This window comes from Nicotiana sylvestris, chromosome 1 (genome assembly GCF_000393655.2).
Source record: "Nicotiana sylvestris chromosome 1, ASM39365v2, whole genome shotgun sequence".
NCBI lineage: Eukaryota > Viridiplantae > Streptophyta > Magnoliopsida > Solanales > Solanaceae > Nicotiana > Nicotiana sylvestris.
In genome coordinates, this window is record NC_091057.1 from 55751637 (window position 1) to 55823725 (window position 72089).

At 38.0% G+C, this 72089-nt stretch overlaps 1 protein-coding gene and 1 long non-coding RNA gene across 3 annotated transcripts; both read right to left on the reverse strand.

Moving 5' to 3' along the window:
• Nucleotides 1-26250: 26250 nt before the first annotated feature.
• On the reverse strand, nt 26251-31401 carry LOC138876333 (uncharacterized). 2 transcript variants are annotated; one of them, XR_011401695.1, is made up of 2 exons: nt 30950-31401; nt 26251-26510 (listed from the first exon to the last, which is right to left on the reverse strand). It is a non-coding gene; the product is annotated as an uncharacterized lncRNA (long non-coding RNA). The 2 variants fall into 2 exon arrangements; XR_011401694.1 differs by having other exon boundaries at nt 26251-26513.
• A 421-nt stretch (nt 31402-31822) lies between these two features.
• On the reverse strand, nt 31823-33200 carry LOC104230673 (S-adenosylmethionine decarboxylase proenzyme 4-like). Its single transcript, XM_009783536.2, has one exon. The coding sequence runs from the start codon at nt 33141-33143 to the stop codon at nt 32127-32129; it is 1017 nt and encodes a 338-aa protein (XP_009781838.1). The 5' UTR covers nt 33144-33200; the 3' UTR covers nt 31823-32126.
• Between the last annotated feature and the right edge of the window lie 38889 nt (nt 33201-72089).

Consider the following 72089-nt stretch of genomic DNA (forward strand, 5'->3'; position numbering starts at 1 on the left):
TCGTCAGATGAGATCGAAGAGTTTTCCATCTGTTTGGGTTCAGTGGAGAGGTCAGCCTGCTGAGGCATCGACCTAGGAGTCCGAGTTCGATATGCGAAGCCATTATCCCCATCTTTTCACTGACTCATGTACTTCCTTCTTATGTCCGTTCGAGGATGAACGGTTGTTTTAGAGGTGGAGAATGTGATGACCTTTTAAAATGAATTCTACATTCCAAGGCTTTAAAACCTCTTCCAGCATCACCTCGATTTGTGTGCATAGTTCGGGCGCGTAGCCGGATAGCTATTATATGAAAATCTGTGAAAAATGTTGAAATTTTACTTAAAATGTATTTAAGTTGACTTCGGTTAACATTTTGGGTAAACAGACCCGAACCCATGATTTGACAGTCCCGGAGGGTCCATGGAAAAATATGGGACTTGGGTGTATGCCCGGGATCGAATTCCGAGGTCCCAAGCCCGAGAAATGAATTTTTAAAGAAAATTGTTTCCTGGAAAATTTTTTGAGTTTTGGAAATGAAATGCATTTAGAAGTTGATGGTATCGGGCCCGTATTCTGGTTCCGGAACCCGGTACAGGTCTTATATGTGAAACAAGATGAGTCTCTAAAATTTGGTAAGAAACGGAAGTCGTTTGAGGTAATTCAGACCCGTAGTTGTGAAAATTCATATTTTGAAAGTGTTGAGCTTTTTCTTAGATTTCTATGCTAAATTCGTTGTTTAAGAGGTTATTTTGCGATTTCATCGCACGGGTAAGTTCATACAATGTTTTTGAGTTAGTACGTATGTTTGGTTTGGAGCCTCGGGGGCTCGGGTAAGTTTCGGATAGGTTTCAAAAAGTTTTTGAACTTATGAAAGTTGCAGGTTTTGTTGTTCAGTGCACAGGGATTTTGTTCTTTGCGTTTGCGTGGTCCCACTCGCGAACGCGTAAGGCAAATCTCCCAGGTGCCAGTTTTCTTCTTCGCGAACGCGAAGCCTGAGACGCGAACGCAAGGCTGAGGGAGGATACCCTTCACGAACGCGTCCAAGCACTCGCGAATGCGTAAGGCAATGGGCCTAGGGGAGGGGGTTCTCACTTGTTCTACGCGAACGCGGCCACTGGCCCGCGAACGCGAAGGATCGAGGAGTCAAAGATCCGCAAATGCGAGCCTAAGGTCGCGAACGCGAAGGTCACCAAGGCCTAACTCATCGCGAACGCGACAGGCCTATTGCGAACAAGATAAAGGCATGTCCAGTGATTTTAAAATAGAAGCAAAACGGGACTTAACCAAAATTTCATAACATCTTCTTCTAAACTCCAAATTGGGCGATTATTGAAAGGGAATTTCACCACCAATTCATAGGTATGTAATCTTAGACTCATTTTCTTCAATTTCCATTAACACCCATTAGATTTCTAGGTTTAAATCATGCTCTTAAGGGTAGAAAATTAGGGATTTGGGTAGAGTTAGGGCTTTTTGCATAATTGGGATTTAAACCTCATTTTGGGGTCTGATTTTGGAACTAAATACATATTCGGACTCGTGGGTGAACGGATGATCGGGTTTTGGTCCGAACCTCGTATTTTGACCAAGCAGGCCCGAGATCGATTTTTGGCTTTTTGGGAAGAATGATGGGAATTTTATAATTGAGCAGTAGAATTGGATTGTTTTGCGTTTATTGATGTTGTTAAATCAATTTGGACTAGATACGAGTTGTTTGGAGGTGAATTCTAAAGGAAAAGCGGTGTTTGAGGCTTGAGTTGGTCGCGGAAGTTCGAGGTAAGTGTTTGGTCTAACCTTAGCTTGAGGGATTAGGAGTTGTGTCCTATTTGCTACATGTTATTTGTCGAATACGACGTATAGGAATGGTGATGAGTATCTATACGTTGGTGTCAAGTATGACCGTGAGTCTTAAATTAAAATTGTTGTGTTCTTGATAAATTCTATGAATGCCTAAGTTGTTGATTCTCTGTGTTGACCAAGGATTATGGTTATTCTCGTGGGAATTACTTAGGATTGAGTATTGGTGCTAATTGAGGTAGTTAGATGTTGGAACAAGTTTGGTTATAGTTGATTTCCCTTGTCGGGACGTAGTTACTTATATTGTCGATTCCCTTGTCGGGATAGTGTTGTTTCTTTATTGATCCCTTGCTGGGACTCTTGTTGTGATTGGTGTTGAACTGTATATATGAATCGGGTTGCGCGGCGCAACAATATTATATTTGGATCGGGTTGCACGCCGCAACAATATTATATTTGGATGGGGTTGCACGACGCAACAATATTATATTTGGATCGGGTTGCACGGCGCAACAATAGTATATAACTGGATCGGGTTGCACGCCGCAACAGTTATAAATGATATGAATCGGGTTGCACGCCGCAACATAGTTATTATGTTTTGGGATCGGGTTACGCGCCACAACAATTGATAATACGAAGTGTTTATAGATTAGTTACGAGTTCCTTTTTGTTTTGCTGTAAATTCTAAATTGTTCTTATGCTTTTCTCTTAATTTACTGTTGGTACTGATATTTCCTCCATAGCATGTATCCCCTCCCATCTTTACTTGTCATTCCTGTTTTATTAGTCCGTTGCATATTATATAACTGCACAGGTTTATTTGGTAGTCTAGTCCTAGTCCCGTCACTACTTCGTCGGGGATAGGCCAGGCACTTACTAGCACATGGGTTCAGTTGTGCTGATGCTACACTCTGCACTATGTGCAGATCCCGGAGCAACTTTTGGATAGTAGCATTTGGGGTGGCTGCCTTCAGTCCAGCTAGAGATCCCGAGGTGGTCCTGTAGGCGTCCGCAGGCCCGGCGTTCTCTTCTATCCTATTATGTATTCTGTTTTCATTTGTTTCCGAGACAGATTGTACTTTCTTTTTAGATATTTGTTGTAGTATTCATAGACAGTCCGTGATATTGTGACACTGGATTCCGGGTAGAGATGTGTGTTGACGTAGTCGTATTGATTATGGTTACTTATATCAGATTAAGTCTTCTGCTTGTTTTTACTTAACGTTATGTTTTACTGTTGATCACATGTTAGTTTAAGATGTTAAAAAGGACTATTAAATGAGTTAGAAATTCTACAATACGCGGTTTGTCCTAGCTTCCACGAGTAGGCGTCATCACGACTCCCGAAGATGAAAAATCCGGATCGTAACACATGTACAAGTTCCCGGCTAGATAATCCGGAAAAGTAATGAAAAAGAAGAAAGTAAAATGTTGTGAATCATTAAAACATGGCTAAGGAACTGTGTTTGAAATCAAATGAGTAGAACTACCCGTACTACTTAAAAAAAATGAAATCCAATCATCATATTTTAATCTAAATAAACCAAAGTAAATGCAAAACTTAACCCCCACCAAGTTTTTAGTTGCAAAAAGGTGACATTTAGAGCTTTCTTTTGTGCTTAAACGCATGCCAAGCTCTTTCAATGAAAGACTAATACGTGTTAACCAAAAACTAATCACTAATTAACAATTAATTTCTGGTTTAATCATTAATGTTACTGAAAGGCAATTTCATTCCCACTCACATGTTAGATTCAAATTGGTATTAATTTAAACAAGCTATACCCTAGCTAACCCCCCCCCCCTCCCATTCACAGTGAAAATTTATTTTTTCTTGATTAATCAGTCAATTGTTATGTTTATTTAAGTTTAAGTTAAAGCTAATGAAGTGACTCCATAAACTTAAGTGTTCCCTTTGTTTTGATAGCTTCAGCAGGAATTCTAAGGATTTGAGTGCAGAATAGACAGCAGGTTCTTCATTGTTGTTCCATCTGTAAGTTTCTTGTTTCCCTTTATAGTTACGTACTATATGTCATACTTCTTTTAGGTGTTATAAGTTAACAAAATTGTCTTTTTAAATTCATTTTCTCCTCCTTTCCCTTATATCTCATGCTATCTTTATAGTATTAGGGTTATATCATATGATAATAAAACTGCTAGCTACTAGCTAGGCTAGAAGCTTTCTTATTATGTTTATTTTTTTCCTTCCGAATTGGAGGTATGGTTTGGATTTTTTATTCTTTTTACATAAATAACAGTGAATTAGAAAATTTTCAATTTGAATATATAAAACAACAAAAAAAAGGTTAGTGTATTAAAATTCAAACTCGTGATGCTGTGATTAGTGATTATCTGCATAAGGAGTTTTATACTGCTGCGAAATTTTATACTATATGAGTATAAAATTACTATATGTAAGAGGAGTCATTTATTGAATCGTACTTATTTCTTTGACTTTATTATGTTTCCTTGAGTTCGAAACTAAGCATAGGGGGGATTTTGTGAAATAAACTAAGGTTAGAAAGGTCGATGTAAAACTTAATTTTAATAGAGACTACGATTATTCTTCAAACATTAAATATTACTATTTCTTTTACTAAACATATGATCATTAATGTCTTCAACAGGGTTATTACTTGAAAAGACGAAGTGTTTCATGATAAAACGTCTTATCTTAACGATTGTAACGATGTGATCCACTAACATATACGAGCAAAAAATAATTATTAAAAATATGAATAGCGATTCTATTTTTTTTTATAAAAGGGAAAACTTTGAGGGATCTTTTGGTACGAGGTATAAGAAGGTATAAGGGTGGTATAAAAATTTAATACCACCTTAATACTTTGTTCGGTTAGCAAACCAGGTATAAGTTATCCCTGTGTTAATTTTAACACTCGGATAACTTATACCTTATAGAAAGTGGGGTAATTAGCACCGGTATAACTTATACCTTCTTCTTATAAATTATGCAATTGTCATTCTTAATACAACATACCAAGCAATGAATAAACAACAATCCCAGCATAACTAATCATAGCATAACTTATCCCAATATAACTTAATTCAGCATAACTTATGCCGGTATAAATTGTATTCTAACCAAACGACCCCTAAAGTAGTTGAGTTGCAACCCGCTTAGTGACACAATTCATTTAACCCGTTCATAAGCAATTTCAATTAAAAATAACCCAAAAATAAAATATTTACCAAAAAAGGCTTAAGTGTCATTTTAATCCATATAATTTTTAATTAATGTCAGTTTTTAAAGCATACAGTGAGCTAAAGTGAGTTTCAGAGAATCGAGCACCTTAATTCGATTTAGAAATCACTTGTTTACCGTGAAAATGGTGATAACAATTGAATTTTTAAATGGGACTCTAAAAATATGTGATCTCTTTTTATGCTAGTTGTTAGAGGAGTTGATGCTAGGCGTATGAGGTTTAATGACGAAATGTAAGCTAAAACGGTGCAGTAAACTAATCGAGAGGCTTGCTGCCCGGGCTTCGGGTTGATCGATGAAAGGCCTCGAGGTCGATACTCAGCTCGAGCTCGAGCTGTCGGGGGTAACCGGGAAGGAGATAAGAGTTAAAATATAATTAAAGAAGGCTCTTTATGGCCAATATCAAGCAATAAACGAAGAACAAATATGAAAGCAATAAATGGAAAGAGTAGCCTCGAGCGGGTAAGTTAGAGAGAAAAGAGAGAGAGAAAGAGAGAGAGAGAGAGAGAGGGAGAGAGAGAGATTATTGATCTTGTATGGAATGGTTGGAGCAACAGCAGCCCCTTACAAAGTGGTGAAGATCCCCTTTATATAGGAGGGGAAATACAACATAGTACAGAATGCATTAATTGTAAAGACATGGAGATGGGACGGCTAGACATGATATTAGACTCTATTGATGCCATTTGCTCGCCTAGGGGGATTCCCTACCCTCGGGATCATTGTTGGGTAGATCGTGAATGAACCTCGAGGGGGAGAACTTGGTTGCAGTCGTGCAGCCTCGAGATATTGATATGACTCCCCGAACACACCTTAATGGCGAGAAATCGGACCTTCCGATTTCACCGTATACAGATAGTCTCCGCGTTTCCTAGAAAGAAATAATAGGAAACGATTTTGAACCATCGTCTCGAGGTCATCATTGTTGTGACGCCAATCAATAAGAGCATTAAATGCCATATTCCAAAAAACTGTGCAAAGATCGCCGTAAAATGCGATAATCGAGGAACCCACAAACTGCCATTGGCTCGTCTTTCCCGCTGCCCAGACGGTTCCTATAAATGCATCAACTGTTTGATACTTCTCACTTTCACCCCATCTCTAAATTCACGAGTCAGAACCCTTTGCCTCTTCAATTTTTCCATCTTGTTTTTAAAGAAATTTTTGCCATTGATATGGCTAGGACTTCTAGAATAATGGCGGAAAGACGTTGCATCATCATCTCGATCATCTAAGGAGGAGACCAGAGCGATTCCTTCTTTGGAACAGTGTACCCCACATAATCTCAATATGTCAAAGGATTTTAACGTCGATGCCACTTCATCTACACCGGGCCGGTGTGAGCATGTGTCCCGATATGTTAGTGTCGTGACCGATATTAGCACGGTGAGGACGGACTGCCGATAGAGCAAGGCAGTGGGGGTGGAGATTCCTGGTCCCAATGATAATTTAATGGACCACATGGCAGGCTTTCTTTGTGTGTACACCTACCCATTCATCTTGGGTCCTGATAATTCTTCCGAATCCTCTCCCCCGGAGATAGACCCGATTATCCTTAACTTCTGCGACCGATACCAAGTGATGCTTAGTCAGATCTACCCTTCTTTTTAGAGGATAGTGTTGATGTTTCGCCATTTCACCAAAGGGGTTGAGGGTGAGATCTTTACCCTCAATCATCTGATCAGGATGTACAACCCTCGATTTTATAGAGGTTTAATCAGGCTCCGTCATCGATCCAAAAAATCATTTTTCTCGAGCGTCGACGAGGGAAAGGATCAAGGATGGATGAGCAGGTTTATCCAGGTAAAGACCTCAAATATCATCCCGGCCCGAAGGATGCCCTTTTCGAAGAGGTGGAATACCCAACGTAAGCAATTTTTCCCTTAACCGTTTTTCAACTGTTCTTCTTTTTGAAATAACGATCTCGTTGTGCTTCCTGCAGCCGCTGCTTGGTGCCCCGAGGCAGTTCTAGATTTGTCGGGATGGATCAGGTGGTTGGACGAGAAGTTCCCATATTTTGTTCGGTCTTGGACCGACCTGGCCAAGGGGCTATGGGTGTCCAAGAATCACGATAGAGTTTCCTTACCGCCTATGTCTTATGTTTGTGTTTACCCTGCGCCCTTGGTGGTGACGTCCTGCGATTACCGCACTTGTGCAGGTCTTGGTGAGAATATGCTGATGAGGCCGCCTCCTAGTGGTGATGTAGGGGCTTTGGAGCCTGACATGAGCAAGAAGAGGAAAACCAAGGCAGCTGTTGTCCTTCCTGTGGCAAAGAGATCCAGATCACTCAAGCATCGAGCCACTGATGGAACTTCTGCTTTAACTTCAGAGGCGAATCCTAACAATGAGGAAGAGGATGAAGACGAATGTCAGCTAGAGCGGAGGGTGAGGTTGGATGTGAAAGCCTTGTAGGTGCCTCGATCGGAGGCTACTGAGCCCGGAACAACTGATTTCGATCGATCTTGCGAACTGGAGACCTTCAAAGAGGGTGTTAATACGGCTTCAAATCGCGCAACTAGATACGATGCAGTTTCTACCAGGGGGACTGCTGCCATCGATCCTGAAGGGTCGGGTGCCGGAGCCTTTTAGGAGCATGGGTTGCCTTCTGGAGAAGTCGGCGACCTGAACGACTTCTTCTCATGCTTCTAGGTCTCGTCAGGGGAACTGCGGGACGCAGTGGTCAGCACCAAAGTGGGGATTCCTTTCCAAGGGGGAGGCTCTAGTGCCAACATCTTTGATGGTGTTAGTGATAGTGCTGATCTTGATGCTCCCAGCGCCGTCAAAGTGGCGAAGAAATTCATACAGCAGGAGACAACCATTTCTCGTGCGTTTCTTTTTATCCTCGGACGTCATCCCTTGTCTTTCTAACTTATCTGTTATGTCGCAGTACAAGGAGGCGTATGATCATGCCATCCTTCGACTCCACGAGGAGCTTTCTTTTCATGAAAAGGAGTGCAAGAAAGCTACCTCGATGATGTGGGATTCGGAGGCTCGCTCTGCCTAGGGAGGGAAAGAACTAGGAGAGCTCCGAGCTACTTTGGAAACGGCGCTTCGGGAAAAGGCCGGCCTTGCCGCGCAGGTATTTTTCCTTGCTTGTACCCGACTTCCGTTCATGTGCTTCGACGTAAATTGGTTCACCTTTCTTTTGTAGGTCGAGCAGAATGGTTCACAGATTGACCAACTGAACTCAGAGATCTTCGGGCTGAGGGAGCGAAACGAAGTAGCGGTTGGTGAGTTGGAGACATCTCGGGATCTTCTCAAGGATGCTCGCAAGGAGGTTGTTGCTTTGGCCGCGGCTAAGTCTGAGGCTGAACAAAATGCTGCCACTTATTTGGAGGATGCACCCACGGTGCATAGAATAGCTCGTGACATATCAATAGCAGCTGAGCAGAAATTAAGCCGAGCTATTAAGCACGCTAAGGCGAAGGCGAGGAGAGAGACCTTGGAAGAAATCGGAGCCAGAGGTATCAACCTATCAGCTGATCTCAAGGAAGCCCGTGAATTGGAGGAAGAACTGGCGCTTTTAGTTGCCCCCGATGAGGGCGAAGATAATAGCGATGAGGAGTAGTCTCCAAGTCATTTTGTATCCCTTCCTTTTCCCTTTGTATGCGGCCCCCGGGGGATGGGTTGTGCAAAGATGTTTTTTGCGGATACGTTTTTTGTTAATGCAACCTTTTTCAATCTCTTCTTCCTTTGCCCTTTTGCTTTCGCGATTTAGCTTTTGACTCTCGATGTTAGCCTTTCGGAACCTATTCTCGGAGCAACCGGAATCCTGAAACTGGCCATGCCCCGGGGTTAAATCGACAGCTTCTCTCGGGCCAATACTCATGACGTCGGGGAGCTCCCCGAGGCCTTGTAGTTTTTTTAGTTACGCAGGGTAACAATATTTGTGTGATCCGATAGAAAAGGGGCCCGGGGTGATTCTGCCAGTTCGTTTCCCTGGGAGAGGGTGACGTTAACTCGTCCAGAAATAATTGTCCCTTTTGTGTAGGCGGGTAGTTGTTGCTTTTCCCCTATATATTTTTTCATCCGTCTTTCCAATGGTGAATTTGCTATTTTGAAAAGGCTATCTCTTCCGCAGAGCCTAACGCTTTGTGTTAGCCCTCTTACTCCCCTAAGAAAGAATTTTTTGCTCAGACCCTCATCTTTCCCTTCCTATTTTATCATAGAGATGGCTGCTACGTCAACGTCCGATCGTCGGGCGGAGGGGAGCTCCTCATGTGTTCCGCATTCGGCTGGTACCAGCAGGTCTCCTCCGATGTCAAGTGAGCGAGGCTCGGGATGCCCTGCCTCGGGGAGAGCTGTCACGCCGGGGAAACCTCCCAATGTTCCGGGCCATCAGGAGCATGTGTCCAGGATCATTTCATCAGTGGGAAAGGAAAGCCTCGAGATGATCAGAAAAGATTGCGGATGGGGAGAAGGCGTGATGTTACAAGTACCATCTCCTGATGAGAGCGTTACGACATATATTGAGGGATTTTTGAGCGTATACACGCATGTTTTCATGCCAAGTTCCCCCGATCGGGTCGTTCTCGATTTCTGTCGGAGATATCAAGTTACACTGGTACAGGCTCATCCTTCCCTTTGGAAAATAGCGCAGGCGATGAGATATTTTTCCGATAAGGTTGGGATAGAGTTTACCCTCAGCCATCTTGTGAGGTTATATCAGCCACTGTGTTATATGGGCCGGATTGCTCTTCAGCGTCGATCCACCCGAGCTCCTGTAGTCGGCAGCGAGGAGGACGAGGACCAAGAATGGATGAATCGGTTCATCGGATTTGAACGACCGATGTCATTCTTAGAGAATTTTTTCCATTTCCTTAGAAATGGAAGTTCACACGTAAGTGCCTTATATGAACTATCATCGTTTTGACCGGAGGCAGGCTCTGTAACGATATCCTTCTATTCCTTATTTGTAGCAACTCATTGGTCACCGAGCGAGGTCCCTGATTTAGCCGAGTGGTCTCGTAAGCTAGCAGCTTGCTCAATTTATGATAGGCTCCGGTGGCGTGACTGCCCAAAGGGAGATGGGAGGCAAAGCATCATGGTAGGTGCCCAACGTTCTGTCTCTTAAAGAATGGTGTTTTTCTTGCCGGCTCATTTGATTCAACTGTTGCAGGTGCTGGGGGCTCTTTTGAAATGAGGTCGTGTCTTCCGGGGGAGGAGGAGAGATTGCTGGCCTCGGGATCAAGGACTGTTGACAAAAGAAAAGATGCTCCTAGGTGCGAGAAGGCTTGCAGTGAGGCGACTCCCTCTCAGCGGTTAAGGAGAAGCGATTCGGTCGATCAACCATCTTCTGGAAGTGGTACGCCATCGGACGTTGCTTTGGCCTTCGGCGCGGCTCAGCAGTTTGGCCTCATGGTGAGTTTTGACTGTTGTAAGATTGTTCCGTCCCCGTGCTTTTCTTTTTTCCCTTTTCTTTTTCTTTATTTAGTTTTCTTTCACAGGCCTTTGACAAGCTTAAATCCGAGCTACTTCGTAGCAAGGCCCCATTGCGGGAGGCTTTGGATAAGGAGAAATCCCTCAAGCTTCTTTGTGCGGCAAAGGAAAGCAAGCTGGTTTCCTTATGGCACGAGGTGGACCGGAGCCAGAGCAGTGAGATCTGCCTGGAGAAACAAGTATCCTGTATTTCATACTAGCTTGCACTCCCTTTCTATCTTAGCATCCTGATGTTTTGATGTTTTAGTTGGAGGACAAGGCGGATGAGCTGGGACAGCTCTAGGGCGAGGTTGGCCGAGCCAAATGCCAATTCAATGAGCTGCATGCGCATGTAAGTGACCATTTTGTGGCCAAAGAGAGGGCTTGAGCCAAGGTTTCTGCTCCTGAGGCGCAAATCTAGACCATTTGTGCGAACGATTCTACTCGGGCAAACATGATCGCAAGGCTTTCGTCCGAGCTTTCGAAGGCGAAGACCGAGGTGGTGAATGTCCGGGTTGAGGTTGTGATGAGTAATACCAGGGAGGGACAGAAAGTGGCAGCCTATTCGAAGTGTGTGGCCGCTGCTAAAGCCGAGCTGGAGAGAGCCCTTGATCGTGCAAGCAATAGCAAGGAGTATGCGAGGTGAAGATCCCGGAGGGAAGTCCTTGAGGAGATTCATTCCAGGGGCTTTGATCTCTCGGGAGAGATCGAACAAGCCAGAGGGGAGGAGTATGTGCCAAGTTCCTTCTGTCCGATGCTGAAGACGGTAAGGATGGAGCCGCCGGGCCATAGTTTCCGAAGGGGGGAATGTTTATTCCCTGCCTCCTTCTTGTGTACATAGCTTTCATAATATGTTGTAGACTGAGCTTGTGTTTCACTGCCTGTATGTAAAAATAAGAGGGGGAACCCCGCAATTTGTATCTTCTATATTTTTGTTCGTCAAGATCTCAATCGGGTCGATTCGACCTTTGGATTGGTAGAAATCTTCGAACTTGTAATATGGCCCTAGTGTTCGATAGGCCGATGACGATGGCTTTTATTTTTTTACCCTTGGGCATACGTATTTTAACCATTTCTGGGTTCAGTCTCCAAGTCGGACTTTAACTCGAGCTTAATCGACACTCAAGTTTTACGTCTGCATGGGCTGGCGACAATGGCTCTTACGCCTTGGGTCGAAGTGACCTTTTATGTATGTAGCCGTGAAGCTTGTGGAGCTGGCGATGATGGCTCTTACGATATGCCCTTAGGTACGTGTAGTTAACTATTTTGGATCCGGTCTCCGAATCGGGTTATGACTCGAGCTCATTTTAATCCTCAAGTTTTCAAATTTCAAGTCGGCGACGGTGGCTCTTACGCTTTTGGTCATTGCGACATCTTAGTGTGTGTCCCTGAGGCTCATTTGGCTGGCGACTATGGCTCTTATGCTTTTTTCCTTAAGCATATGTAAGCTTTTTTCCCTCGTTAAGGTCTTTTTTGAAATAGTTTTTCCAGACCCGTTGTTGGTTCGGGAAGAACCTCGATTTCATGTCGTTAGCGGCAATGTTCAAGCACCTCCGAAGATTTAGCTCGTAGGCTGAGTAGCTCGAAGCCTTGTGATTTGCAGCTGACATGGTCGAAGCGCGTTTGCCTATTGAGGGTAGCCTGTTTTAACCGGTTCTTTTCAAAGTAGAGTGAAGTAATGGCCTATGATTTTGTTAGCAACGGTTGGGCATCCCCGAGTCGCGTTAATTTGGCTGGTGTAGCCGTTTTGACCGTAGTCATATATGTTTTGTCGGAGCCATTTTTGATCCCGAGTGTGATAGTTTAGGCATCTGCATCAAGAGTATGCCCTTTCGGGAGTCTTACAAATGTGACACATAGCCTAAACTTCGGGATTGAGTTTTATGCCTATAGTAAGGTCTTACAAAATTTTCATGCCTGTTGAGGTCTTACAGTTTTTTCATGCCTGTTGAGGTCTTACTTTTTGTTGTTATGTAAAATAGACTTGGCTAGATCGAGTTTGCCCGCTCGGGGTCTTACGGCCTCGAATGTTAGATCTAGTGAATGGCGATTGATGACAGTCATCGAGTTTGCTTAGGCTCGAAGGTTGTTACTCGTGAGCTCGAAATTGCCTCGTTGGGGCCTCATAAGCACGGAGTTCCGACCCTGAGGTCGTGTGGATGCCAAATTGTTGACGCTCAATCTCCGAGTGTTTCGGAACATACTCGGTGGAAGGATCTTTGTCGCGAGTATGCTGAATTTTCTTATGGAGTACGATATGCCTTTGGCGAAAGATATTCTTTGATTGCTTAATATAAGTACATGTTGTTTTGTTGTGAGATCAGCCTGCGCGGGCATGGCTATTTTGACCGTTTGGCCCGGTACATTGTTTTCTATTAGAACTTAGTCTGTCATTCCCCGGCCCTTCCGAGCGGACGACGTCTTCAAGGGGGGCACCTTCCCGCGTTCGGGGTTGATTGCAAGAGAAGTTTTGAGAATTTGCTGAGTTTGTCAGATCATCCTTAAGAGGCATGTCGCTCCGCTTAGAACCTTGCTGGCGAGACCCTCTTCAGGGCGGAAGTTCGGCTGAGGGGAAAGAGTGCGACGGGTGTCGTTAAGGCCTTGGGATCTTCGGATAGGGTTAACACTTTCGGATGCCCTGGCCGGGTGTCTGCATACAGGTTAGTGTAAAATAACGAAGGAGGGAGGTGGTCTTACTTTACCGCGGGGCGTATAGGCGATGTTCTGAGGCCCGATATGTCCCTGCCATTTTGGAGCGAGGACTCTGTACAACTCTCTACTGTGTTTAATCGGGCTTGGCCGAAGACATGGTTTGATTACCCTTTGACTCTTTCGAGAGTGGAGACATTGGTGCCAGCGATATGTTATGTGACACAAACATTCCCCTTGCCACGTGTTGCTCCCTGCCAACGGTTTTAATTCTGTCCCTTGCGGAGGGTTTAATACTTTGGCGAAGGGGGGACGGCATTGCCTTTATGCAATGCGCCTGCGGTCATCTGAATAAGGCGTTCATGCTTTGCGCCTCCTTTGTTGATACAGAACTTGGCGTTCCGGTCTGGGCCAGCTGTGCTGACTGAGAGAATGGTCTTTCTTCATGTTGTCTCAATCACCGTGTGAAATCCGCCAAAGATTCGAGAGGCGAGAGGGACTTGGTCCAGCTGTCTGAGCCGCCCTATCATCCTCAGCCCGACGATGTTGATCGATCCACCTGAATTCATGAGCACATGTTTTATTTGAAATGGATTGAATGAGGAAGAAGGTTACCAGTGCGTTGGTGTGAGGCTAAGACACTGTCTCGGTGTCCTTTCTGCTGAACGTGAGGGCGTCCTTAGGAATATATCCCCGGATTCTCTTTTCTCCGGTGAAGGGCATCTTTACCCTCCTCTTTATAAGTTCTTGGAGAGTGTCGTCGCTCCTCCACTATCATGGTAATATATTTCAGCCCACTCGCTTTGTTCCTCTTGGCCGCCTTCATTACTCGGAACTAAACTTGAGCCTGATCGCTCGACAGTTCTCGGCGGTGATTTTTATTGAGTAGCTTGGCTTTTTCCTTCTGAGCTGGTGGCCATCTTCGGCCCCGTGATCATGCGTATCATATAGTTCACACACCAGGCTATGATTCCTTTGACAGGGATTCCACTGAATAGGCCTGGGCCATTTGGCATCCCTGATTTTGCCGACGGTGAACACAATGTCTGATATAGCGATGTTGAAATTGTATCCTGATGGGCGAGGCGGCCTCATTGCCCTTGTGTCCCCGTCGAACCTAGCTCTGTTTTTGATTCCTCGAGGATATTGTCCTCGATCCATTCTCCGATCGTAGCGAGGTAGGTTGCATCTCGGGGCATTTCTCTTATCTGCGGTGTATAGCTGGTATCCCCCCTTATTTGGTATCGGTTTCTTTGCCAGGAGCCTGTTTGGGTATACTGAGCCCGAGGGGGCTCTCAGCTGGTCATCCATGACCTTAATTTGTGATTGGTGCCGGATGAGGACGTCCGACCAGGTCTTGGCTAGATACCTGATCAAGTTCAGTTTCAACCGTCTTGAAATCACCGGGCTTTGCTCGTTTAGGCTTTGAGTGAAGACCTTCACTGCCTGGTCGTCTGAGATCGGGGCTAGTTTCATTCGTTCCATTTGGGAATGAGATGCGAATTCTAGCAGCATTTCATTTTCCCTTTGCTCAATCTCGGATGCGTCGGGCTTTCTCATCATTGCTTTGATGGCACCAAGGTGTGCCTTCATGAAGGAATCTGCCAGTATGGTAAGTGAGTTTATGGGGTTGGGAGCTAGGCTATGATGCCGCATCGTGGCCCCCTTCTAGAGCGTTTCTCTGAACCTCTTCAATAAGACGGACTCGATCGCATCGTTCTTTATATCGTTGCCTTTTACCATACAGGTGTAGGTTGTAACGTGCTCATTAGGGTCAGTGGTCCCATTGTACTTAGGGAGTTTTGGCATTCTAGCCTTCTTTGAAATAAGTTTCGGGGCTGCCTCCTAGGGGAACGACCTTTGTATGAACTTCTTCGAAGCCACGCCCTTGAGGACAGGGGGAGCACCAGGGATCTGGTCGACCCTAGAGTTGTAGGTCTCGACCTTCCTGTCGTTAGCCGCTATCATTTTCTCGCCCGATTCGATCCTTTTGGTGAGATCCTCAAGCATTTTTACTATGGCTGGGTCGACTATCGACCCGTTATTGCTCGATCTCACAAGTACTTATTCTGGGGGAGCTATTTTCGGCGTTGCGGTGCTGGGAGTCTTTGGATGGCTTTGTAACTGAGCGATAGCCAACTGTTGTGCCTGCAATATTTCAAAAATATCATGAAGACTAACTTCTTGTACTTCCCGAGTCGAGGTCTTCAGGGCTTCCTATTGGTCACCATGTTGTATGCTTCTATCAGAGTGTGAGGTTTCGTCGACCTGCTGCGCGTCTGCTGGAATCAGTCCAGGTGTGTTATAGGGGTTCTGCGGGGGCGCGCCAACGACTAGAACAGCCACACCATTTTCTCCGTGATTTTCAAGGTAGTCGTTCTCAACTCTATTTACTGAACCAGACATTTTGACCTGAAATCAAGAGATCTTGGACAAGAAAAAGCGTGAAAGATAACTTGCGTTTGTGTAATAAAACCAGCAAGAAAATAATCACTATTATTTTTAGCCCCACGGTGGGCACCAAACTGTTTACCGTGAAAATGGTAATAACAATTGAATTTGTAAATGGGACTCTAAAAATATGTGATCTATTTTTATGCTAGTTGTTATAGCAGTTGATTCTAGGCGTATGAGGTTTAATGATGAAATACAAGCTAAAATGGGACTGTAAACAAACCGAAAGGCTTGCTGCCCGGGCTTCGGGTTGATTGATGAAAGGCCTCGAGGTCCATACTCGACTCGAGCTCGAGCTGTCGAAGGTAATCGGGAAGGGGATAACAGTTAAGATATAATTAAAGAAGGATCTTTATGACCAATATCAAGCAATAAATGAAGAACAAGCATGAAAGCAATAAATGGAAAGAGTAGCCTCAAGCGGGTAAGTTAAAGAGAAAAGAGAGAGAGAGAGAGAGAGAGATTATTGATCTTGTATGGAATGGTTGGAGCAAGAGAAACCCCTTACAAAGTGGTGAGGATCCCCTTTATATAGGAGGGGAAATACAACATAGTACAGAATGCATTAATTGTAAAGACACAGAGATGGGACGGCTAGACATGATATCAGACTCTACTGATGCCATTTGCTCGCCTTAGGGGATTCCCTACCCTCGGGATTATTGTTGGGTCGATCGTGAATGAACCTCGAGGGGGAGAACTTGGTTGCAGTCGTGCAGCCTCAAGATATCGATATGACTCCCCGAACACACCTTAATGGCGAGAAATCTGACCTTCCGATTTCACCATATACATCACTATTAAATGTTAGTTTGTTGGATTGAGTCGAAGGATTAAACTGAAAACATCATGGACAGCCATTGAAGCTTGTTTAAGCTTGAATTCAAAATTTTAGATTTATGAAATTAGAATTTATCTCGAGTGGGTATTTGTTAGAAATGTTTGGTTACACCTCAAGGAGTGTAAATCTCAATTTTTGGATGATTTGGTGGAGATTTAGGTGGTCTGAATTGAAATTTGAGCGAAATTTGAAGTACACATGATGAGCATGGAAGAAGTTGATATGTGTATCTCACTGTGTATCTCCATGTATCTTTTGTGTATCACTTTTGTATCAAATATATATCTCTTATATATCTCTCGTACATCCATGTATACATATATATGAGATATATGTTTGATTCATATGTCAGAGAAATTTTTAAATTCGATTTCAACTACGAACTTTGACTCAAAACTAGTCCAAATCACCTCCAATCTTCCTTAAATTTTGTATATTGACTCATTTATATGTTTTCAATATTCAACCATATCTATTGAAAAAGGTCCTTTTTTGTTTAGGTTTTAGAATCTTACATATTTTTCTTTTTGTGTTTCATCTTTGCTACCTCACCCATGAAATTTTCTTCCCGTCTTGTATCTAATATTGCTTATCACACTTAAAAATATGGAAGGACATTTCTGCATATGATTCTTGGAGAGAAAATCCTTACTTATCTAGGTTTTTAGTTTTTGGATGCGCTTGGACAGTTTTGGTAAGTATGTGACTAATGGCTAGAGATTGGTAATTTTGGACTTATTTTGAACATTTTCGTAATATTCCCTAGTTTGAGTAGTTTTTCCTTGATTCTTCTTTGGAATTTTAAGAGCCCACTCCACTTTGGGTCTATTATGGGCCTTATAAATAGTAACGAATACACTTGGGCCCCTCATTATGGGTGAATCTCGGGGAAAAAAAAGGGTTTTTTCATTGCTATACACCATTTAAAGGAAGAAATTCAAAAATAGCCAGATTTACAAGTAGTCATTCAAAAATAGCTATAGTTTCAAAAGTAATTGAAATTTAGCCATTTTCCATGTAAAGATAAATCTGAACAAAAATACTGTTCAAAATCCGAAAATACTCTAGCATAATATAAAATATACTAGAGTTCCAACATAAGTATACTGAACTCCAGTATAATAAATTGGAGTTCCAGCAAAGTATACTGAAATTTCAGTATATTATAATGGAGTTCCAGTACATTATACTAGAGTTCCAATATAATTTGTCGGTCCAGCATAATATGCTGAAAATTCATACATAGGTGCACCGATCTCCAATATATTATGCTGGAACTTTCTGTGTTACAGCAAAATAGTGGCTATTTTTCAATGACTTTGCAAACGCTGACTACTTGTGAATGACCGGTCCGAAAACTGGCTAAGTCGTGCTATTTTTACCTATTTAAAACCTTATTACGAAAAATGTTCGTGTTTTTGTAATTACCCGACCTAAACAAATTTTAGTTATAAAATATATACAATCCACCTTAAAAGCCTCCCAAATCTATTACTTGTGCCTTCAATTAAGAGATTTAGTTACACTCTTTTTCTTTTTTTCTCCTCTTCTCTTTCCTTATTTTTCTTCAGCCTTAAATATATTTTTCTTCTCACTTGCATGAAGTAAATAACTAAAACTCACGGTAGACAAATCATCTTCAGCCCCATTATTTGTTCCTCGTCTATGCTTTCTTTCTTCCTTGCGACGAAGTTTGTCAATTTGCCATTCAGACTCAGTTTGAACAGTTACCAATTCCCCACTTAAAAAAATACAAAAATCACATCAGTAAGTTTTTTGGGAAAATAATTTGCAGACGAGTTTTTTTCATGGTTGATGTCGTCTTTTCCTTCTTTTGATCCCTTTAGACTCATTTCTTCTTTTCAATTTATGCAATGGTCAACAGAACGAAAAAGAAAATATAACCTTACTAGAATCACCCTGTTAAGACAAGTAGAACAGAAATCAACAGAACGTTTTGTCTCACCAAGCAAATATTCAAGTAAATGCTTTGCCAATTTTATTCTATTGCTAATTGCAGGATCCATGATACAGTTCCAATTTACAACTTATCTACAACTTTCTTATATTATTTCTGTCCAGTTATATACAACTACAATATCATACCACTTAAACACAATTTTAATACAAAGTTTATACAATATGTCTTTTGTATATTTTGTATTTGATTTATACATAATAAAAATAAAAGTTCATACAACTAATTATATATTATACAACTTATCTACAACTTTCATACATTATTTCTACCTTGTTATATACAAATATAATATCATACAATTTAAATACAACCTTTATACAATGATGTTCAACTTTCATACAATATATAAATAATATATATATATAAACATTACAATATAATTTTTCTACAATTTTACTACAATTTCGTAAGTATAATGTATGTCATGTCTTCTTCTTTTTCTTCTTCGAGTTTCAATCTGAAATTCAGCCAAAATCAAGTCTAATCTTCACCAAAACACCCTCAAAAATGAGATATAAACTCCAAACTATTGGGATTTTAAGTATATGATATGCTTAAAATAGGGTGAATAGGAAATGGAGGAAAATAATTTTTAAGTGAAATTTTAAGTTTCCCCCCTTGGCAAAGGGACATTGTCCCATATTGGAAGAGGAAGAGGTTTTTTATGGGTATATGAGCAATTGTTATTCTTCTAGCTCTTAAAGAGTTGAGAAGAAGGCAAGTCTCGTGTTGTCGTCGTCATCCCTCACTCGGCTTCGGATTCGGATTTGGATTTGGTCAAATGATCGATTTATTGATTAATTTTTTCGGACCAAATTTATTTATTAATAGTAAAATGTTAACAGAAATATTATTAAATATTTGTTTTAATAACATAATATTAATATTTAAAAAATATTAATATTAAATTCAATCCATTTTTCAGTTGAGTAACTGAAAATTAAACTACCTTCTTCAATTTCCCTCTTTATTTTCCCTCTTTATTGTTTATTAAATAGTCATTTGTGTTATGGCATTTATGTTGTGGCCGTTTTGCATAAACAGCCATTCTGAAGAGTTGCACCTCTTCAGATTTCAGCCCAACTTTGGCTATAGATACAAGACTATTCTGCTCAGAATTTTCATATAATTTCTTAGTTTCTCCTCCTTCTTCTGCATACTTTTAACATCAAACAAAGTAACAGTAAGTGTGATTTGCTACCGAACTTTGTGTTTGCTGAAACACTGGGGTTTGAAGTACCACTACACCAGTGTGTAATTCGTTCTATCCTGGGAGGAAATAATCCACAACCTTGGGTACTAGGAGGAGATTAAATTTCTTAAGGAAACACTGTGAATTCAGTGGGCTCGGATTAAAATTCTGTTTCGGTTTTTCATTTCTGTTTATGTTCATTTATATTTTTTAGAATTATTTTACAAATACAGTTTACTAACAAGCTTAAGGAATTTAATATATTTTTTGTATTTGTACTAACTGTTTCTGGAGAGTAAAACTTTTGTGGTTTTGTACTCTATTGGAAATTAAAATCTACGTGATTTTAACGCTTGTGTCATTCTTTTACAGAAATGACTAATGATAATGTGAACCAAGCTGTTCCAATGGTGACTCTCAATGCCTTAACGAGCCGAACAATACCGGCAGCATTGGCACCGGCGGAGAAACCCGAAAAATTTTCCAAGATTGATTTCAAGCTCTGACAGCAAAGATGTTCTTCTACTTTACTACTCTAAGTCTCTAGAAGTTCATCAAGGAAGATGTTCCTGTGCTGTCCGATGAAACTCCAGAGACTGAACACTTTCTCGTGATTGAGGCGTGGAAGCATTCAGATATTTTGTGCAAGAATTATATTCTAAGCTGACTGGAGGATGCTTTGTATAACGTCTACAGTGGCGTGGAAATGTCAAAAGAACTGTGGATTGCGCTTGAAAAGAAATACAAAACTGAAGATGTCGGGTTGAAGAAGTTCGTTGCTGCAAAGTTTTTGGACTACAAAATGGTAGATAGCAAGTCTGTTATTACCCAAGTCTAGGAATTGCAAGTGATTATTCACGATCTCCTTACTGAAGGTATAAGTAGAATTAATACTAGTGTTGGTAGTATTAATTTTATTATGTTTACTAACAGAATTTTCATTGAAGGTCTTGTCATCAATGAAGCATTCCAAGTAGCAGCGATGATTGAGAAGTTTCCTCCATTGTGGAAGGATATCAAAAATTATTTGAAACACAAACACAAGGAGATGTCCCTTGAAGATCTCATTGTTCGGTTGAGAATCGAAGAGGACAATAAAGCTGCTGACAAGAGAGGCCGTGGAAACTCAACAATAAAGGGTGAAAATATTGTTGAAGAGAACAAAAAGAGGAAGAAGGCTTCTAGACCGAAATACAACCCAAGTAAGAAGCGGTTCAGTGGAAATTGCTACAACTGTAGAAAAGTTGGACACAAATCTACGGAGTGTCCTGCTCCGAAGAAAGACAAGAAGAAGGGTCAAGCAAACATGGTTGAAAAGCATGATGATGTTGATGACTTGTGTGTCATGCTTTCCGAATGCAACTTGATGGGAAATCCTAAAGAGTGGTGGATTGATTCTGGAGCCACTCGCCATGTTTGTGCTGTTAGAGAAGCTTTTGCTACTTATGCTCCTGTTGCACCCGATGAGACGTTTTCTATAGGAAATGCTGCAAAGGCCAAGATTGGAGGATGTGGGAAGATATTTCTCAAAATGACTTCCGGCAAAGTGGTGACTTTGAACAACGTCCTTCATGTTCCCGAGATTAGGATGAATTTAGTCTCTGCTGGACTTCTTATTAAGAATGGTTTTAAATATGTATTTGTATCCGATAAGGTTGTAATAAGTAAGAATGAGATGTTTGTAGCAAAAGGTTACCTCACCGAGGGCTTTTTCAAGCTGAATGTAATGGTTGTTGAAAATAATAATAAAATTCCAGGTTCTTCTTACTTACTTGAGTCAAATAAATTATGGCATATATGTTTGGGTCATGTCAATTATAAAACCTTACGGAAAATGATTAATTTGGAAGTATTGCCTAAGTTGAATGTGACAAATCAAAATGTCAAGTATGTGTGGAATCTATGTATGTTAAACATCCTTATAAGTCAGTTGAAAGGAATTCAAATCTTTTAGACTTAATTCACACAGATATTTGTGACATGAAGTCAATACCATCTAGTGGTGGAAAGAAGTATTTCATAACTTTTATTGACAATAGCACTGGATATTGCTATGTTTACTTACTTAATAATAAAGATGAAGCAATAAACGCATTCAAGCAATACAAAAATGAAGTTAAAATGTAACTTAACAAGAAAATCAAAATAATAAAAAGTGATAGGGGTGGTGAATATGAATCTCCTTTTGAACAAATATGTTTAGAATATGGAATTATTCATCAAACAACGGTCCCTTACATGCCCCAATCCAATGGGATTGCAGAAAGAAAGAATTGTTCATTAAAGGAGATGATGAACGCATTATTGATAAGTTCTGGTTTGCCACAGAACTTGTGGGGGGGAAGCCGTTCTTACAGCTAGCCGAATACTAAATCGAGTACCCCATAGCAAAACACAATCCATTCCATATGAGAAATGGAAAGGAAGGAAGCCCAACTTGAATTATTTTAAAGTGTGGGGGTGTTTGGAAAAAGTGCAAGTTCCCAAACTCAGAAGGGTAAAAATAGGACCGAAAACCGTTGATTGTGTTTTCATAGGATATGCGACCAATAGTAAAGCATATCAATTTCTGGTTCATAAATCAAAAAATCCCGACATTCATAATAATACGGTTATAAAATCAGATAATGCTGAGTTTTTTGAAAATATATATCCATATAAAAAGGAATTGAGTCGATTGGTGAAGGATCTAAACGACCTCGGGAAGAAACAAAAGAAAGTATATTTAATTAGGAGGATCAAAGACGTAGTAAACGTCAAAGAACGTCTACTTCATTTGGACCGGATTTTGTGACTTTCTTATTGGAAAATGAGCCTCGAACATTTAAAGAAGCTATGTATTCTTCGGAATTATTGTTTTGGAAAGAGGCAGTCAATAATGAAATAGAATCCATATTGAACAACCATACATGGGAATTGGTTGATCTTCCATCTGGAAATAAACCATTGGGTTCTAAATGGATCTTTAAGAGGAAAATGAAAGATGATGGCACTATTGATAAATTTAAGGCAAGACTTGTAGTCAAAGGGGATAGACAACGAGAAGGTCTTAACTACTTTGATACATACTCTCCAGTTACGAGAATTATGTCCATACGGATGTTAGTAGCATTAGTTGCTGTGTATGATCTTTAAATTCATCAAATAAACGTTAAGATGACCTTCTTGAATAGAGATTTGGAGGAAGAAATCTACATGGAACAACCTGAAGGGTTTGTGGTTCCAGGTAAATAAAAGAAGGTCTGTAGACCTGTTAAGTCCCTTTACGAACTAAAACAAGCGCTCAAACAATGGCATGCGAAATTTGACCAAACAAAGTTGTCAAATAGGTTTAAGATAAATGAATGTGATAAATGTGTGTACATTAAAAATGTTCCAAATCACATAGTCATTGTTTGCTTATATGTGGATGATATGCTCATAATGAGTAATGACATTGCCAACATAAATTCTACTAAGCGTATGCTAACTAGCAAGTTTGATATGAAAGACTTGGGAGTTGCTGATTTAATTCTGGGGATCAAGATCCATAAGACTCTTCAAGGTCTGGCATTGTCACAATCTCATTATATTAAGACAGTACTTGAAAAGGTCAAGCACTTAGGGTTTAAAGTTGCAAAGACTCCAATTGATGTGAATCTTGCATTAGCAAAGAACAAAGGCCAAAGCATATCACGATTGAATTATGCTCGTGTGTTGGGATACTTAATGTACATCATGAATTGTACACGACCAGATATAGTTTCTGCTATAAGTAAATTGAGTCGATACACGAGCAATCCAGGTCAATCTCATTGGATGGCAATGAAACGAGTTTTGGGATATTTAGAGCATACCCAGGGCTTTGTTTTGCACTACAATAAATATCCTGCAGTGATTGAGGGATACTGTGATGCAAATTGGATCACCAGTTCAACTAATTCTAAGTCCACAAGTGGATATGTATTCACTATTAGTAGAGGAGCGATATCTTAGAAGTCATCCAAACAAACTTTTATTGTTCGCTCTACAATGGAGGCTGAATTCATAGCCTTAGATAAAGCTGGTGAAGAAGTTGAATGGCTTCGAAATTTCTTGGAAGATATTCCATTTTGGCCCAAACTGTTGGCACCAATGTGCATACATTGCGATAGTCAAGCGGCAATTGGAAGGGCTGGGAACGTTATGTATAACGGTAAATCTCGCCATATACGACGAAGACATAAAACCGTTAGGCAATTACTCTCTAGAGAAATTATCACGATTGACTATGTAAAGTCAAGTGATAATGTGTCGGATTCACTTACAAAAGGCCTAACTAGAGAGGTAGTTGAGAAATCATCAAGGGGAATGAACTATGGCTGAGAACAAGTCATAGTGGCGGTAACTCTATCTAGAAGACCGGAAATCCCAAGATCTAGGTTCAAGGAGATCAAACAAAGTCATTAATGACGGTTCAACATTGTCAACTAAACTTTTGGTCCATCCTCGTGATGAGACAATGTTCAGTACTAAGGATAAAGCATTAAGGCTTTTTAATGATTTCTAAATTTGATACGTGGTATATCAAATAGTGTATCTATGGGATGACACGTTTAGGAATCACCTATGTAAGTGTGAAGTGTTAGTCGCTTCAAGGAGAATCTTGCAAGGCCAGTTCTCTATGCACTTATGAAAACAGGCGGCGTTCAAGGCTGAAACGAACACAACAATGAGAACCAAAGACGGTTAAGGGTTGGTTGTGTGACTTATGGTTGTCTAGGTATACACTAAAGTTCGATAGTTCAAAGATATCAAATCTACCGATTGACCGAGTATATCCGACATAAGTTCACTACGGAAAGTTCAAAGGGAAACCTACTTATGCAGATGCAATTAATCCTTGCTTGCGAATCACACATTTTTTCATGTATATTTCCGTGATATAGCCATTCCCCATTCATGTGGGGGATTGGTGGGATTTTAATTATATGATATGCTTAAAATAGGGCGAATGGGAAATGGAGGAAAATAAAATATTTCAGTGAAATTTTAAGTTTTCCCCCTTGGCAAAGGGACATTGTCCCATATTGGAAGAGGAAGAGGTTTTTTATGGGTATATAAGCAATTGCTATTCTTCCAGCTCTTAAAGAGTTGAGAAGAAAAGGCAAGCCTCGTGCCGTCGTCGTCATCCCTCGCTCAGCTTCGGATTTGGATTTGGTCAAATGATCGATTGATTGATTAATTTTTTGGGACCAAATTTATTTGTTAATAGTAAAATATTAACAGAAATATTATTAAATATTTTTTTTAATAACATAATATTAATATTAAAATAAATATTAATATTAAATCCAATCCATTTTTCAGTTGTATAACTGAAAATTAAACTACTTTCTTCAATTTTCCCTCTTTATTTTCCCTCTTTATTGTTTAGTAAATAGCCATTTGTGTTATGGCATTTATGTTGTGGCCGTTTTGCATAAACAGCTATTCTGAAGAGTTGCACCTCTTCAGATTTCAGCCCAACTTTGGCTATAGATACAAGATTATTCTGCTCAGAATTTCCATACGATTTTCTGAGTTTCTCCTCCTTCTGCATACTTTTAACATCAAACAAGCAACAATAAGTGTGATTTGCTACCGAACTTTGTGTTCGCTGAAACACTAGGGTTTGAAGTACCACTACAGCAGTGTATAATTCGTTATATCCTGGGAGGAAATAATCCACAACCTTGGGTACTAGGAGGGGATTAAATTCCTTAAGGAAACACTGTGAATTCAGTGGGCTCGGATTAAAATTCTATTCTGTTTTTCATTTCTGTTTATGTTCATTTATATTTTCCAAAATTATTTTACAAATATAGTTTACTAACACAAACAATATTCCTAATTGTTTGCAACAACACCCAATCCAAACAAATAATAGTTTTTGAAAACCCAAATTCGAATTCAAAGCTTCTTAATGGTTGTCAATGGTGGAATTGCTCCTCTCTTTTTTTTTGCTCTACATTACTGGAATTATGGATTGTGAGATAAAGAGAGACGTAGAGATGAGAAATAATTGATTCCTAATATAAAAGGATACTTATTTAATTCCTAAAGTATATAAAATTGGTAAATTTATATATAAGATGTAATTAAATTGAAACTTGAGTAGAGAGGGTAAAAATATTTCAAATAGTATATAGGAATGTAAAAATTCCAAAAAGGAAAATGAGTGAATAGCCATTTCTCAGTTAATAACTTTGAAATATAGCTATTGTCCTAGAGAGGATAATGAATATTTCACTTGTGAAAATTTAGAACTTTAGGATAATAGCTATTTTTCAAAGACAGAATCAAAAAGTGGTCATTAGGCACTATTTCTACGTTAATCCCCACTTTTTGAAGGGCGAATGTTTATCCCAAACAGTTCAGTGATCGAAAAATCATAATTTAATTCACAATGTCACAAGTTTGATTTGGTTGTATCTCTGCTGTTTAATTAGGTAGCTATTTTCTTGTTAGCAATGTAATATGGAACGTATGTCTTTATAATGAGAGTGCATATATAAGCAAGAGAAAAACATATAACACCTAACTAAGTAATGATAGCTATTTCAAAATGAAGTTAATGAAATAAAAGTGCTATCAAGCAAAAGATAGAAAAACTAAAGAAGGAAGAAATCTTGAGAGATGTTTTGTAGTTTTTGCTTCAATTTTTTCACCTTGTTATGTTAACTATTGAATTCATGATCAACATCATAAGATTGAAAATAGCAAAATATATACCTTTGTAGAAGAGAAATATCGGGTACTTTTTCTTCTTTTGTGATTCACTGTACAAGTCTCTTATATAAACAAATGGGTTAGGTACATGAAAATAGTTATCAGCTACACAAATGGGCCCAACAATAAAACTGACTTAAGCTAAAACTAAGCTAAGGTGGCTTGGCCCACTTGACTTCCACTCCAACACCCCCCGCAAGCTGGAAAGGCTTGCCATTCCAAGCTTGGGAATAAAAGCCTACTGCTGCATGCCAAGCAAGGATTTAGTAAACATATCAGCAATCTGAGCAGAAGTGGAAATAGAATGCAAATAAATCAAACCATCAGCCAAGGCATTTCGAAGAAAATGGCAATCCACCTCAACATGCTTGGTTCTTTCATGAAAAACGGGATTTTTGGCTATGTGGATGGCTGCTTGATTATCACAATAGACTGCAATCGGACGAAGATCAACCACCTCAAAGTCAGCCAACAGTCGGACTAACTAAGTTATCTCAGCAACCAGAAGCCTAAGAGCCCTATACTCTGCCTCAACAGAGGACAAGGCAAGAGTGGGCTGCTTTTTAGACTTCCATGAAATGGGACAGCCACCCAAAAACAACACAAAACCAGAAACGGATCTCTTGCTATCAGCACAATTAGCCCAATCAGAATCACAATAGCCGTGCAAAGAGAAGTCAGGAGAGTTGGAAAGAAGAAGACCTAAATCAGAGGAACCAGCCAGGTACCTCAAGACATGATAAGCAGCTGTCAAATGAGGAATCCTAGGAACAGACATATACTGACTTAGGTGTTGCACGGTATAAGAAAGATCTGGTCTGTTATGCTGCAAAATGTTCAATCTCCCCACTAATTTTCAATACACAGATGGATCAGGGAGTAACTCTCCTATATCAGCTGACAACTTAACATGAGGGTCTAATGGAGCCACCACTGGAGTCACTGAAGAACACTCAAATTTAGAGAGCAAATCCATAGTGAATTTGTGTTGGCTAACCAAGAACCCTTGGGGCTGCTTGACAACTTCAAGCCCAAGAAAGTAATGAATCTCACAAAGATCTTTGATTTTGAATTGGTCATCCAAAAACTGTTTAAGGGCATGGATTTCAGAAATGCCATCACCAGCCAACAGAATATCATCAACATAGATAGCAACTAAAGTGAGACTAGAACCTGAAGCCTTTCTAAACAAAGAGTAATCATTGATACTAGGCTGGAAACCTTAAGACTGAAGAGTAGAAGAGAGTTTGGCATACCACTGCCTAGAGGCCTGTCTAAGACCATATAGAGACTTGTTCAGTTTGCAAGCCAAAAAGGAAGAAGGTACAGAAGTAGATGCTGAAACAGACAACCCTGGAGGGATCTTCATAAAAACCTCTTCGTCCAAATTCCCATGTAGAAATGCATTATTGACATCAAGTTGGTATACTTTCCAATTTCCTTTAGTAGCTATAAACAAAAGACACTTGACGGTGGTCAACTTGACTACAGGGGAGAAGTCTCAGTGGAATCCACCCCCTCTTGTTGGTTGTCACCCCTAATTACTAACCTTGCTTTGTACCTCTCAATTGACCCATCGGCCCTTTGTTTCATCTTGTAGACCCACTTACAAGGAATGGCCTTCTTACCAGCATGTGGGGGGAGAATATCCCAGGTGTGGTTAGCTTCCAAGGCCTGAAACTCTTGCATCATAGCTTCTTGCCAAGAAGGATGAGAAGCAGCTTGATGATAAAACAGAGAGCAAGCAATTATCAGAGAACAAGGAAAGAACCTTAGAACTAGAAACAGAATTGCAAACATAATCACCAAGATAAGGAGGAGGATTGTGAGATCTAGAGAACTTTCTGAGGGCAAGTGGTGGAACAGGAACAGAGGAGGAAGAAGAGTGATGGACATCAGATGTGATAGGAGAAAGTGCAGACAAATCATGAGAAAAAGTAGGAGGAGAAGGAGGGGGAACAGGAGAAGAAAAAGGAGAAGAATGGATGTGAACTGAATCAAATGATGGTGCAGGGGGAAAAAACAAATGAGATGAGGTAGGATCGGAGTATGGAAAAACATTTTCATGGAACAAGACATCCCTAGAATAAAATATTTTGTAAGTGGACAAATCCAATAATTTGTAACTCTTCTTACCAGGGGTGTACCCAAGGAAAACAGAAGTAATGGACCTGGACTTGAGCTTGTCCCTGTATGGTTTAGGTACAACAGCAAAACAGAGGCAGCCAAAAGCTCTTAGTTGGTTCAGAGAAGGAATAATTCCATAAAACAATTCAAAAGGAGTTTTGTTTCACAATAAAGGAGAAGGGAATCGATTTATCAAATAGGTAGCAGTTAAGATGCATTCACCCCAATACTTTAGAGGCAACTTGGACTGAAAAAGAAGTGCTCTAGCAGTTTCTAAAAGGTGTTTGTGCTTCCTTTCTACTATACCATTCTGTTGAGGTGTATGTGGAGAAGAAGTTTGGTGCAATATGCCATGAGTGGAAAAGAAAGCTAAAGCTGTAGTACTAGACCTTAGTTCAAAGGCATTGTCAGACCTTACCACCTTGATAGTGGAATTAAACTGCGTTTGTATCATGAAAATGAATGATTGAAGCAGAGTGAAAGCACTTCCTTTAGATGATAACAAATGTGTCCAAGTGGCTCTAGAAAAATCGTCTACAATAGTCATAAAATATTTAAACCCATTGTAAGCAGAGGTATGACAAGGACCCCAAAGGTCTATGTGAATTAACTGGAAAGGTGAAGTGGAACGCATAGTACTTTCAGGGAAGGGAAGTCTTTGTTGTCTAGCCATAGGACACATAGGACACATAAAAGATTGCTTTTTGGGTAACTTCTTAGATAAAAAAGGGATAGTCGTTATTTTACTAAAAGGCATGTGTCCAAGTCTTAAATGCCAAGAATGGTCAAATGACAATGCATGTGCCTGAGTGGATGTAGAAACAACAACATTATTCACAGAAACATCAGATGTAACATCAGGCATAGAAACAGAAGATGCAACATTTGAGATAGAACTACTGCTCTTATTCATTTCATGTAAATGTTTGGCAGTAATGGTATTTACAAAGGGTGCACTTAAAGCAGAAGTAGAAGAACCAGTAAAAGTGGCAGGATTGAGAATATAGAGCCCATCCTGAAGACTACCAAGAACCAATGGCTTCTTCAGAGAAGGGCCCTACAAAACACATACAGATGAAGAGAAATAAGCTAGACAATTTATTTGAATGATAAGCTGAGCAAGAGAAATGAGATTATATTGAAAGGCGGGAACAAGAAGGACATTGAAAAGAGAAATATCTGGAGACAGAATGAGAGTACCAGTGCAAGTTACCTTTACCTTATATCCATTCGGTAAAATCACAAGATAAGGCACAGTGAGTCGTTTAATATTAGTCAAAAAGGAAGAGTTTGGGGTCATGTGATTAGTTGCTCCTGAATATATTATCCAAGGACTATTCTCTACCCTAGAAAAATTGCAAGCAAGTAAGCCAGAATTCACAAAGTCAAGACCTGCAAAATTGGCAGATCCAGCAGAAATTTCATGAGGTTCAGGTGAGACTTTGGACTGTTGATGAAGAATCAAAAGCTGATCAAACTACTCCTTGGTAATACTGCGAACCCCTCCTTCAGAATGAAGTTGTTTGCTCTCACAAACAAGAGTCTCAGGATGTGTTAGGGGCTGAGAATCTGAAACTTGAGCAAAAGTTGCACTCCTCTTAAACCTAGACTGAAAACCAGTTGGATAGCCATGTAGCTTGAAACACTTGTCCACTGAGTGACCAGGCTTCTTGCAATACCGACACACCAAATTAGTTTTCTTGGAAGAATCAAAATTGACCCGCTGATTATAAGGCTTTTGAAACCCAGCAGAGAAGGCCACAGAATCAGAATTGAAAGAAGGAGCATTAGGTTGAATTCCAGACTGACTTTCATCATTTATCAACATAGAATAAACACTATCAACATCGGGCAGAGGTTTCATCATCAGGATATTTCTCCTAATGGTAGAATAAGACTCGTTCAGTCCCATAAGAAATTGATGAACTTTTTGCTCCTCGCCTAACCTCAGGAAGGCCTCTTTGCAACCACATATGCACTCAGGATGTGAAATGGAGAAAGAAAGTTCATCCTATAACTTCTTAATCCTATTGAAGTAAGAGGCAACAGTAGAATTACCCTCAGAAATTGAAGAAATCTCCTTGCGGATTTGAAAAATCTTTATCCCACTAGCTTGGCCAAACCGACGCTCAATTTCCTTCCAAAGTTTTTCAGCAGACTCAGTGTACTTCACAGTCTCTCTAATCTCTCTATCTAAACTATTAAGGATCCAGGCAACAACCATGTCGTTGCACCTAGTCCAAGGTTCGAAAAGTGCAGAATTGGAACTCGGGTTAGTAACAGTACCATTAATCATTCCCAACTTATGTTTGCACGATAAACCTAACAACATTCCCCGACGCCCACTCCCATACCCCGTGCCATCAAAAGTCGTAGTGACCAATACAGTGTCGGGAGAATCAGAAGGGAGCAAATACAAGGGGGACGAAGGTGCGACAACAGAATTATCAACAACATTAGGGATTTCCTCACTAATTGAACCCATATCAACAACAAAAAAACAAATGTTTGATAAAAATTGAAATTAGGGATTCAAAATTGGGGAAAATTTACCAAACTTCTCTCAAGTCATCAACGAAACAGAATGCTTAAAGAGAATCGAAGAACGAAGAAAATCAACCACATAATCGCCCACAAACGACCACCAAAACCGTCGTAGTATATCTCGTCGGACATAACAGATTACCACCATGAAATGACTTGATAATCGAAGAAAAACGATTAGAAACTTACTACAAAGTAAACTCCGGTACTGGATTAATCAATTCCGGGCTCTGATACCATGTTAACTATTGAATTCATGATCAACACAATAAGATTAAAAATGGCAGAATATACACCTTTGTAGAAGAGAAATATCGGGTACTTTTTCTTCTTTTGTGATTCACTGTACAAGTCTCTTATATAAACAAATGGGCTGGGTACATGAAAATAATTATCAACTACACAAATGGGCCAAACAATAAAACTGACTTAAGCTAAAACTAAGCTAAGGTGGCTTGGCCCACTTGACTTCCGCTCCAACATGTTATGTCAATAGCTTACATAAAAATATACTATATTTTTGTCCACCCATAACTATATACAATTATTTATCTAATTAAGATGCATGCTTAATTGTGGAGGAAAAAACCAGCACAAGCCCATGCTAGATCTCATTAAAGACAAAGAGATGAGAAGGAAGACAAAATGAAAACTTAGCAAGAAAAAGATCCATGCACTTTTCACTACTGCAAGACATTAACAAGGCAATCTCAAAACAATTTCTATAGGCGTGACAAACATAAGTGGGGTGCATTATCATGATATATCAACCTAAGCCCACTATCTTCCCTTCTCTTCTCCTTCTACATCGTTTTTGAAAATTTCCTTTTTTTATTTTATTTTAAGTAATTGCATTTTTCCATGAAACGAACAATGACACTATAGGATAATTTAGTGCAACTTTTTACTTGCATCACTCTACACAAGTCAAAGCTTACAATATTGATCATCAAGATCATCCCTCTATCCAATCCAATGCATATCAATATTCTACTTCATTTTTAATTAAAAAAATTTCAACTAAACTCTAGCAAAATAAAAATAAGATAAAAAGAAAATACAAAAAAAAAGGTCTCCTACTCCCTCTCTTTACGCTTTCAAAACCTCTTCCCACATATCTACCATCACCAATGGTTGCACCACCAGTTCACCACCTTCCTACCACCGCTGCCATTCCCACCGTCGCCTACTTTCGGCAAGACATAAAAGTCTGAAACACCACACTTCCGACTGCCAGAAAATCATCCATTGTGCAGCTCCGGCATTTCATTCCTAGCGGCTCCACAGCTTTAACAATCCTCGTCCAAACCTCGTTGCTTGTCGACGTAGTCGAAATCGACATAGTCCCCGGTCGGAAAACTTGCACCACTTTCTTCAAAATATTGATAATATCATTCGGATCATCATAAATTGATCCAACACACTCATAACTGGCATAACTAAAACCATCTTCAGGTGTAACATGAATAGTAGAATAACGATCCCCATCAATACCATTCATTGAATATCCACAAGGATCAAACACAAAATCACAAATCAAAGCATTTGGATTAATTTCACTAATACCCGTAATCTCAGTCATTTCATTTGCAGCCATATTTGGATGTTTAAAGAATTTCCTAGCAAGTACTCGGTCTAGTTCTGTCATGCAAATTTCTATAGTGAAAAGTTCATTTGGTATAATGCTAATTTCAAGAGAGTCATAAAATTTGTCACAAGCAGTGAAAACATGCCAAGAATGAGAAATGAATTTTGATGGCATAACAGAGGCTTTTTTGTAACAAAGATGAATAGGTAATTGTTCTTGTAAATAAAAGATTTCATCTTTGAATTTTGTATGAGGGAAAGGTTGAGCTTTTGGGAAGATAAAATTGCCTCTTGTGTACCTACACTCACTTATGACAAATCCCATTTCGTTTGAGAATTGGATTAAAGGAAGAATAGATTTCAGTAGTTGTGTGGTGCCACATGTTTTGATAATAATCTTGGTAGGGTAAACAAAAAGGCTTGATTCTGATAGTACGTACGAATCAAAATATTGGTTTCCAACAGCTGACACTACAGTACATTGTACTGCATTTAACACTTCCTCTATTGACTCAAAGTCCAGCTGCCGGAGACCACCCATTCCGATCACCGGATCGTCGCCGGAGAAGTGTAACTCCAGCCTTTTTTCAAATCCTTCAAATCCAGAAACAGCCATTGATGATCAAACTTTGAAATTGAAAGGTGTTTGATAAAAAACAAAAAACAGAGAAAGAAGTGGAGATAGGAAGAGTGGAACAGGGAAGTGAGTATATATAGGGGAATAAGATGGGGGAAAAAGGGTTAGGGGGTGGGGGAGAAAGGGGCCATGCGGGGGTGAGGCAACAAAGAATAATAATTGTAGGCATAATGAATACAAGATGATGGTATGAAATTGTTTTGTTTGTGTGAAGAGAGAGAGAGATATCTTTCTTTTCTTGAGACAACAACATGAATCCAAATTCATTTCCATGCGCAAGTTTTTTTTCTTTCTCCCCTCATTTGTTGTCTATATTTTGAGTACTATTCACTCTATTTCCTTCGCTCAAACCTCGAAAACAACCTATTATAATATAAAAAATGTCTGAATATACCCATGTACTATGAGAAAAAAGTTTAAAATATATATACCCCTTATTACACTTTGGGTTTAAATATACCCATGTTGTTATACTATTGGTTTAAATATACTTTTCTTCTGTTAAGTTTGTTCAAGTTGGACATTCGATTCTACGTGATACTGACATTTGATGAGGTGAGCACCTTAACCCTTTTTACCCCTCCCTTTTATTTTTTTTATCCACCAATAAAATTTTCTTCCCCTCCACCACTATTGCCCCAAATCTATTTTACAAAATGGGTTAGGGACGCTGAGGTGGCGTGCCATGTTGCATCCACCTCATCAAATATCAGTGCTATATAGGATTGGATGTCTATCTTGGACAAACTTAACGGAAGAGAGGTATATTTGAACTAATAGTATTACGGCAAGGGTATATTTGGACCCAAAATATAACAACAACAATATACTCAGTATTATCCCACACCGTGGGATTTGGGGAGGGTACTGTGTACACAGACCTTAACCCTACCTTGTGAGGATAGAGAAGTTATTTCCAATAGACCTTCGGCTCTGGAAAGCATAAGCACTACATTAATGAAAATTAAGACAAGAAGGAACAGTACCAATAAGCCATATAAAAGTAGAATAAAAACAACAAGACAGTAAGGTGATCAACAATGAAAGAAAACAACGGTTAGTAATAAAAACCTACTACCAACAGAAAGCGAGATTGTGTGTCAATACTACTGTTATGAACACTCTAGACTACCTACTCTACTACCCTAATCCTCGACTTTCATACATTCCTATCAAGGGTCATGTCATCGGTCAGCTGAAGTTGCGTCATGCCTTGCCTAATCACCTCTCCCTACCTCTTCTTTGGCCTACCTCTACCTCTCTGTAAGCCCTCCAATGTCAACCTCTCACACCTCCTCACCGGGGCGTCTGTGCTCCTCCTCCTCACATGACCAAACCAGTTCCCGCATTTTGTTCTCAATAGGGGCCATACCCACCTTGTCGCGAATAATCTCATTTATGATCCTAGCTAACCTGGTGTGCCCGCACATCCATCTCAACATCCACATCTCTGCTACTTTCATCTTATGGACATGAGCGATCTTGACTGGTCAATACTCAGTCTCATACAACATCGTTGGACCCAAAGTATAACGAAGTGTATATTTAAGCATTTTCTCATAGTACAAGGGCATATTTGACCCATTTCCGTATCATAATTGAGGGTTAGTTAAATGGTCAAGATTCAAGATATTACAATCGGAAATGTTATCTAATTCGATTATCTCTTGACCAAGGCTAATCAATTAAGCCTGTCATACTTTCTTATTAACTAGTCCCATGTTAAAAATCAAACCATTGTAATTGGTGTTCCTATTGTTTCAAAAATTTGTTCTCATTTTTTCTCCTTGAGAGTAAAATATACAAATATAAATGGCTTATTTGAGGTATTAATTTTACTTCAAACAAAGGAGTGTTTTGTTCAGTACGAAAATAATAAAACAATAATATATATGTACATAATATTTTATAAGCAAAGTAAACATTAGTTTGGGATTAAAGTAGAGTCTTATGAAAGCTTCAGAATCTCAAATATAAACTCATGTACTAACTAAATAGTGATATATGTGGACATCTTTTACTTGAAATTCTGCATGTGTTAGTAATAAGCGTGTAGTGTATAGGTTGAAAATATGAGAGACCAATGTACCCTAGAAAATCACATAGCAGCTTAGTAAAACAGAGACATAATTATAAACAAGATGCTTGAATGCATGACATCAATTATTAGAGTTTGCTACGAGGAGGCATGCAAGCTTTGTCTAATCTATATCTCTTCCCTTATATAGATATGCTCAAGTGGACACACTAAGCCAAAACACTTTGAAAATAATTTATACAACAATAAAAATAAATATGTGTCAATCCCAAATAAATTGAGATCGGCTAAAGATCTACAGATCAGTCCATCTTTTTCTTTCATAGAGGTGATAAAATTGTGCTTTAACACATCCGTTTTCTTGCAGAATGATGTGAAAATTTAGGTTTTTTCTGCTTGTAATTGCACATGAATTGCAAAAAAAATATTACAAGGAAAATCAGTTTTTATTTTTATTTTTCGGAAAAAATATATATATATATATCTGTTCGAAAAGAATTAGAGGTTATTTTTGCAAGCCCTGGCAAGGCACTACTCTGTTTTGACAAACATGGCTATGAGGAAACTGGAGGGGCATGAGGCTAAATTCAACTGGTTGAAAAGGACACCATTATCTTTTCAAAATAAAGTTTAATAGACGTGCCCAAATATAATCAATTGTGTATTTCTTATATGCATAATAAAACAGTAAGTATCAGGCGTGGCAACTTAATATAATTATAATATACAATACATTAGGATGGGGTCCGTAGATGAAAATAGAAGCCAATTGACATCATATTTTATGCTTCATACAATGTATTATCATCATCATCATCATTTCTTTTTCTAGAATACTTATAGTATTCAAACTATTCAAATTATTTCATTACAACAAAAGATACGTTAAATAATTTGCCAACTACCTAGCCAAATTTAATAATATGACACAAAGTAAATTGACCTAAGATAGAAATTAATAAGGGGGTTTAGTTTTTAGTTTTACCAATTCATATATGAATCATAAATCGTGGAAATATTTTGTTTGTTTTTTCACTTTTTCAGTACTTGGAGAAACAACAATCAAGAAGATGTTTTCGGTTTAACATGTATGCTTGACACTATAATAAAAAAAATTAGATTATTATGTCGACTTTTCTATTTGTATTAAGTTAATTATTTACGACATTTTAATTGTGAGTTACCAATCTATGATTGGTGCTTAAGATTAACTATAACTGGCTCTTAAAGAATTGGATAACGAAAAATATTTTTTACACCGTCAATAATTGTTAGTCATGCTCAAAACGAATAGACTAACAAAAGGAGAAAAATTGAACCAAACCTTATCAAGAGAATGAGAATTAATTAGTTATACTCAAGATGAATATACTAACAAAAGGAAGAAAATGAGAATTAGTTAGACAGTGTATGTATTTGCATGATAACATCAAGCATGGAAGTTGTCTGTGCTTCTAAAGTCATACAACAAGGTGAAACTAAGTTAATAATTTATTCCAATTCGAGAAAGATTGTGAAGATTATTACACAGCTTTAGGAAGGTAATGTAGTATCTACTCATCATAAATAGCAAAAAAAAAAAAAAAAAAAAAAAGGTTCTGTTCTCCCCTTAGCTTTTAAGTTACTTTAGGTGTTTCACCTTACAAGACTTATACCTCAATCATTGTAAAGAGTAAGTACGTAGTATTAATATATGTATAAATATGTGTTTGTGTGACTGTCAAAATTAGAGGGTAGAAAAGAGTAGAGAGAAGAGTTAAGGGGAAGGATTGGGAATAGAAAAAGATAATGATGGTAAGTGGTGAGTTTTACATAATCAAGAAAGGTATACATACTATTGAAGGTTTTAAGAGATCAGGATAGAAATGATTTTGAGAAATGTATGCTTCATGAACAATTAATATTCTTATGGGTGGATGGCACACTCAAATTATGACCACAAATATCCCTTCCTCTTTGTGCTGCACGCTAACCACCAACCCACCCCCCTCTTGCTCTTAGTAGATGTATACCTATCATCCACACACACACATAAATTGATCTACTTTCCACATACACCTACCCACAACAAATTAAGTTGGGAAGATATATGCCTATTATATTAGTCTCATTTAGTCTTATGTTAGTAATTTAATTGAGTATATATATGCCAACAATTCTTCCAACTCATCATCGAACGATGTGGTGGAATGGTAAAAATTCATTTATTTTTAATTAGATCTCAAAGTCGATTTAGATACTAGAATTTTCTTCAATAGGACAAGGTCACCCCAATAATAGACTTGTTACTGTACGAATTCGATTTAATCGAACAAAAAATTCCTTACCTCGAATACTTGAAGCATTAAAAGCATAATAAAAGTTCTTCCAATTCAAATACATGAGAAAGAGGGAAAGGTGGACTTCGTATATTGAACCAAATCCAAATCTTTCTTGGAATGTATGTCTCAAAAACCAAATTCTAAGAAAATCCTAACTTTTACATGAAAAGGTACAAGTCAACCAATGTCCCCCTCTTGAGGGTAGAGGGATTGAGTTCGGGGGGGGAGTGGAAGGAAGGGTGGAGGGTTGAATCTACAAATGGACAAAAACCAATAAACTACAAAAGAGATCTAGAGAATAGAAAGACACCAAAACATGTCTTTTGATGGACCCAAATCTTGAGTTTGTATCCTTTTATTGAACCCTTTTTTTTGTAATCACATTTTTCTATTACACACTAAAATGATATCTACCAAAGCCACGATTAGGACCTACTCCAAGAATTGTGTTATTACCCCCACATAAACTTACATCATCTAAGTACTTGTCCTACCTCCAAGGCACCAAAGGACCCCATTTAAAGGCAACTCTCCAAACTTTCTTGAATGCCACCTTGGCAATATGGAAACAAAAGAGTCCCCACTTGGGACCATAGGGTTAATGGATAGGGAGACAATTATATGAGTTTGGAGAGGGTTACAAGTGACTTTAGCCGCCAGACATGCTTGCACGCGTAAATTTCTACATCCATGTAAAACTTATGTATGTGTTCGATCACATAGTGGAGTGTTGAGTTTGGGTGTCTGTTTTTTTTATATCTATGTATGTATTCGATATATACAATATATATACATACCGACATGTACATATGCACTTTTAGGTACGTAAATGAATGCAATGTACATTCTAACTTGTTTAGATTAGACAAACTTACTTTATATTTGTGATGGTGGTAAGAGTTGACAGAATCAATGACATAGTAGAAATGCATGTAAATTAACTCGCCGCTATCAAAGATTACGGTGGAGTCATAAGTACTCCTCAATTCTTAATCAGAAATTTTGGATTTGAGCCTTAAATATATAATTGCATTTGATAGTGTACGCCTTACCTCCAAAATGGGACTTCTTAGCGCGAATTCGAATTAGTTGTGCCCTAAAACGAATACCTGAGCATCGTGGGGGAAATTAAAAAAAAAAAAAAAAAAAGTCGCCACCAATATTATAAGAAATTGATATGTGAACATTTTGTAAGTGCAACTGTTTCATGCGCATAATTTTTGTGCATGAGTGGTGCCCTCCACTCCTTTGGTTGGAGGATAGCTAGGAGTTTGCATTTGCCATGGTTAAACAAGATTAGTTCATAGATCACTTTCAATCTTAATCTCCAAACTCCTATCCCTAATCCCCTCTCTTTTCTCGATTTTCAAATTAAATAATGCACTAATAGTAACACCACCAACTAAGGTCATAACTTTTGAGATTAGGAGGACTTATGTATAATTTTTTCTCTCTCGCATGTTTGATCAAAGAATCTAATTAGTCTTTTTCTAGTTATCGTTTATATTCTAATATGGTAACATATAGTTTGACCTTTTTTTGTGAAAGATCACTATATATATTATCATTTATCAAAGTCTTCGCATTAGATAATTCGTTTACCCTCTATAATTTCTTGTATGCAAACATCACTGACGGAGAAAGCATAAGAAACTCTATCCTTTGTCTCTCGACCTTTATGTAAGATTAAAATTTTGCACGCGTTACATTTTGATTTACTTGATATAGTATTTATTATTCTTACATTTTACTTGAAAAATTGTTAGTAATCTATAATTATATTACTTATAAACAAATAGCTTTCACCTAATAGTTAACATCCAAATAAAAATTCACCTCTAGGAAAAACGGATAGAGGATACGGAGTAAGAGAAGAAAAAAAAAAGGTAAGATAGAGTCTATTACACTAAAAAAATATACACATATAAAGTTAATAAATTTTATAAAATAGGAGAATCTCATTTGATTCATAGTCTTTTTTATTTTTATGTTTTATTTTTCTTATTTTCTATCCAGCGTTTGGTATCCCACTAGTGTTCCGACTAATTCAAATTTTTGTCGTGTAAGACTCATTAAAAGGGAAAGCGTTTTCTATCAGAATCTTTTCTATTTTTGGGCTTAAACTCGAAACATCTTATTATTATGGAAGGATTCTATCTATCCTACCGTGACGTTTAGTACTGATTTATACTTGTATATTGATAATCTAAAAGATACATAAGTTAGGCAGGAGACTTGGGGAAATTGAATAAATGACTATGGTAGTAATAAATTTGCTAAGGAAAAATAATAATACACGATAATCAAATTATTTTGTAAAATCTTCTCCTACTTTCAATTCTTTTTAGATCTAGGAGTCTGTGTTTTCCATATCTTATTTTAGCATAGAAATTATTGGTTTTTCTTTTTCTCATTTCAAAATTTCCCTCTTAAAAGACAGAAAAAATACTTGTAAAGGCAAAAGGCAATGAAACAAGCAGGTTCTTCCATCCAAGTTTTCTGGCCGAGAGCAAGCAACAAATGACATAATTTTAAATGTATGAATTTTAATTCAATTCAAAGCTAAGGGAATAACATGATTTTCAAGATAAAAGCATGAATTCTTTTTGGGAATCGTTAGGTATTTTTATCTTTGAAAATAGATTTCACATTTAACAAAATTATCATTTAATTATTTTCTAATATTTAAGAATTTAAAATTAACTAAAAATTTATCGATTCCGAATGTTTAGATTTGAAATTAAATGTTTCGAATATTAATTTTTTTTGTTTGAATTGTGTAAGAACTCCTAATGTTTAACATCATAAATATTCTATTATTATAAAATAGCAAACACGTAATATCCTCACTTGAATTCAAGTTTTAGTTTAGGTTGCGATTTATTAAAAGAGTCAACTTGAACTCAAGTGAGTCCATCACTTGAATAACAAATCAAGTGAAAAACTATTAGTACTTGATTTAAATTATTGCTAGACAATTTTAATTATGATGAACTTACCTCTTGAAATTTTATTTGTTTGCATAAATACAAGCTGAGGCTCTACATCGAAATGAATTTGCCTTTCTAATTTCTAATTATGGAGAAACAAATAAACTCTACTTGGATTTAAAAAATACATTAATTAAAAGAACTATTCTTGATCATACGAAATTTATCCTATGTAAAGTACTAAATTTATTATTTTCTTATATTTATTACTTGACCTTTTTTAATAGAATAAAAAACTATGATTTTCTAAAAAAGTACTTTGTATGTATTTATAATTTTATCCAATATAGAGTGCACTTACGGAGAGTAAAAAAAATGAACGGTATTTGATTAAAAGGAATAGTGCTTTTAAAATATGAACAAAGATGATTGATGAAGACTTCTATTATCACATTTCTTCTTTTATAGAATTAGCTAAATAAGATCAACAATTATCATCTTCAGGAACTCACACTTTTCTTTAATTAACCTTTATTTTATAATTGAAACGCAAAATTTTAATATAATATTTATGTGCATTCTTAAAATTATATATTTATTGAGATAGGATACACGCGTAACGCACGTACTCAAATATTAGTGATTGTTAAAAGCCACAAGGTGGAAGATTTATTTGAAGCAAACAAAGACATGTTAGGACTTTCAAGTGCTTTTAATATTTATTGATTATTATATATTGTTTACAAATGATATATACCAGTTTCTATTTAATTTATTATTCTATAAAATGATATTTGAAAAAAAAAAAAAGAGTTTGTTTTTCTCTACAATCACATGACTATTCATCAATGTATATTCTCCTCGAGCCCTGCCACAAGCTGAAGCAAATCTCTCGGTGTTTGGTGCAAACTTACACGCCAAATCATTATCTCGTGCCTTTATTATTAATTCTTCTTTTCATTTTTTGTGTATTTATTTATTTTTATAATTCAGATAGAAGAAAACTTATAGGGAAATGTCTTTCTTCCTTCTGAATTCTGATACGAATCTGTGAATCATCATTTGTGTCCTCTTGAGTTTCTGAATTTGTAAATTGAATGCTGCTGTGTCTTAGACTTTTGTTTGGCTAATTAGGAACCAATGTTTCCTTTCTCATGATCCTTCATTCTTTATGCCATTTTATCTCGATTCGCTTCAATTTTTAGCCAAATATAATTTAGTACTTCTGTCACGATCCGGAATTCCCACCGTCGGGATCGTGATGACGCCTAACATTTCACTTGTTAGGCAAGCCAACGTTAGAGATCATTAAACCAATTCTTAAACCTTTCAGTGATTAACAATAATTAAATCATAACAAGTTGAAAAGAGTGCGGAAATCAATAAAAACCTTAACATATAAAGCTACCCAGAATCAGGGGTCACAATTCATGAACTTCTAAGATTTAACTACAAGTAATTTGTCTGAAGGAAATACAACTATTTTCGATACAAATGAAACAGTAAAGAGAATGTATAGAAGGGGACGCGAGGGCCTGCGGACGCCAACAGGACTACCTTGGGTCTCCGATTAGATGAAACCAGCAGCTAAACTCGGGATCAACTCGGTCCAGTACTAAAATCTGCACAAAAAGTGCAGAGTACAGTATCAGTACAACCGACCCCATGTACTGGTAAGTGTCGAGCCTAACCTCGGTGAAGTAGTAACGAGATTAAGACAAGACACTCACAAACAACTTGTGCAGTTTAACAATACATATACCAATAACATTAATAAAAGAAACAAGATAGGTAATATTGGGAGGGGGCATGCTGAGGTGATCACAAGATAAGGAATCAAAGCAGTGATAAAGACTTGATCAACCAATATTCCTTAAACAGATAGAAACAAGTAAAAGTAGTAAAGGAAACTGTACGGCATCACCCTTCGTGCTTTTACTCTCAACCTCACCATATGAAGCAATGGAAATGGCACATCATCAACTTTCGTGCATTAACTCTCTCACAACATGGTATGGCATCACCCTTCATGTATTAACGCTCACAATATGGCATGTCATCACCCTTCGTGCATTAACACTCACAAAATATGGCACGGCGTTACCCTTCGTGCATTAACACTCTCCATCACCAAAACAATAAACAATAACAACATAGAGATAGAAATAACAAGAGCAAGCCCTACTTCAACATTTGGCTCCATAATATCAATCCCAACTTTGAGTCAATACTCAATCAATACCAAAGTCCGTAAACATGATAAGAACGATCGACATAATGATTAACTAGTCTAAACATGGATAATATGATCACGGAAAGTAACAATTGCAAGAATAAGACCCACTTGCATGCTATAACTTGACAACAATGCATAGGTACTCGTCACCTCACCTATACAATGTACCAAACATTCAAGCACAAAGAAAATAGGCAAATGAGGCATAATCCCTCAAGCCAAGGTTAACCACGACACTTACCTTGCTCTAATGGCCAAACTCAAAGCTCTACCACAACCTTTTCCTTCAAACAAACCTCCAAACCAATAGAATCTAGCAAATTACCAACCAAACGATTCAATTTAAGCCTTAGGAACTACCCATAATTGTAAAGAATTCAATTTAGGCTATTTTTGAAAAAGTCAACAAAAGGCAATGGGCCCGCTTGGTCCAAACCCGAAATTCGGACCAAAACCCGATTACCCATTGATGTCGCCCAAACTCACACCACAAATATAGGTAGTGAGGCAGTCGAAGCAATAATAAAAACCCAACTCAAGGCGAGGTCGAATCCATAGGGAGTTACAATTGATATTAGGTATATATTTAGTGTAATTATATGATGTGCCTCAAATTACACTTCCACATTCTTGTTTGTTGTTTCTATTTCTACTTTAAGCTATTGATTGCAATTATAAAACTAGAAAATAGTATTTTTGATTTTGGTTATTTTTCAAATGATAAAAGATCTAGGGTCGTGACTTCCACCTAGGTGGTTATCTAATGGGTTGTAAACTCTAGGGCAAGTTTGACTGGTCAGAGTTATAATATAGCAATCACACGCAATTACCCACTTTATACCTCTCGGTAGTTTGAGTGATTTTGCCCAATTTAGCTTTCTCAAGTCCAAATGGGTATTGCACAAAACAAGTGATATAAGCTCAAGTCAGGTCTTACTATCTCTATATTTGACCCTTTTATTAGGGCTATCAATTTCTTGAGTTCACCCCAATTTCATGTTAGCTAAGCTTTCCTAGACTTAGTCTCTCTTTCTCAAGTAGAGACTAAGTCAATTAGGCATGAATCAATGTTTGCAACCATTAATTCTTGAATTCAAGCAAGAACTAGGCTAAATATCACTAACTCAATCACAAACAAGTCCTAAATTAAACACCCATTAAGTTCCCACACTAGGGTTGGGCTACAACCCTAGCTAGAAATTTAGCTACTCATGAAAAATGAAGAAATTAAAATAGAATGCATAATAATTGATTAGGGAAAGAAAATATAATGTTTAGAAGCTAATCTAGTACAATATTACTCAAAACACTAAAGAAAAATGGCTCAGGTGCTCTACACTGATACAACTTAACCTAAAAATGATAAAAAGTTCTATTTATACTAAGCTGAAAATATCTGACAAAAATGCCCCTGTGGAGGTTGTACGACCACACAATTCTATGTGCGGTCTGCACTCTGAGCTTGACGGGTCAACTAGGCTTTCTGCGGTCGCATAAAAGTGGGATGTGGCCGCACTTCATTTGATTGTGCGGACCGCACAATTCTGAGTGCGGTCGCACACTTGAACTTGGACTAAAACATGGCTCTCTGATTTTTCTCTTCTGCGGACCGCAAAATTATGAATGTGGCTGCACTTGACATCCTACGGCCGCACAATAATGGTGCGGTCTGCACTTCTTCATGGCCCAAAAATACAATTCTCTAAACTTCATCTTCTGTGGTCGCACTAGAATTGTGCGGTCCGCATTTTTCCTTGAAATTCTATCAAAGGTCGCCCTTAGATTCTGTGGCCGTACTCACTTTTGTGCGGTTCGCACTGTGCCCCTTTTAGCCATGTTTTGTTCTTTGTCCAAATTTACTCCTTCTTGAGTTGATTTTTATTTCTGTGGCTCATGTTCTAACACTCCTGCAAGAAAGCATATTTCATTAGTTTTCGGGAACACCTTTAAGCAATTTTGAGCTAAAACAAAAGTAAAAGAGCGCAAATAAGTAGTCAAAATCCCAACTTATCACCCATTAACACCCGAGCTCGGATATATAATTGGTTTTGGAATCCGACCTCAATTTAAGGTCAAAATCCCCAAATTTTGAAATCACTAGTTTCTACCCAAAAATCTCCAATTCCACCATGAACCTTAGATTTTAAGTTGAAATCTTGTAAAATGAAGTGAAAGATTGAAAGAAACTAGTTTAGAATCACTTACCAATGATTTGTAGAAGAAATGGTCTTTGGAAAATCGCTTAGAGGGTGTCTTGTTATGAGAGTTTTGAAAAATGAGCAAAAATCCCATCTAAGTTAAGTTTTACACAGATGCAGATGTCGCAAATACGACCAGGGGTTCGCAATTGCGAGAAATCCTTCGCAAATGCGAAGCTTCCCCAGCCCTGCTATCTTCGCAAATGCGAACAATTGTTTGCAAATGTGGCCCGTGATGATCGCAATTACGATCCTAAACTTCGCAAATACGTAGGTCCCCTTCCAACCCCACTGCTCGCAAATGCGAAGTCTGCAGACCTGAAGCACACCATCTATGATTTTTATGTGCAATTCATTTTGTAGCCTATCTGAAACTCACCTAAGCCCTCGGGGCTCCAAACCAAACATGCACACAAGTCTTAAAATATCATACAAACTTGATCGCGCGATCAAATCGCCAAAACAACACCTAGAACTACGAATTTAACACCAAATCAAATAAAATTTTCAAGAAAGTTTTCAAACTTCTAATTTTTCAACCGGACATCCGAATCACGTCAAAACAATTTCGTTTCTCACCAAATTTTATAGACAAGTTATAAATATTATATTGGACCTGTACTAGGCACCGGAACCAAAATACGGACCCGGTATCAACAAGGCCAAACATTGATAAATTATTAAAACCATTGAATTTTCAACAAAAATAATTTATAACTCGAGCTAGGGACCTCCGAATTCGAATCCAGGTATACACCCAGGTCCCATATTTCAATACGGACCTACCGGGACCGTTAAAATACGGGTCCGGGTCCGTTTACTCAAAACATTGATCGAAGTCAACTAAAATGAACTTTTAAGGCAAATTTCTTATTTTTATCATCTTTCAACGCAAATTGAGGATGGATAAAATAAGGTGTTTAAAGCCTCAAAACACAGAATTTGATTTTAAATCATAAGATGACCTATCGGGTCATCACATTCTCCACCTCTAAAACAATCGTTCGTCCTCGAACGGACATAGAAAAGTACATGGACTGGTGAAAAGGTGGGGATATCTACTCCGCATATCCGACTCGGACTCCCAAGTAGCTGCCTCAACTGGATGACCTCTCCACTGCACTTGGACTAAAGGATAACTCTTCAATCTTAACTGACGAACCTGCCAGTCTAGAGCAGCTATCGACTCGTCCTCGTAGGTCAAATCCTTGTCCAGCTGGACAGTGCTGAAGTCTAACATGTGGGATGGATCACTGTGATACTTCTGAAGCATGGAACACTGGATGGCTGCTAATAAACCAAGTGGCAACGCAAGTGGGTAATCCACCTCTCCCACTTGCTCAAGAATCTCATAAGGCCCGATGAATCTAGGGCACAACTTGCCCTTTTTCCGAATCTCATTACACCCTTCATGGGTGACACACGAAGCAACACTCTCTCTCCAACCATGAATGCATTATCACGGACCTTACGGTCGGCATAACTCTTCTGCCTGGACTGAGCTGTGCGAAGTCTATCCTGAATGATCTTAACCTTATCGAAGGCATCTTGTACTAAATCTGTACCCAATAATTGAACCTCCCCAACTCAAACCATCCAACCAGCGATCGACACCGTCTACCATATAATGCTTCATAGGGAGCCATCTAGATGCTCGACTAATAGCTATTGTTGTAGGCGAACTAGGCTAGCGGCAAGAGATGATCCCACGAACCTCCGAAGTCAATAACATAAGCGCGAAACATATCCTTCAATATCTGAATAGTGCGCTCGGACTGTCAGTCCGTCTGAGGATGAAATGTTGTGCTAAGCTCAACATGCGTACCCAACTCACGTTGTACTACCCTCCAGAAATGTGAGGTGAATTGTGTACCTTGATAAAAAATGATATACATGGGCACATCGTGAAGATGAACGATCTCACGAATATAAATCTCTGTCAATCTCTCTGAAGAATAGGTAACTGCCATGGGAATGAAATGCGTTGTCTTGGTTAATCTATCCACAGTGACCTAAACTGCAGCGAACTTCCTCTGAGTCCGTGGAAGTCCAACAATGAAATCCATGGTAATACATTCCCACTTCCACTCAAGAATCTCTATCTTCTGAAGCAAACCACCAAGTCTATGATGCTCGTACTTTACTTGCTGACAATTTAGGCACCGAGCCACATATGCCACTATATCTTTCTTCATTCTCCTCCACCAATAATGCTGCCGCAAGTCCTGATACATCTTGACAGCTCCTGGATGAATAGAATACCTAGAATTGTAGGCCTCCTTTAGAATTAACTCACGAAGTCCACACACATTAGGCACACAAACACGACCCTGCATCCTCAAAACCCATCGTCTCCAACCGTAACCTGCTTGGAATCACCGTGCAGCACTGTGTCCCTAAGGAAAAGCAAATGAGGGTCATCATACTGCCGCTCCCTTATGCGGTCAAACAATGAAAACCGAGCGACCGTACAATCTAGGACACGACTGGGCTCAGAAACATCCAACCTCACGAACTAATTGGACAAGTCCTGAACATCAAATGCAAGCAGTCTCTCACCGACTAGAATGTATGCAAGGCTGCCCATACTCACTGACTTCTTATTCAAAGCATCGGCCACCATGTTGACCTTTCTAGGATGATACAAGATGGAAATATCATAGTCTTTCAATAGTTCCAACCACCTTCTCTGCCTCAAATTGAGCTCCTTTTACTTGAACAAATACTGCAAACTCCGATGATCCATGAACATCTCACACAACATTCCATAAAAATAGTGCCTCCAAATCTTTAGCGCATGAACAATGACTGCCAACTCTAAGTCGTGAATAGGATAATTTTTCTCATGAGCCTTCTGCTGTCGTGAAGCATATGCAATTACCTTGCTACCCTACATCAATACCGTACCCAGACCAATACGAGATGCATCACAATATACTGTATAAGGCCCTGAACCTGTGGGCAATACCAACATCGGTGTCGTAGTCAAAGTAGTCTTGAGCTACTAAAAGCTCGCCTCACACTCATCTGACCATCTAAACGGGGCACCCTTCTGGGTCAACCTGGTCAACGGGACTACTATAAATGAGAACACCTACACAACTGTTAGTAATAGCCTGCCAATCCCAAGAAACTCTGAATCTATGTAGCTGATGTGGGTCTAGGCCAGTTCTTGACTACCTCAATCTTCTTAGGATCCACTTGAATATCCTCTGCCAACACAACATGCCCCAAGAAAGCAACCGAGCTCAACCAAAACTCACATTTTTAGAACTTAGCATATAATTGGATGTCTCTCAGAGTCTGAAGAACAATTTGAAGATGTTGTTCATGCTCCTCTCGACTGCGGGAGTATACTAAACTATCATCAATAAACACAATCACAAAGGAATCCAAATAGGGCTTGAACACCTGGTTCATAAAATCCATAAATGTTGTTGGGGCATTTGTCAGCCCAAATGACATCACTAGAAACTCATAATGCCCATACCGAGTCCGAAAAGCTGTCTTAGGGACATCGGATGCCTTAATCCTCAACTGATGGTAGCCAGACCTCAAATCGATCTTTGAAAACATCTTGAGACCCTGAAGCTGATCAAATAAGTCGACAATCCTTGGCAATGGATACTTCTTCTTGATGGTGACTTTGTTCAACTGCCAATAATCTATGCACATCCTCATCGATCCATCATTATTCTTCGCGAACAACATGGTCGCACCCTAGGGCAAGACACTAGGTCTAGTGAATCCCTTATCAAGCAAATATTGCAACTACTCCTTCAATTCTTTCAACTCCGGCGAGGCCATTCGGTATGGCGAAATAGAAATGGGCCGAGTGCCCGGAGCCAAATAAATACAGAAGTCAACATCTCTGTCGGGTGGCATCCCCGGTATGTCTGCAGGAAACACCTCTAGAAACTCACGAACAATAGGTACTGAATCCATGAAAGGAACCTCCACACTAGAATCGCAGGTATAAGACAATAAGCTAAACACCCCTTCTTGACCATATGCTGAGCCTTCACATACGAGATAACCCTACTGGTAGAATAGCCTAGAGTCCCTCTACACTCCCATCGAGGCAACCTTTGCAAGGCTAAGGTCATTATCTTAGCATGACAATCCAATATAGCGTGATAGAGTGACAACCAGTCCATACCCAAAATGACATCAAAATCGATCATATAGAGAAGCAAGAGATCTACACGAGTCTCAAGACTCCCAATGGTAACCACACATGAGCGATAAATGCGATCTACAACAATAACATCTCCTACATGGGTGGACACATACACAGGGGCACTCAAAGAATCACGAGGCACAACCAAATATGAAGCAAAAATAAGATGACACATAAGAATAAGTAGAACCCGGATCAAATAGAACTGAGGCATCTCTACTACAAACTAAAACTGTACCTATAATAACCGCGTTAGATGACTCAGCCTCAGGCCTGGCTGGAAAAGCACAACATCTTGGTTGGGCCCCACCACTATAAACTACATCTCGAGAACGGGCCCTGTCTAACTGGCCTCCACCTCTAGCGGCCTGACCTCCACCTCTAATGCCCCGACATCCACCTCTAGCTGTCTGACCCCTACCTCTAGCTGGCTACACGGGCGGTGAACCACCTAGTGCTGGAGTCATGGCATGAGAATCCTGATGCTGAGAACTGCTTGATGCTCGAGGGAAAAACCTAGCTATGTGCCTCGGATCACCACAAGTATAATAAGACCTTGGCTATTGTGACTGCTGAACCTGAAACTGACCCTATCGGCCTGAGTAACCACCCTCAAAACTCTGGAGTGGAGGTGCACAAATAGGAGATGGTGGTGTACTATAGGCTAGCTGATCGGAATAATGCATATAAGGGCCACGGCCACCTGAAGTACTGTGAGAATCCTGAAGTGCCGAATGAAATGACTTGGGAGGGTGGCCTCTACCATAAGTACCTCTGCCTCCATACGAGGCACCGCCGAATAGACTGGAATGATGAGGTCTCTTGTCAGATCCCTGACCACTCCCATGAGCTAGTACCATCTCAACTCGCCAAGCAACATTGGCAATCCTCTGAAGATACACCGCTGAAGTGAACTGGGAAAAGCTTGGTAAACCTATCCAATCGCCATAAGGCCTCAGATGACATAGATGATCCATCACCGGTTTGTGCCGCAGCACCCGGCTGAACTACCCCAACGGACTGAGCTCCTAGAGTCTAAAATTGGGGAGTTATCTGCTCCGAAGTGTGAGTATCGGGAGTCTGTTCTCCTCCTCCAACCTGAGAGATAGCTGGTGCTACAGGAAATGTGCCAGCCTGTGCCATACTCTCCATGAGGTCCACTAGACGGACAAATGCATCCTGAAGTACCGGGGTGGCGATGAACCCCTCTGGGACCTGAGTTGGTCCTGCTGGAACGATCTGGGCTAGAGTCTCCTCATCAAACTCTACCTAAGGCTCCGCCGTTGGTGCTGCTGCCTGAGCTCTGGGTTGAGCCCTGCCTCTGCTTTGGCCTCTGGCACGGTCTCGACCTCTGACCCTCGTAGGAGCTGCCACAGGGGGCTCTGGATCCTGCGCAGCTAAAGATGCGGTACGTGTCCTCGCCATCTGCGAAGGAACAAGAGTAGAAGTGTTCGTTTACCAATGAGAGGACAAAATCGCATGACAGAGAAGAATAGAAGTGATATTTGTTCCTAAACTTCATAGCCTCTAGAAGATAAGTACAGATGCCTCCGTACCGATCCTCCAGACTCTAGTAAGCATGTTCTTGAATTGTGAGACCTAGGCAACCTAGTGCTCTAATACCAACTTGTCACAACTTGGAATTCCCATCGTCAGGACTGTGATGGTACCTAACATTTCACTTGCTAGGCAAGCCATCGTTAGAGATCATTAAACCAATTCTTATACCTTTCAGTGATTAACAACAACTAAACCATAACAAGTTGAAAAGAGTGCAAAAATCCATAACAATCTTATTATATAAAGCTACCCAGAATCTAGAGTCACAATTCAAGAACTTCTAAGATTTAACTACAAGTAATTTGTCTAAAGGAAATACAATTGTTTTTATACAAATGAAACAGTAAAGAGAATGTATAAAAGGGGATGCCAGGGCTTGCGGACGCCAACATGACTACCTTGGGTCTTCGATCAAATGAAACCAGCAGCTAAACTCGGGATCAACTCGGTCCAGTACCAAAATCTACACAGAAAGTGCAGAATGCAATATCAGTACAAACAACCCTATGTACTGGCAAGTGTCGAGCCTAACCTTAGCGAAGTAGTGATGAGACTAAGACAAAACATCCACAAACAGCATGTGCAGTATAACGATACATATACCAATAACGGTAATAAAAGAAACAAGGTAGGTAATATTGGGAGGGGGAATGCTGAGGGGATCACAAGATAAGGAATCAAAGCAGTGATAAAGACTTGATCAACCAATATGCATTAAATAGATAGAAACAAGTAAAAGTAGTAAAGAAAACTATACAGCATCACCCTTCGCGCTTTTACTCTCACCCTCACCATATGAAGCAATGAAAACGACATGACATCACCCTTCGTGCATTAACTCTCTCATAACATGGCACGACATCACCCTTCATGCATTAATACTCACAAAACATGACACGACATCACTCTTCGTGCATTAACACTCTCCCTCACCAAAACAATGAACAATAATAGCAGGGAGATAGAAATAACAAGAATAAGCCTTACTTCAACATTTGGCTCCATAATACCAATCCCAACTTTGAATCAATACCAAAGTCTGTAAACACGATAAGAGCGATCGACATAATGATTACCTAGTCTAAACATGGATAATATGATCAGGGAAAGCAACAATTGCAAGAATATGACCCACTCGCATGCTATAACTTGACACCAACACATAGGTACTCGTCACCTTACCTATACGATTTACCAAACATTCAAACACATAGCAAATAGGCAAATGAGACCTAATCCCTCAAGCCAAGGTTAACCACGATACTTACCTCGCTCTAAAGCCAAACTCAAAGCTCAACCACAGCTTTTCCCTTCAAACAAGCCTCCAGGCCAATGGAATTTAGAAAAGTATCGACCAAACGATTTAATTTAAGCTTTAGGAACTACCCACGGTTGCAAAGAATTCAATTTAGGCAATTTTTGAAAACGTCAACAAAAGTCAACACCCGAGACCGCTTGGTCCAAATCCAAAATTCGGACCAAAACCCGATTACTGATTCACTCCCGAGCCCGAATATATAATTGGTTTTGGAATCCGACCTTAATTTGAAGTCTAAATTTCCAAATTTTGAATTAAAAATCTCCAATTTCACCACAAAAACCTTAGATTTTAAGTTGAAATCTTGTAAAATGAAGTGAAAGATTGAAAGAAACTAGTTAAGAATCACTTACCAATGATTTGGAGAAGAAATGATCTTTGAAAAATTGCCTAGAGGGTTTCTTGTTTTGAAAGTTTTGAAAAATTAGCAAAAATTCTGTCTAAGTTATGTTTTACACAACTACAGATATCGCAAATGCGACCAGGGATTTGCAATTGTGAACCCCGCAATTGTGAGAAATCCTTCACAAATGCAAAGCTTCCATAGTCCTACTTTCTTCGTAAATGGGGACAATTGTTCGCAAATGCGAAGGTCCCCTTCCAGCCCCATTGCTCGCAAATGCGATACTTCTTCGCAAATGCGAAGTCTGCATACTTGAAGCACACCAGCTATGATTTCTAAGTTCAATTCACTCCGTAGCCTATTCGAAATTCACCCGAACCCTTGGAGCTCCAAACCAAACATGCACACAAGTCTTAAAACATCATACGAACTTGCTCGCAGAATCAAATTGCCAAAATAACACCTAAAACTATGAATTTAACACCAAATCAAATGAAATTTTCAAGAAGGTTTTGAAACTTCTAATTTCTCAACTGGACGTCTAAATCATGCAAACTAACCCCGTTTCTCACCAAATTTCACAAACAAGTCATAAATATTATATTGGACCTATACCGAGCTCCGGAACTAAAATACAGACCTGGTATCAACAAGGCCAAACATTGATCAATTCTTAAAACCATTGAATTTTTAGACTTTTAATTTTCAACAAAAAAATTCATATCTCGAGCTAGGGACCTCTAAATTCGATTCCGTACATACGCCCAGGTCCCATATTTCAATACGGACCCACCGGGATCATCAAAACACGGGTCTGGGTCTATTCACTCAAAATATTGACTGAAGTCAACTAAAATTAACTTTTAAGGCAAAAATTCTTATTTTATCATCTTTCAACATAAAACCTTTTCAGAAACATGCCCGGACTGTGCACATAAATGGAGGAGGGATAAAATAAATTGTTTAAAGCCTCGAAATATAGAATTTAGTTTTAAATCGTAAGATGACCTATCCGGTCATCACAACTTCATTTTCATTTCACGTTAAGATATTTAATAGTGTGGTTATTCCCACTCTTCCATTATCAATGACATACAAAAGGATCAAAATTTCTTCTTTTTTTTACTAGCTTTGTGTTCCGATAAATTCAAATTCGCGCCGAAAAATTTCACATTAGGAGTACTCTCTATCACAACTTCTTCCCGGGACTCAAACTGAAAGCTCGTACATAAAATGGAGGGCTAGTTATGATCAACACAGCCTTTGGCACGGTGGATCGTGTTTCTTGATTTCTTTCTAGGATATGCATGTTGCTAAATTTTCTTATATGGTATTGGAATTAATAGTTTTATAGTTTTTGGATTTGCTTCCATTTCATCAACATGGATATATAACTGATAGTCAATACAATTAAAACAAGTTGATTCAGATAGCAGTCGTAAATTTGACCTCTATGTAACGACCCGATCGATCTTTTTGAGCATTTATACCTTTCTCGGTTGTTTGAGAGCATGAGTGGCTCCATATGATGTATTATGACTTATGTGAATCGTTGGTTTTGATTTTCAGGTTATTCAAAAATTTAAGTTTGGAAGTTTGACCGGGGAGTTGACTTTTTGATATCGAGATCGAAATCCTGAAATTGGAATAGGTCCATTATATCATTTATGACTTGTGTGCAAAATTTGTGGTGAATCGGACATTATTTGATAGGTTTCGATATCGGTTATAGAAGTTTGAGGTTTCAAGTTTATGAAGCTTGAATTGGTATGAGATTCATGTTTTCAATGTTGTTTGATGTGATTTGAGGGCTCGACTAAGTTTATATGGTGTTTTAGGACTTGATGGTACCTATGGTTGAGGTCTCGGGGGCCTCAGCTGTGTTTCGGGGTAAGTTTTGAGTGAGTTCGGGCATTTCGGCACTCTGATATTGTTCTGTAACTTTTAGGGGTACAGACCACAATTTTAGGGTGCTGAGGTGAAGGAGAGGTGTATACCGCACATAAGAGTGCGGACCGCAACAGAAAAATGCGGACCTCAGAGGAGGAGTGCGGACCGCATAATTTTGTCTGCGGCCGTACTTAAGGGAGTTCTGCAGACTCGATGGTCCGACTTCAGAAGCTTATATCTTTTGATCTACAAAGAATTTTGAGATGATTCAAAATAAAAGTTGTAGCTCTTCCTGTATAGTTTCCAGAAAGGTAAAAAAGTCTTCATTTAGACATTTGTAGAGAAAGTTATGGTCAAAATACTGAAACCTGGTTTGGAGGAAACTGTGGTGTGCGGCCGCACGATTTTGTGCAACCGTAGGATTTGGGCAGTGTGTGGCCGCACTTGGATTTGTGCGGACCACACAATGAAGTTCAGAGGAAGTACTATATAAGCGAGGCTTAGGGTTTTATTTCACATTTTGGACTTTGGGAGCTCGGGTTGTGACGATTCCTCGTGGGGTTTTTCAAGAAATTCATCAGAGTAAGTGATTCTAACTCGGATTTGGTCAGTATATGTGGATATATCACTGATTTCATCATTTAGTTAATATTTTGAGATAAAAATTGGGGGTTTTGGCCTAAAGTTTTATAATATGAATTTTTTGAGTTTTGAACATCAATTTGGAGTCAGATTTGAGTGAAACTAGTATAGTTGAACTCGTAATTGAATGGATTTTTGGATTTTGTGAGTTTCGTCGGGTTCCAAGCTGCAGGCCCGGGGTGTTATTTTTGGCCAGATTTGGGATTTGATGTAGGAGTCAATCTTTATCATTTGTAATTACTTCCTTGAGCTTTATCTGATGCATTGGAGCTGCTTTTGGCTAGTTTTGAGCCGTCCGGAGGTCGCTACGCGCATGATGGCATTCTTGGAGAATTGTTTGGCTTGCTTGGCATTTGGAATTGGCTTGTTTGAGATAAGTAACTCTTTTAAACTTAGTGCTGAATGTATGAAACCCGAACTTATGTGCTATGTGATTGGTGTTTAGGTGACGCACATGCTAGGTGACTGGCGTGTGAGTGTGCACCCTATGAATTGTGACTCCCTTATTTCCATGGCACTGTATGGTGGCCCTAAATTTTTGATATCTGTGTTTTCACCATGTGATAAAGTAAATTGAGCTGTACATCATGCTAAATATCTTGTTTAGGCTTTATGCTAATATTGTTGGGACCCATAGTGGTCGTTTCTTGTTGTCATCTCATCGATTTCATTGATATTTCATACTCAGTCGCATTCATACATTCATATCATATCTCAGTCTCTGTTATTACTTATTGATACATCATATCATTATTTCGGGTCAGTTTTTATGGTATTGTGAGCCCGTGGGTGAGACTGGAGAGATTGATGACTGAGTAAGGCCGAGAGCCTGATTATGAGTGGCAGTTATGGGATCGAGCTGCACGCCGCAGCATGTTTTATTGATTTATGACTGAGTGAGGCCGAGGGCCTGATTGATTTATGCCATGATTGGCTTGTTATAGCGCTTGGGCCGAAGGAGCCCCTCTGGAGTTTGCACACCCCAGTGGGCGCGGTTGATTATATTCAGGGATGGATCTTCCCTTGGTATAGAGATGGATCTTCTCCGTGAGGCTGGATTGGCATGTTTTCCTCGGTACTGGAGACCGATGGTCAGTGATATATATATTTCGAGATGGATCTTTCCTGGGCCGCATGGTCCATATGCAGTACCGAGTGGTTGAGCATATATTTATTATGGAGGGATGGATTTCCCTGGTCATGGATTGGTCCGAAGTACTTGATACCTGGAGATGGATCTTCTCCATGAGGCTGGATTTGGCCTATTTCCTCAGTACTGGGTGACTGATAGTCAGTGTTGTATATGTTCCGGGATGGATTTTCCTGGGCCGTATGGGTCATATGCAGTACTGAGTGGTTGAGTATGATGAGTGGAAAGTATGATACAGTGAGGTTGAGTATTCTGAGAGTGTGAGTACATGATTCATCTTTGAGATACATGGCATTGACATGCATATATGACATACATGCATAGAGACATATTTTTCTCATGTTGTACGGCATCGCGTCATTCATGACATTTTACACACATTGATATGTGGTCATAGAGAGGTATCTCACAGTTGCTATCTAGAAAGAAAATAAAACATCTTATTTATTATGAAAAGAATTTTAGAAAAAGAAATATAGTTTTTCAAACCCTCATACTTCATGGCGTTCTCGGTAAAGAATTTGGGTTTTCACTGATATTCTTAAAAAAACAGAACTATTTTTCAGGAAAAAAAATTATGAAAAAGCTGAGCATCTTATCTCTGAGTTACTTCCTTAATTATATACTCTATATTGTTATGAATTGTTGTTAGCTTCTGGTGTTGGACCCGACTATGGTCCAGCTTGTCACTACTCACTACTTTCAACCTAAATTTAGGTTTGTCACTTATTGAGTACATGAGATCGGTTGTACTCATACTACACTTCTTACATATTGTGTGTAGATTTCGGATGTCGATGTTGATGTGTTCGATGAGAGCTGAATTGAAAGAAGTTCCTGCATTCCGGTTGTGGCTGCCTCTTGTTTATGGTAGCCGTGGATTTATAAAACTCTGTTTATGTACTTTTCAAACAGAAGATGGAATTATTTCATATCAGCTTTGTAAACTCTATTCTTAGAAGCTCATGATTTGTACTACCAGTCCTTGGAAATTGTATAAGATTCAAATAACTCCTATGTTTAATTATTTATTTAATATTGATGGAATTAGATAGTTATTAGTTGGCTTACCTAATGGGTTGGGTTAGGTGCCATCACAATCGGTGAATTTTTGGATCGTGACACTCCAATTGTCTAATTAATAAAATATAATATGATTTGTGATTAATGTTCCTCTTAACTTGATGTATGCGGCTATATGATAAATTTATGAATTTAAGTTTAATTCAGGATTTCACCGGTTTTATTTTAAGAGGAAAGAAGCAGCCTCAGACGTCAACATCTTTGATGACGGTACAAAAGATATTTACATATTTCGAATATTTAAAAAAACAATTGTAGATAATTCTAGTATTGTTTGGTAGGGTAAAAATGATAAATAACATGTTACTGTCAGTTAATGAATAGAGTAAAATTTCTAGTGTACATAAGTTACATTTTAAATTTTCTAGGTGGGATAAACCCTATACTTTGGTTTTATAACAGAATCTGATGCACATGATAGAATTGGATAGAATATCTATTTTTAGTTTAAAAATATTTATGTATAAGTTTTAGAAATAGGAAAACTTTTGGCAAGAAGTGTAAGATTTTCTTACGTTTATTGATGGCCCAATAAGTTTAAGGCCCATAATTAATATTTAATAGCAAATCTCATCCGTCCGAACGGTTACTTAATGGACGTACCAGATTAAATGAGAACCTCCATAAATTGGTGCTCTCCCCACCCATTAGGCGAGAAATCAATTTTAATTAACGTTTCCGCTTCACGATGATGACTTACGATTCAGGTATATTTTCTGTAACGATTTTGTATAAGATTATCATGTTCAAGATCCTGATATGCAATTAAAGTTTATGTTTACCTGTGGTATCATGAGCATGGATATTTGAACTGATAATCTTCGATTGAAGGGATTAATTTTATAGCATACCGAGAGAAAGATATAATCTGGCCGAATGAATGTAGTAACGTTTTGGTGAATATGAACTTTTGACATATATAATTCTTATAATTATGTGTAACGGTGTTAACGTAATTGATTATATTATGATTATGAAGGTAAATTAGACTCCCAGTATTGATTCTTTGTTTCAAAGGATTCCGGGAGTCTTACTGGATTTTATTTATTTGCCCTATAACTGAATTTTCAAAAATAAAAAATAAAATAAAAATAAAAATAAAGGAGTTGAGTAGAATCTTGATGAAGACGGCCTTATTGAAGTTATACATGAACCAATTACATACAGATCCATAAAGGGCAGAAATACCTATACATGGCAAATTGGATTTATTTGATGGCTTTATTTAACTTAGTTTAAGTATTCATTCTCTTCCAAGACCCAAATTATACAAGCTTTTTACGGAACAGGAACTGAAGCTATGTTTTTATTTTAATTAAAGTCTGATCTGTTAGATTATTTTGAAATTTATTGGGCCATAAAGTAAATGTGTTTTAAGCTGTTTAAAGTACTTTGATCATTAAGTTATTGATAGAGCTATTATCTTTATTTTATGTATGTTATTAATATTTATATAGTTTGTTAGTCACCAAAGTGATCAAACTAGAATATTTTAAAATATTCACATGCATAAAATTTCCTGATGCTTATTTTATGTGTGCATTTATGTTTATATAGTTTGTTAGTCGCCAAACTAGTATGTTTATCAAAAGTATGCATACATAAAATTACAGTTTATCCATGAAATTAATAAAATGCCTACAATTAAAAATTAGTGGATAAATTAATTTTCACTATTGCTAGAACTTAAGGATTTACCCAAAGTTGAATCAATTATTCTATGAATAGAGAATATGATGAGGTAAATTAATATTTTTAGTCAAATATATATTGTCTGTCCAAAGATGGCATATATATTTGGTTAAAAATATTTAATTACCTATTAAAGACTAAATGTCATTTAAATTATGATAGTGTGTCGTAGTATTTACCCAAAGGAGAATTGCGATATGCTTTAACTGTTTTGTTGAATCCATATTGATTTGTGAGAATGTATTATCTATATTGCAGCTATTCCTTTTCATTCGCATGCTTCGTCTGTTACTATGTTTAATGGATTGAATTTCTCTGAATGGCGTGAACAAGTCCAGTTCCACTTAGGTGTGATGGATCTTGACTTCTCTGCTGAATGATAAGTCGCTGCCATTACTAATTCGAGTTGTGCGAATGAGAAGTCATTCCATAAAGCACGGGAACGCTCTAACAGGCTAAGCCTTATATTTATGCGAATGAATATTGCCAATATTAAGAGTACTATTCCACAAACATAAAGTATCAGAGAATACCTGAAGTTTGTGGAAGAATATTTTCGTTCTGCAGATAAGTCTCTCGCTGGTACACTAATGGCTGAACTCACGACCATGAAGTTTGATGGGTTGCGTAGTATGCAAAACCATATCATTGAGATGACTAACATTGCAGCAAGACTTCAGACCTTGGAGATGAAAGTGAATGATTCCTTCTTGGTTCAGTTTTTCTGAACTCATTGCCTCCTGAGTATGGACCTTTTCAAATTAACTATACACTAATAGGGATAAGTGGAATGTTAGTAAATTGTCCAGTATGCTTACTCAGGAGGAGTCAAGACTTAAGAAACAAGGGAGTCATTCAATTATCCTCATGGGTCAAGGAGCTGGTAAAGGACTTAAAGTGAAGGCCAACAAGTTCAAGAAGAAGAAAGCACCTGCTAAAGCTCCACAGGATGCTAACACATAAGGCAGATACGTGTCGTTTCTGTAACAAGGAATGACACTGTCAGAAACATTGCATGAAACGTAAAGTTTGGTTCGAAAAGAAAGGCACAATTAGTGCTTTTGCATGTTTGGAATCAAATTTAGTTGAAGTTCCTAATAATACTTGGTGACTTGATTCTGGTGCAACTACTCATGTATCTACTACATTGCAGGGATTCCTTCCAATCCAAACTACAAATCCAAATAAGGATTTCTTGTTTATGGGAAATCGTATGAAGGCTCCAATTGAAGGCATAAGGACTTATCGTTTGATCATGGAGACTAGACGTCACCTTGATCTATTACGGACTCTTTATGTACCTTCAGTTTCTAGGAATTTAATTTTTCTTTCAAGACTTGATATTTTTGGATTTGATTTAAAGTTTGGAAATGGATGTTTCAATTTATATAAGAATGCTATTTTTTATGGTTCTGGCTTTCTTAGTGAAAGTTTATATAAATTGAAACTCGATATTAGTTTTTCTGAATCCTTTCTTACTGTTCAACATAATGTTGGAATTAAACGTAGTTCACTAGATGAAAGTTCTGTTTACTTCAGGCATAGATGTTTGGGTCATATATCCAAAGAAAGGTTAGAAAGATTAGTAAAGAATGAGATTCTTCCAAATCTAAATTTTACTGATCTTACTATATGTTTGAATTGCATTAAGGGAAAGCAAACCAAACATAGTAAGAAAGGTGCCACAAGAAGCACCCAACTTCTTGAAATTATACACACCGATATTTGTGGACCCTTTGATGTTCCATCTTTTGGTGGAGAAAAATATTTTATCACTTTTATCGATGACTTTTCATGTTATGGATGCATCTATTTGCTGAAAGAAAAATCTCAAGTAACGGATGCTCTCAAAGTGTTTGTTAATGAGAGAACATGGCATATGTGCACAATATACTATGTCAGGAACACCTCAACAAAATGGTTTTGTAGAAAGGCGTAATCGAACACTTATGGATATGGTTAGGAGCATGATAAGTAATTCCTCATTACCCAAATCATTATGGATGTATGCTCTTAAAACTGTTGTATACTTATTAAACAGGGTTCCTAGTAAGGCAGTTCCAAAGACCCCTTTTAAACTATGGACATGAAGGAAACCTAGTTTAAGGCACCTGCATGTTTGGGTTGCTCAGCGGAAGCTAGAGTTTATAATCCACAAAAAAGAAATTAGATTCTTGAACAGTAAGTGGTTACTTTATTGGTTACCCAGAGAAATCTAAAGGGTATGTGTTTTACTGTCCAAACCATAGTTCGAGAACTGTTAAAACTGGCAATGCAAGATTCATTAAGAATAGTGAAATTAGTGGGAGTGTTGAAAAGCAAAGTGTGGAAATAAAATAGGTGAGGGTCAATATTCTATTACCCGTGAATGTGCCTACTTCCACACAAATACCAAATATTGTTCCAGTTGTTAAAGAATACTTTGACAACACCGAGCAATATTTGAATGAAACACTTCATGAAGAAACTAACTCACAAGTATCTGACACAAATGAACCACAAGAAATGCCATTAAGAAAATTTCAAAGAGTTAGAAAATCGACTATTTCGGATGATTACTTAGTTTATTTGCAAAAGTCGGATTTTGACATTGGTCTTAAGAAGGATCCGATTTCATTTTCACAAGCCATAGAAAGTAATGAGTCGGACAAATGGATTGATTCCATGAAGGAAGAGTTAAAATCCATGGAATACAATAAAGTCTGGGATCTTGTTGAATTGCTAGAAAGTTCTAAAAGAATCGGGTGCAGATGAGTATTTAATACCAAACGCGATTCAAATGGCAATACTGAACGATATAAAGCCAGACTTGTTGCCAAAGATTATAGTAAAAAATGAGGCATTGATTATAAAGAGACGTTTTCACCGGTCTTAAAAAAAGACTCGTTAAGAATTATTATGGCTTTGGTGGCTCATTATGATTTAGGCCTACACCACCTGGATGTGAAAACTGCCTTTCTTAATGGAGATCTCGAGGAGGAAGTTTATATGGACCAGCCAGAGAGTTTCGAAACTAAAGGAAAAAGTCAAATGGTATGTAAACTAAAGAAGTCAATATACGAACTTAAACAAGCCTCACGACAATGGTATCTAAAGTTTAATGATACCATAACATCTTTTGGATTTGTGAAAAATACCGTTGATCGGCGCATATACCAAAAGATCAGTGGGAGCAAGTTTATATGTTTAGTCCTATATGATAATGATATTCTACTTGCTGCTAACGATTTAGGCATATTGCGTGAGACTAATGATTTTCTCTCTAAGAATTTTGAAATGAAAGATATGGGTGAGGCATCCTATGTGATAGGAATAGAAATATTTCGTGATAGATCACAAGGATTATTGGGATTGTCTCAAAAAGGCTATATCAAAAGAGCTTTAGAGAGATTTAACATGAACAATTGTTCTGGAGGAATTATTCCAATTCGAAAATGGGACAAATTTAGTCTCATGCAATGTCCTAAGAATGATGTAGAACGAAAAGAAATGGAATCAATTTATTACTCTTCTATTGTTGGTATTCTGATGTATGCTCAAACTTGCACAAGACCGGATATTAGTTTTACGGTTGGAATGCTGGGAAGATATCAGAGTAACCCAGGAATTGATCACTAGAAAGCTGCAAAGAAAGTCTTGAGGTACCTGAAAGGAACGAAGGATTACATGTTTATGTATAGAAGATCCAAGCATCTGGAAGTTGTTGAATACTCGGATTCAGATTTTGCTGGATGTATTGACACTAAAAAGTCTACGTTTGGTTATTTGTTCCAATTAGCTGAAGGAGCAATATCATAGAAGAGTGCCAAACAGTCTGTCATTGCTACATCCATGATAGAAGCAAAATTTGTGGCATGTTTTGAAGCCACAATTCATACATTATGGCTGCGAAACTTTGTTTCGGGACTTGGGGTTGTCGACACCATTACCAAGCCGTTGAAAATTTACTGTGATAATTCTGTAGCAGTATTCTTCTCCAAGAACGATAAGTACTCCAAAGGTGCCAAACATATGGAATTAAAGTACTTTACCATCAAGGAGAAAGTTCAGAAACAAAGAGTGACACTTGAGTATATTAGAACTGATCTCATGATTGCAGATCTGTTAACGAAAGGTTTACATCCAAAGATTTTTAAAGAACATGTACATAAAATGGGTCTTGGCTATAATTATGATTGATGTATTTATGATGTTTTGACACTTTGAGCTCATTTATGTGTTTCTGATATACATTAGTGATTTTCTGTTTCTCATAATGGTGTACACATTATTGTTTTGAGATGTTACAGGATAAGTCTCAATGAGACATTATTATGGACGATAATATTTTATAGCTTATGAACCTAATACGATAAATTACTAATGTTGTAGTATGTGGAAGGGAGTATGTAGACAAATTATATATATAACCGTCATAACTCACATTTACTAGTTTATCGTATTCCAGTATTTATGATGGACATTATAGAAGAGATTTGTTTATGCGCAACCAATGTTCCTATATTAAATATTAATATTATGTGATTATTGGGCTAAGTGGGAGGATGTAAGATTTTCTTACGTTTATTGGTGACCCAATAAGTTTAAGGCCCATAATTAATATTTAATTAATGAGCAAATCTCATCCGTCTGATCGGTTACTTGATAGACATACCGGATTAAATGAGAACCTCTATAAATTGGTCTTCTTCCCACCCATTAGGATTACCGTATTTTTCTATTCTGTCTTCCATTACTAAAGTCTGCGGTAACGAAAGCTAGGGCAAGAGACGAGAAACCAATTTCAATTAACGCTTCCGCTTCACGATGATGGCTTACGATTTACTCCCTCCGGTTCACAATAAGTGTCCAATTTGCTTTTAGCACGCCCATTTAAGAAAATACTAAATTCTATACAAAAATACCTACTATGACTAAACTACCCATAATTAAACATTTAATGTGAGGAGTAAGAATTTTTTTTAGGGATATGTACATAGGGATTAGAAAACTTTTTAGGGATATGTACATAAAGATTATTTTGTAAAAATAAATTGAATTCCTTCTTGATTACATAACTGGACACTTATTTTAAACCAAAATAAAAAAGTAAATTGGTCACTTATTGTGAACCGAAGAGAGTAAGTATGTTTTCTGTAGTGATTTTGTGTAATAACATTCTGATAGGCAATTAAAGTTTATGTTTATCAAAGCGCAAGGTAGGATAAATATGAATTAGTTGGGCAAGTGGATTTTGAATATCAAATAGTAATAAAAAAGAAAGAAACATGATGCACTGTTGCTGACATAAACATGTCGTCATTGCTGTATTAAGGTGCGTGCTAATTTTGTAAACTAAATAGGTAGTTTGGCCCAATGGGAAGAAAAAGTAGGATAGGAAGGTTGAGGTTTCCAAAAGGGCAAAAGGAGAAATTAAGGTTTGAAGAGTTTGGAGTTTCAAAGAGAGATTCAAAAGAGCATTTGGTCCCTTTTTGAAACTACTGATAATGTCAGGAGTGTGAAGGCATGGATTTCTAAAACATGGAGGCCATTATGTCTCCTTTCCTCCTAACCTTTTTACTTCTTTTTTTCCTTTCTAATTTACTCCTCTTTTAAACATTATTATCGGAAACAGCTTATCCTTCTTCTTACATGTAGGGATAAAGTCGCATACTTACTCATCAGATTCATTTGTCGGGCTACAATGAGTATATTGTTGTTGTTGTTGTTATCGTCTTTTAAACATTGCAAATATATATTTTTCTTATTTTATTTTATGTGTCATATTTTTCATATATTTCTAAAGAAATACTTTTGTATATTTAATTAAACTAAATATTTTATTTTATCGTTAATTTTTATGATATGATTTTATAGTCACATAAACTTTATGATATGTTTAAGATCACAAGTTTAAAAAATATTTTACCACCACATTAAATAAAATACAGGGCCGAAGTAATTTTTGTTCATCTTAATTACTATACTCGAAAATTATGGTGTGAAATTTTGAATGAATTATTTTGTTGAAAGCGTCGATCAACCAATCAAATATTTCTCGATCCCAATTAACCAGTTAGGATTGGCTATATGGATTTTGTAAATGTTCTTCTTTTTATTTTTATTAATTGTTTTGTTAGATACAATGGATTTTCTGTTAAAAACAATGGTGGCCACTAGTTGAGTAATTTGAATAGATTTAAGGCCCTATTTTCAATATATTACATGGTTAAAAAAATAACAAATTAGATTATCCTCAAAATATGGGGACAAAGTGCTTAACTAGCCTTGCTTGGTATATTTCATGTAAACAGTTAAAGATTCACTAAGCTGGTAATGAGTTAGTAGAAGGATCAAAGTGGACATACTAATTCAACATTAAACGTTAATTTGGATACCAGAGTCCAGAAGGATCAAAGTTTAGTAAATTTTACAGTAAACAAGGAATAAAAAAGGTTGTATTCTCTACTCTTTTTTTATCTGTTTAATTTTCAGAGTCTTTTTCAATAACACTTTGTTTTCAATTTTAAGTTTCTAAAGTGTCACAGATAAATTTAATGATAAATGAAATAATCTGGGGACCAATGAACTCAATACAAAAAGTTTAAGGGCTAGATTATGAAAACTCAGTAGTTAGATGACCAAATTAGCAATATATCTTCCTTATTCTGTGTTATTGGGAACTTGCATCTTATCCAAATTCAAGAAAAAAATTTCAACCTCTTAACTAATCAAAATTAGTAGGGGTTTTTGGTTGGGGTGGGGGAGGATAACATGAGAGTTGAGTAATGGTTTTTATTTTTCGGTGATTTTGGCTTAAAACGAAATTGCCAAGTCAAATAAAGTAATCGAAAGTATCACTTGTTTATAAGAGTGACTTTCTGTCTGAAAAATAAAATGACTTTTCTGTTATAAAAAAAATAATTTTTTGTGTGAAATAACAAAAATATAGTGATTTTTGTGTTAAAATTGAGTAACTATCTGAACAATCAGCTGGATGACATGCTTTTAGAAAGTCCAAAAGGACTAATAATAAAATAGTTTTAAATTATCAAATGTCCCATGGCAGATTCATAGACTAAACTTGATTCCGACATCTTGGAACTCTTTAAACATGCTTATTCTAATTAGTGTTTAGAATGCATGTAAGAGATTAGATTCTAATTGCAGAGCAAATCATGATTACCCTTTTCTTAAACAAATCAAGGTATGTGAGTCTCAAGGGGATATGCATGTCCCCTCTTGAACCCACAATTATATGATTTTCTTGCAGTGTGTAATTAATTTGGCCTAACTTTGTAAAAAGATTTTCCCTCCTTCCTTCCTCTAGCTTTTAATCAATAAATTTGATTAGAAAAATTCTCCTTTTTGACCAATACTGCATTATGAATAATTGCTTTTTAATTTGTTCACCCATTTATTACAATTTGGATTAAGTTTGACTAATAGTAGTTAGCCAAAGGTTCAAACGATAAATAGGAAAAAGTTAAGTGGGAAGGGCCATGTCTCTTCATTTGCGCATGTAGCATTGTCACACTTAAAAATGCAAGTTGCTCCAAAAGTTCCAAAAATTTGCCAATTTGGTCTAAATAAATTTTTAGAGGAATCAAAAAGAAGAAAATTATACAAATAATTTGCGTTTCATAACAAGTTTCACATTAAACCCACATACAATACTTGTATCCAAATAAACACATGAGAATAGATAAAGAATATCTAGGGGTGCGAGACAACTTGCAGTATAGAATTTGGATTATTCTATATGAAGAAAATATAAGCTTACTTTCACATCCAATTTCTTTTAAGAAGAGATAGAAAATAAAAATGTCTACATGATTAAAACAAAATATTCTGGGAAGACATGGTTTTTGGAGTGGCTAGCAATAGGACTTTTTTTTGATAATAGCGAAATATTATATATATATATATATATATATATATTATGTGTGTGCGCGCGCACACTAGAAATAGTTGAGATTGTTACAAGTACCTGAAAACTTGCCACACATTGGTGGTCCATCACCAGCTATATTCTGGTTCCCTAAAGATCTAAGCGTATTACATACCATAATGTCTAATGACTTTTTGGAAATACAAACTCCATTTACATCCTTTAATAGTTCTTTCATCACAAAAAAAGGTGGACTTGCATGGAGCTTAGGATTATCAGGATTGTACTGCTTATATTGCTTCTTGATTGCATCTTTTGCTAGTAGATGCGCCACTTGATTCCCCTCACAAAAATTATGTCGAAGAAGTAGGTTCTTCTGCTGGAGCATCAATAATCTGCATGCATGAACAATGTTTGATAAAATAATGTAGTCGTAGTGAATTGCTTTGATGGCTTCTGTAGAGTCTGTTTCTACCTCAAGTGGAAATAGTTTGAATTTTGTTGCAATTTTAAGTCCTTCATGAATTGCCTGTAGTTCAACGTGAAAGGGTGAAATTGAACTATCCACTTTTTGGTATCTCATTATCCAGTCACCTAAGTGATTTCTCAACACACCCCCTAGACCAGATTTATTTCCACTATTTATGTAAGCTCCATCCGTATTGAGTTTGTACCAACATTTTTGTGGTGCATGCCGGGTTATGTTGATGTGAATTTTGTTTTGGGTGGTAGCACATTTGGAATTTAGGTAGTGATATTCTATAGCATGGTTCTTAATAACATTTAGGAATGCTGAAAAATTGTATTGTTTATATTATTATTATTTTTATTATTATTATTATTATTATTATTAATCCAAATGTCCCAAAGTAAAAAAGGAAGTAAGTCAGCCCAAGTGATAGTGAGAAATTGATAGTCATTTTTAGTTCCTTTAAGTTAAGAAGCCAATGGTTGTTTGTATTGATTTTGAGTGTATTAATACTCAGAGACCTCCATACAAATATTAGGGCATTCGAGGAAGATATGACTGATAGTTTCTCCTGTTTTCGGCAATAGGGCATTGAGGATCGATATTTATTCCTATGTGGTGAGGATAGGATCGACAAGGAAGTCTATTATGGAGGCATTGCCGAAGAAAATATTTGATCTTGCTGGGGCAATGTAATTTTCATATCCAATTGAAGTTTTGGTCTCCTTGACTTGGCCAATCGTTTAGTAGATAATAGCATGATTTTGTGTTGAATATACCATTGTTATTAGTACTCCATAATGGTTTGTCATAGCTATTTTCGCTTAGAGGTTGTGAGATTGCCTTTATATTGTTTATAATAGAGGTGGGTAAATTGAAGGAGATCTTTGAGAAGTTCCATTTTTCATTAATTATTAGATTCTTTATTGTAAGATTTAGTTTATTTTTTTGAAGAGGACCTTCTATACAATTCCTTAATGTTGGTAAAAGAGGAATCCAAAGAGTGTCCCAAATATTTAATTTTGAGTTACGGCACGGAAGCCAGAAAATGCCGTTGTTGCAAGTGGTCCAACCTTTGAGGATGCTTTTCCAAATGAAGGATGTGTTGTTGGATTTTTTAGTGTCGTATTTTTGAATGAGCATAATTGCCCGGGGGTGGAAGGTTTTGCAAAAAGTCTCCAAGTTAAGCCACATAACAAAGCCCTATTTTTTTGAGTTTGCGGTCTTTAGGCCTAGGCCACCAAGATCTTTGGGCTTTGTAATGGTTTTCCAATTGATTAGATGGAATTTTTTTGCATTCATTAGTGGTGCCCCAGATAAATTTTCTCTGGATTTAGTCAATTTGTTTGTGAATTTTTGTAGGAAGAAAGGTATATTGCATAACATGATTTGGGATGAAGTTCAAAGTTGTTAGGGCTAGAGTGATTCTTGCCGCCATGTTTAGAAATTTGGATTTCCATGTGGAGAGCCTCTCCCGCATCTTGTCAATGATGAATTGGTAATCAGATGCTTTAGGATATTTATCTAGAATTAGAAAGCCTAGATCCATTTGCTATTTCCTTGGCGGATGCCAATAGGCAATTTTTGGAGAAGAGTATTTTGGACCTTTGTAGGTTGATTTTTTGGCCTGATAGGTTACAAAACATATTGAGGCAGTAGTTAATGGTGCTATAATTTTTTTGTCTGCCCTGACCATTAGAGTAAGGTTATTTGTAAAAAATAAAATGGGATATGCCTATATCTCGATTGCTCAGATGGATGGGATCCCATAAGCAGGTATCTACTTGATGAAGGATTAGACGAGAGAGCATTTCCATATACAGGATAAAGATATACGGCGAGAGTGGGCAACCTTTCCTAATACCTCTACTTGGGGTGAAGAATGTAGTTATTGCCCTGTTGACCAAGATAACAATTTACTGGTGCAAATGCAATTCATAATGAGTCGCATTATTTTGTGAGGGAATTTGAAGTATACTAGGGTTCGATAGATAAAAGACCACTCTAATCTACCGAATGCTTTTTTTAGATCAAGTTTCAAAATAATGTGAGCTTTCTTTCCATTCATTTTCCTATATTGAGAGATTATTTCCTGGATTATAATAGCATTGTCACAAGCGCGTCTTCCTTTAATAAAGTTGGATTGGAAGGGACTGATAATATGGTGTAGAAGAGGTTGAAGCCTATTTGCCATGATTTTTGTAATAGTTTTGTAATAGTATTACACAAGCCTATTGGTCTAAGTTTTTATAAATTATTAGCATTTGGCACCTTAGGAATTAGGCAGATGTATGTGTTATTAATCTCCGATGGAAGTGTTTGTGATTGGAAGACTTGTGTGCAAAGGTCAATAACGGATTGACCTACTATATCCCAATATTTTTGGTAGAAAAGGGGTGTATACCATGTGGACCCGGTGATTTAAAAGGTTTGAAGGAAATATTGCGTTGACTACTTCATTTTGTAATAGTTATTTATCAAGGATTGTGAGATCTATGTTAGTGAAAGAATGAGGGTTATACTTAATACCTGACCAATTGGTTGAGGTGCGGTTGGTTTTGAACATGTCCTGGAAGAATACTAAGGTGTGTTAAAGTATTTGAGCAGGATCATTTATCCAGTTGCCTAAATCATCTTTGAAGTAAGTTATTCTATTTTTACGGGATTTATTAGTGGTCGCTATATGGAAAAATTTGGTGTTTGCATCTCCTTCCTGAATTCAAGAAATTCTGGCCCTAAGTTTTCAATAATCATCTTCTATTCTAAGGATGTCGTTATAATCGTTTTGAAGCCTAGTTTCTAGATTTTGAAGGAAGGCACTAGTGGGGTAATCTCTAGAAAACTGAATGCCTTTTAGTCTGGCCATAATTCTTTTCTTTTTTCTATAAATATCTCCGTAGTGCATATTTTTTCACCTTTTGACTATGTCTAGAAAAGTACTAGAGCCTTGTGTTTAATTAGAATTCTGCCAGCTATCCTTTACTAGGTTTATGAAGTCCGGACGGCGAAACCAAAAGGTTTCTAGTTTAAATGACTTTCTCAATGTGCAATTTTTCTTAGGGGTAATTTCTATCAACAAAAGATTGTGATCCGAATGCATTTTGGGAAGATGAGTTACTATAGCCTCAGGGAAAAGATTGATCAATTCATCGTTAGCAAAGACACTATCTAGCCTTTCCATGCTAAGGCCTTTATTTCTTTTCCTATTGTTGGACTATGTAAACTTACATCCTTTAAACCCTAGGTCCATTAGGTTGCATATGTTGATACAATCCTAAAGAAGCTTCGATCATTTGTTGTTAATACATTTCCCTCATATTTTTTTATTAGAGGTTAGTATATCATTAAAATCACCACCACTAACCAAGGCCCCTTGATGGCAGTGTGCATGTCTAAGAGGTTGTTCCACATTTTGTTTCTAAGTTCCTATCAGTACTAGCATAGATAGAAGTAAATAACAAAGATTTATGGAGAGAAATTACCTCAATAGTTGCACTTATCTCTTGGCTCCTACGAACAAAGCTATGAACATTGACTTTGGTGTGGTCCCATAGGATCACCATTCCTCCTGATTGGCCTTCCGCGGGAATTTCTATCATGTCTGAGAAGCCAAAAGGATTGAGAAGAGGTAGGTGTCTATCCATCTTGGTCTCAAGAAGGGTGACCATGCTGGGGTGGTGTGTTTCAACCAAGTCTTTGAAGCTTAGCCTAAAATTGTCATTGTTCCCTTCCCTTATGTTCCAAATTATAAAGGTTGTTGATCTATTCATGTTGAAGGTTGGGTTGTGAAGATCTCCATTTGTAACGACCCGACCGGCCGTTTTGAGCTTTTGCAATTTATTTGCCAGTTCTCGGGCATGACTAGCCCCGCGGGATGCATTATGACTTATGTAAATCGTTCGTTTTGGTTTTTAGAGTAATCAGAATGAATTTGGAAGAACAGTTCTTAGTTTGAAGCTTGAAATTTGAAAAGTTTGACCAAGATTAGACTTGATGGTATATGACCTCGGATCGGAATTTTTATGATTTGGTCAGCTCCGTTAGGTGATTTGGGACTTAGGAGCGTGATCGGAATGCATTTTGGAAGTTCGTGGAAAGTTTAGGCTTGAATTGACGAAATTGAGATTTTTGGCATTTTCCGGTTGATAGGTGAGATTTTTATATAGCGGTAGGAATGAAATTCTGGAAGTTGTAGTAGCTCTGTTGTGTCATTTGTGACGTATGTGCAAAATATCAAGTCATTCGGACATGGATTGGTTGGGTTTTCTATCAAAAGCGTAATTCGGAAGATTTTGGAATTCTTAGGCTTGAATTCGATGCAAATTTGGTATTTTAATGTTGTTTTGAGCATTCCGAAGGTTGGAACAAGTTTGAATGATATTATGGGATATGTTGGCATGTTTGGTTGAGGTCCCGAGGGCCTCGGGTGAGTTTCGGGTGGTCCATCGGGCCATTTCATATTTTGAAAAGTTGCAGAAATCGCTGAAGTGTTGCAGGGAAAATGGCCTTCGCGAGGCAGGATACGCATTCACGAAGGGGCTGTGTAATTGGTCATCGCATTCACATGAAGTTGACCGCATTCGCGTAAGAGGAATTGGGCAGCTGAGCTTCAGGTGTTTATTCATCGCGTTCGCGCGAGAGGTTACGCGATCGCAAAGGTTTAGTCTATGGAAGCATCGCGTACGCGAGTGGCAAGACGCGATCGCGAAGAAGGATTTTTGGTCAAAGCAGGATTGTGCTTCACGAATGCGAGGCTTTGACCACATTCGTGAAGAAGGTTTTTGATGCCTGGGCAGAATGTTTAAATAGTCATTGTCCGCGATTTTGAGGCTATCTTTCACCATTTTTGGGCGATTTTGGAGCTTTTTGAGAGGATTTGAAGAGGGATGCAAGATATAACACCTGGAGGTAAGATTTGTGAACTCAATACTCAATCCTATGTTAATTCTTACTTGTTTAGTCATAAAATATGTGGAAGTTAAAGCCAAAAATCGGGAAATTAGGG

Excerpts from the sequence above, each read along its gene's own strand:
- LOC104230673 (XM_009783536.2), bottom strand. The coding sequence starts at position 33,143 with ATGGCTGTTTCTGGATTTGAAGGATTTGAAAAAAGGCTGGAGTTACAC.